We start from the raw sequence: 72,089 nt of genomic DNA, 5'->3' as shown, positions 1-72,089 counted from the left end.
CTGCCTGCTCTAGATAACTCGTCACAATACTGTCACTGTCCTTTCATAAGTAGATAGAGTCAGTCCCCATCTGCACCCTACATTTAAAGAAGCACACTTTCCTCAAGGCATAGCTGTCAACGTTTCCCTTTTTTAAAGGGAAATTCCCTTATTCCGAATAGGATTCCCCGCAGGAAAAGGGAAAAGTTGACAGCTATGCCTCAAGGAATCCTGGGAACTATCGTTTGTTAAGTGTCACGTTAAGAGTTAACCAACTATAGTTTGTTAAGTGTTGTTAGGAGAACCTTATTTCCCTTCGAAGAGCTACAATTACCATGGCTTTCTGTAAGAGGGATTGAATGTTAAACCACTCCGTAAATTGTAGCTCCATGGGGGGGAAACAGCACTTAGCATTCTTAACAAACTACAATTCCCAGGATGCTTTGGAAGAAACCGGGTGTTATGCAGCCCAGTCAGGCCGCAGGAGGAAGTTAATCAGCCTATTAGGCCAGTAGGATCCTAGAATGCAACAACTGATTGGCCTGCAGTAGCAGGAGGGAAGCAGAATCAGCCAATCAGACGGGACCCATTGTGTAAATAATGTATATAAAGCCAGAGGTTTTGGGGAAAATTCATTCACTGTTTCACGAGCTGCAATAAAGAGCATGAAATCACTACATGACTCTATTTCACAATGACTGTGTAAAGTGTCATGGTGCTGCTTTAAATATATCTCACAGGGGGGGCCGTAGTCTGAGAGCAGCAGGTCTGAGTACAGATGGTAGTTTTTAAGGGCTTTTGTCTACACCACAGTTGTATTAGCTCCTTTAATAATTATGTCCTCTTCGTTAAATGTTCAGAAAAAGTCAGAAGCCCAAGGCAGTATAAGTTCCTCAACTACGTTTATTCAACATTGTCAGTGACAATGGCTCACTCATAGGAAAACAAAACCCGAACTCACAGGACTACTCAATAAAAGCCCCAACATGAACTGACCATTGACAGTTGACAGTTGAAAATGTATGCGCTTACTTGCCATTAGAACATTCGTCTACCAACGCTTATACGATTGGTTAAAACACGACTCGTAACATAAAAAGTGTCAAACCCAATACTTAACACTAGGGAATCCTGGAAACTGTAGCTGTAGAAGTGTGGGTCTCTAGCTGATCTTTTTGTGGGGAGGTTAGACAATGAATTTGCTGGTATATGATTGAATCCTACCTGAAAATAGAAGCATCTTAATCTGAGTCAGTTTGTTCAGAATTATTTATTTATTTATTTATTTATTTATTTACTTACTTACTTATTTACTTCTTTATTTATTTAGTTATACATACATACATACATACATACCCCGCCCATCTGGCTGAGTTTCCCCAGCCACTCTGGGTGGCTTCCAATCAAGTGTTAAAAACAATACAGTATTAAATATTAAAAACTTCCCTAAACAGGGCTGCCTTCAGATGTCTTTTAAAGATGTCTTTTAAAGTGTTAAATCCTGACAGGTAATCTTTGAAAAGTGTTTCATTCTCCTCAGAGGAACTGGGATTCCAGATGCTGTGTGCATCCTGTATTTAATTGAATCATAAAGTTTTAAACTTGTGCCGAAACATCAGCTCCTCCTGGTGAGAATGGTCTGCAGTTCAGCAGGGCACTGAAGATCCCTGAGAAGAGATTAATGAAAATATACAGAGATTCTGATTACACAACACAATTATGCAAAGCCAGCATTAATTAATGAAGTGCTTGGAGAGGTTTCAAACTTTTGTTTGTTATTTCTGGAAGGAAACTTTGAACAGCCTTTTTTCTTCAGTATTGATCCCATTCATTAACTCATTATTACTAGGAATCCAGAAAATGTTGATCCCAGTTTGTTGCATTCAGGGCCTGTGCAAGATGTTTCACTACCTGAGATGAAAGACAATATATCCTGCCCTCATTTCACGGGCTTTTATACTACTGTTTGACTGGCTTCGTGTTGAATTTTTGTTTTAATGATATTAAGCTGTTTATAAATTATTTTTATTAATATGCATTGCCTGATCATAGACACCTTACTAGACCCAGCAGAAATATTTCAACTAAAACAGAACTTTTCAAACCCTAGGGAGCCTATGAAGTTTATTTTGGATGGGGGTTGGGGATTCTCAGTGACAAAATCTGGTTTTTTTAATTCAACACGGAACCAGTCAAACAGTAGTATAAAAGCACTTTAAACTAATAACTGGCTTTCCCCTCAACTGCCATGTCCTTTTGTGACATCAGAGGCATTCTGTTGCTAATGGCAACAGCTGGGGAGGCATCAGCAGAACCTCCCTAGGCCTACTGTTGTGGAGGCACCTCAACAGTAATTTGTTTATTATTAAAAATATTTACAGCTCCCCCTTCATATATACTCATGCAGTATGTGTGTGAGAGAGAGAGACCATAAATTCAGATATTTCTGCTGTCTTTGAAGAAAAAGAATGACCACTACAGGTAGATGCATTTAGAAAAACATGCATTTCCACTAATTTCAGCCTGGCAACTTGAGTTTCATCTATTTATGAATGTCCACCAGTTCCCTATCACATACCACATTTACACATACCATTTGCCTTACCTGCATTTGAAGCCTCCCCTTCATACACGCAAGCATATGCCAACCAACATCCGTGAGGAATGCCGATGGACATATTCACTCATCTTTCATCTTTCTCCCTTCATTTACATCAGTGCCCCAGTTTTAAACCACAAATATCCACCAGTTTCTGTCCACCAGCTTCCAGATGCGAATGTCAGCCAGCTTACATCCACAAACACCAGCCTGCTTCAGCCTCGGAGCATCCACTGGTTCCCAATGTGATCTCCACCAGCTTCCACATGCCAACACCTGCCAGCTTTTGCTAGGTCCATCGCTAGACATCAGCCAGCTTGCAACTGTGAATAGAAGCTGCCTTCAAGCTGTGATCCCGCTCAGGAAGTAGATTTGCTTTATAGTCACACCATAACATCTCACAGCCAGGTGACTGCCTTCATCTACCTGCCACTTCTACTCCAGGTGGAAGAAGACTGGGTAGTGCTGAATGCCAGAGCTGTTGCCCACTGTGTTCTGTTGGGGGACAGGAACAGGCCCACCTTTATATCCACTCATCTGCCATGTACTTTTGTGACATCACAGGTAGCCCGTAGCCAATGGCAACAGCTGGGGAGGCATCATCATCATCTCCTTGGGCCTCACAATTGTGGGAGCATCTCAGCAGTAATTGATATGTGTGCTTGTTTATTATTTAAAACATTTAAAGACCTACACGGACTGATACCAGGGAGGGCACACCATAAAAATGTTATAGGGGACCTTTTTCAGCAAAAGGGCCGCATTCCCCTTCAGAGAAATACCCCCCCCCCCCAGGATTGCATGCCAGTAGTGGTAGTGGGGTCACAGGTGGAGGGGACCAGCAAATGTGTCTCTTATCTTGTACAGTAGGCTCCATTTCAACCATGCGGAAGTCAGAGGTTTCTAGCCCCCCCCCCCCCCCGCTCATCTTTCAATCCCCTTAAACAAGAAGCCTTATGAAAGTTCAAGGAAACATTCCAAACAAGCAAAAGCACTTGAGGGTGTGGAGTACAGCTGGTGAGGGGTTTGACTTGGAGAGAGGGCTGCACATGAGACTCATGGGCTGGAAGTTACTTACCCCTGTCACAAAACCCAGGGCTTATATCCAACATTAGTTCTATTCAAAGTATTCTTCTTTCTTCTTTGGTGATCACTCGTAGCCGAGTAAGATTGTCTTCCATAAACACGGTTTTAACAGTGAGTCCGTAGGTGACTGTGGAGGCCATTTCTGGATCCACACGTCCTTCCACAGTGGGGACATAGGTTTCTGGGCAGGAGTTGATCACGGTGTGGATTTGCCAAGCGTGCCTTCCTCTTAGCACATTTCTCCCTTTTACCTTTTCCATTCAAAGTAGGCCTATTGAATCAATAGTACTTGTACTTGAATCCATATATTTTGATGGGTCTGCTCAGAGTATTTGGACATCAGTCCAATTATTACAAACACCAGCATACAAAGACAAGAAGAAAACTAAACAGAGGAGGAGGTTAAAATGCTAGTTTCACATTAAAAACAAACTAAAAAGCCTAAAAGGGACGCAGGTGGCGCTGTGGGTAAAACCTCAGCGCCTAGGACTTGCCGATCGCATGGTCGGTGGTTCGAATCCCTGTGGCGGGGTGCACTCCCGTCGTTCGGTCCCAGCGCCTGCCAACCTAGCAGTTCGAAAGCACCCTCGGGTGCAAGTAGATAAATAGGGACCGCTTACCAGCGGGAAGGTAAACGGCATTCCGTGTGCTGCGCTGGCTCACCAGATGCAGCTTGTAACGCTGGCCATGTGACCCGGAAGTGTCTGCGGACAGCGCTGGCTCCCGGCCTATAGAGTGAGATGAGCGCACAACCCTAGAGTCTGTCAAGACTGGCCCGTACGGGCAAGGGTACCTTTACCTTTACCTTTAAAAAGCCTGAAGGCACTTCTGAATAGGATTGTCAGGCCAGGAGTATCCCAGACTCTGAGGTTTTAGGCCACAAACCTCAGTGATGTCATGGGGCAGGTCCCTGTGATGTCACAGGGACAGGCTCTGATGATGCCATTAAGCATGACACATTAAGCATTAACCACAGCATAGCACCTGAAAATGAAGAGCAGACTTTTTCAACCTCTGCCTGTTGTGAATTGTTGTTGTGAGGGAAACATGAGATACTTCTGGATCTCAAATGATCCCAGGGAGGGGGACCTCCAGTGATTAACCAGAAGGTCTGTGTGGATTTGGAATTTCTGGATCCATGATCCAAATCTGTATCTCGATTAAAGGGTTCTTGAACTTTACTTAGGCACCCTGAGCTTTCAGGCAGACAAACCTGGGTATCAGCAAAAGCACCTGGCTTTATCAAAAGAGCCCTGGCATTGTGGGTGCAAAGCAGAGCAGGACTGGCATCAAATCACACAAGTGACTGGGCATGAAAACACATTCGATTCCTGCAAATGGAGCAAATTGGGAGCATTTACTTACAGAACGGAGAGCAGGGGAAAAAAACACAGCGGGCATTGCTTCAAAACTGCTTTGGCAGGGAAGACTGGGTCAAGGAGACAGATGACACCATGGATTTTCTTAATGTAGGGTAATTACTCACCAAGGAAGGCATAGGATGACAGCTACTTTACCCTTGAGATGCCAACCATCCAACCATCATAGCATGCTAACCGCTGGTCTTCTGGGGACAGTACCAGGCGTCTGCAAGTAAGCCGATAACTATGCTTGCTTTGAAGTAAATCCAGTTTAAATCAATTGTGTTTACTCAGGAGTAAACATGGTTAGGTCAGAGCTGAAAGTGCACACTGCAAATATGTATAACTGTTTCTTAAAGCAGATGTATTACATGTGGGTGGTTCCTAAGAACAATAAGTGAATATATTGAAGGTGGAATTTACTTTCAATTCATTAAATACCATTTCAAGTGATTGCCAGGATTTCTGCACCTTTAAAAAGTGGTTTTGTGTAACATGTGAAGTGGAGATGTTCAGATCTCGCATGTAGTGAGATGCACAAGCAACATGTGCCTCCAGAACTCATCTGTTTCACTACGAGAGCGCAAGGAAGAAGTCTGTGCCTCTCAGGGTTCCCCTTTTGCTTGTAAGAGATGAGAGAGAGAGCAGAGGTTTATTTGGTTTCATTCACAGAACTTTCCAAGTGGCTCAGCACAAGTCCCTCTCTCCCTCTCTCAAGTCCCCATCCTTTAAGCAAGATTAAGTGTGGTGACCTTTCTCCCAGAGCAGTTTGGAGAATGGATGGAAAGGAAGGGCAACAGTGTTGGTAGCTGACTAAAATTAATAAGTGGCCTTTGTACCCTCTGGAGGGCAGAAAGCAACACGAGGAAGCTGAACTTTCATGAGGTGGCAGTGGGGTGAAGGAGTATATATGTAGATAATACGCAACACAGACTGCTTGGGCATCTCGTGTGAGTCCAAGCATCTGCTTTCTCATGTTAGCTGTGCAAAGTTTGAAGAGCAGGCATGTTGGAGAGTTCCCACAGTTGGAGCAGACTTTGGCTCTCCACATCTCTGTATTTTGCCAGCATTCTAGTGCATATTTTATTCCCAATACACACTTTTTAATGCAGTTTTACCTAATATAAATATTTTTGCAAGTATTTCCCCCTAATATAATGCATTTTATCTGTTATCTCCACTAATACATTTATTTATGAGCACTTTCCCATAGAATATACCTTTTTTTAGCACACATTACTTGGTTGGAGAACTTCACTGCAAAATTCGGAGAAGTGCACATTTTGAAAGATGGCCGGGCTTCAAGTTTGCACATGGTCTTAAGAAGCATCAGGTAGGCATATTCGCCTTTAAATGAGAACTGAATCAAATTTGTCCCCCGCCCTTACTTTGTGTGTGTGAGAGAGAGTGCTTGAGACGTAAAGTACAGCCCCTCACAAACGTCTTGAGCTGACAAATCAATTCTTATAAAAGGGCCATGTCCTTGCGGCCAGCTGGAATGTAGAAGGAGGCATTTGGAACGGGGAGTGCAATTCTGGGAGCAGCTGTCCTAATAATCTGATCTATTTCTGAGGCTGAGAAGTGTAGCAAATCCCTCCTGCTGTCTACTTGAGATAAACATTTCTTTTAAATAACTGATGGTATCAGTTTCCTCACTGCCTGGCCCATATCCTCAGTCCCATTGAACCTGGGAGCTTGCTCCAGCTGGGATCTCATCCAGTTCCCTCCTGTTGACCGGCCAATTTATCTTTGTGGTCAAGTGCACAGGACCATGGATATATTGATGCCCGTTTTGTGGCAGGAACTCCACCCCCCCCAATCAAAAGCCCAAATCTAGAAAATTCAAATGTCATGTTTGAGTGATCTTGGCCCCAATATTTGGAATTTTGAAATGCAGTTTAAAAAATAAATACATTCTGGCAGGGAGCAGGATGGTGGCAGGTGGAGAACTATGGCTATGAGAGAGGTCATAGAACTACGTACCACCACTTACGGGACCGCCTCTCCTGGTATGCCCCACAGAGGAACTTACGGTCTTCAAATAAAAACATCTTGAAGGTCCCAGGCCTCAGAGAGGTTAGGCTGGCCTCAACTAGAGCCAAGGCTTTTTCAGCTGCGGCTCCAACCTGGTGGAACGCTCTGTCACAAGAGACTAGGGCCCTGCAAGACTTGACATCTTTCCGCAGGGCCTGCAAGACAGAGCTGTTCCACCAGGCCTTTGGTCAGGGTGCAGCCTGACTCCCTCCTTTGGCAATCTTTACAAAACTTTAGTTATGGTTGCCATCAATTTTCAATTTGATCTTAATTAATTTTTTATAATGTTTTAGAATGTTGCACTATTTTAGTGTTGTTAGCCGCCCTGAGCCCGGCTTCGGCTGGGGAGGGCGGGATATAAATAAATTATTATTATTATTATTATTATTATTATTATTATTATTATTATTATTAAATGTGGGTAGAAACCATAAGGCAGGAATTGGTAGCCATATAGGGCATCAAAGGTCCAACCCTTTCCCATTGAAATCCATGTAGAAATGGGAGGAGACAGACTTAGTCTCGCCCCCAGGTAGAACTGGGATGGAAATGATCATAATGGGCCCATCCATCCCTATTAATACATGAACAGAGATTAAGTTGCTTCTGGAAGCAAATCCCACTGAATAGGTAAAAGGTAAAGGTAAAGGACCCCTGGACGGTTAAGTCCAGTCAAAGACGACTATGGGGTTGTGGCGCTCATCTCGCTTTCAGGCTGAGGGACCCAGCGCTTGTCCACAGACAGTTTTGCGGGTCACGTGGCCAGCATGACTAAATTGCTATTGGTGCAATGGAACACCGTGAGGGAAACCAGAGCACACAGAAACACCATTTACCTTCCCTCCACAGTGGTACCTATTTATCTACTTGCACTGGTGTGCTTTTGAACTGCTAGGTTGGCAGGAGCTGGGACAGAGCAACGGAAGCTCACTCCATCGTGGGAATTCGAACTGCTGACTTTCCAATTGGCAAGTTCAAGAGGCTCAGTGATTTAGACCACAGCACCCTCCTTGTCCCTACTGAATATTCTCTCTGTGATAAAAGTATTTTTTTTTTTTTGTCCTGAATCTCCCATCATTTTGCTTCATTGGACAACTCCTGATTCTAGTAGTATGTGAGAGAAAGAGGCAGAGAGAGAGAAATCACTTCTTCATCCGCTTCCTGCTCACTGGTTTTGCGAAGAAGAGGAGCTGCTTCTAAGTACTCTCTGAACAGAAAACTTAGGATGCTCTCAAGTATGTGCTGATTGAGGAGCTCCAGGGGTTCTTTCAAAACATGAATTGCAAAATAAACAAACAACTTTTGACAAATTGCATTAATATGATGATGGGAGTTGGGCAGGAGCTCAGCACTGTAGGATTCCACCTCTTCATATTTGTTGGGTGTCCCTGACTCTGTAGCAATTTACCTTGCCCACTAATTGCCATTCTGCACTAATTAGTGGGGAGAGTCCTGAGATTCAGGGTGGGAGAGCAAAACAGATTGAACTGGAGAAGGAACTGGTTTATATCAATCCCATCTACGGCCCCTCAGCATCTCTCAACTTATTATGACTTTTACAGTGCAATCTTCTCAGAAGGAAGAAAATTAGGATAGGATTGTGGCCTTTATATATTTTATGCAAAAGGGGGGGGGGAGTAATAGAGACATACCTTTCTTTTTTATAATGTCTTGCTTCCGTTTCAGGAAGTCTTTAAAAATGAGATTCATGTTTCATTTATATTCTCTCTCTGTCTTTCTGAATAGTAGCCATTCTGTGACATTTCAGATTGCAAAGTCTTATTAAATCTGAGGCTGTTGCCCTAGGGTAGGAATGAAAAACACCTTATTGCAAGGGGTGGAGATGCACTGCTTTGTCACAAACTCAATCACCTCCTCTGTCATTAAGGGAATTTTGGAAGCCTGAGCTGATCTATAAGCTGAGTTTCAAGCATTTTTAATAGTTAACATTTCACATTTGCTGAAATGATTTGGTGAGATGTGAGAACTGGTTTTAGAAGGGTTTTGAGAATTACATTTTAAATGTGAGTTTTAAAACTGCCCGTTTTGTATTAAAATATAGACTATGTTGGCCAAATTTTAAATCTGTAAAGAAATATTTTATATGAAACATTTAACCTCAAGCGTTTTAGGAACTCTTGATTGGTGGTGTAGAAACAGGATAGAAACTGTCTTGGCTAAAAGAGGGTGGCAATTCTCAATTATCTAACTTTTCGCTCTGAAATTTCTTCAAGTTTCTAGGGTGGAATCTGCACACATGTTAAAAACACTTTTTTTTATAATCGTTTTGAAAAATGCATTGAATTTGCTATAGGTCACAGTTGCCATCTAGTGTTGCAATTGTATATTGCACATTACAACAAATTCAAAACGTTTCATTTGCAGCTGTATAGCTGAGTCCTAGATCTCATTGTTGGTGAGAAAAACTTGACAAGGTGTGGCCAGCATTTTGCTCGTGTATCTCTCCATTCTGTGGTATGGAAGTGCCCACTTTCCCTTGCTGAAACCAAAAGCACAACCCTGACGCCTCCAGGCTTCATGCATTGCATTCCCTACCAGCCCAATCCTTACCAAACAACTTGCAACAAATGTCACCTTGTATCTTTGCTTCCTTAGCAGAGAGATCTTGTTCAGCAACATTTCATAGCTACTGATCATACTGTCCTAATTGCATTGGTTTCTGAAACACCTTTACCCTCTTCAAAGGGTTCTTTAAAATATTCATTTTGTACTGCTGCAAACTCCAGAATTCCGTCAGCATGCTGACACCTTCCTCTTGATTCCCAGGGGTTCTGTTTGGGTTCCATTCTTTTGGCATTGACCGCTGGAATTCCCTATAATTTGAAAAAAGATACCTTGCAAGTTGCTTTTATAAAACTGGGTGCCTCTTTTCTTCCCATAACTTACACTTCTTGCAGGTTTGCCGGTTGCTCAGTCTGAGGATGTCTATTATAGAGCTCAGGATACAAACTACATAAAGTTGAATTAGCAAATTTAGTTGCCACCCCCCACCCCACAATGCTGGAAATAACCCAAGGCACCTGTTTCAGCTAAGCTAAAATCTTTCCATTAACTTCAGCGTAGGCTATGATGAGCCCTCATTTTGTATATTTCAGATACCCAATTGGCTTGCATGGAAAGCTTGATTACAGCAAAGATGGGTAAAGCTCTGGCATGAATTAAACATAACTAAGAACTGAAAATACATGTAATATTCCCACATCAGTGTGATTAACAAAACAGAGTATCTTTCATTTATGTTGTCAGTTGCTCCGATAAAAATGCCAAAGCTATCAGCAAGCCTTCTGTTTATAGCATTTTGCTGATCTCCATACCATATCTATGCAAACCATAAGTGGGAGCTATACTTGAGCCATGTATCAGCAATCCTGGATCTCCACCTTGCAATTCCAAATGATGCCTCATCTGCATGTATCTCATGGAGACAGCTGCCTTCAAAAGCACAGGATGGGTAGAACATATTACATCAAACAGAACATTACCTGCAGGTCCTGAAATATTATCTATATGTCACGGAATGCAAAAAAAAAAAAAAAAAGGGATGCTAGACACTTTAGGTAGGTAAAACTGCAGGTAACCCACACAAGTTAAAAAACACAAATCGGGAGTTTTGGGTGAAATAAAGTAAAAAGTAAAGCAAACAATTTAATTCTGAGAACTATCAGCTGGCTGACTTATCAATACAGTGGTACCTCGGGTTACAGACACTTCAGGTTACAGACTCCGCCAACCCAGAAATAGTACCTCGGGTTAAGAAGTTTGCTTCAGGATGAGAACAGAAATCGTGCTCCAGTGGCACGGCGGCCGCGGGAGGCCCCATTAGCTAAAGTGGTACCTCAGGTTAAGAACAGTTTCAGGTTAAGAACAGACCTCCAGAATGAATTAAGTTCTTAACCCGAGGTACCACTGTAGTTGCTACAGAGATGCCACAGATCCAACAACGTTAACAAACAGAGAACTTCTGAATGTACTCACTGCATGGGCTCAACCAACATCACTTGGCTTCAGCAAATATAGGCTCCGTAACTGCCACCTTGGAAACAGCAGAATCACATTTTTATTGGAGCAATTGATGATGCTAGAAGCTGAAACGTTTTGCAGCATGGGGGGGGGGTAGTCTGTTTTGTTCATCACAGCAAAGTATGTGCTGTTTTAATGATTAATTGAATAAGGCAGAAGAACAATTGCTTGGATGTTGAAATAGAGAGAAGAAACTCATTGCTGCTGGAGAGGGAGGGGGGATGTAAGAAAAAAGTTAATCTGATATAAAAACAGGAAGAAATTGGACATTATGGTTCTTAGAGAGAAATGATGGAGATCTAGGCAATTATTCAGTACTGATCTGCCCTGTGATAATAAATGTGCTGCAATATTCACAGTTTATCTTTTAAGGAAAATAAAAAAAGCTTATTCTTGACCCCGTGTCAGTCTAAGCAATCACCTTTCCCACAAGGTCCCACCTTTGTACTAAGTCTTTCTGTTCAGTCCCTCAGCACTTGCGCTACAGAGTTCCATGGGAGTCCCACCATGTCCCCTATTTTTTATTTTTTTTGCTGTCCCCTATACTTTTTAATATCCATAGAAAGCCACTGGCTGAGGTCCCCTGGGGATTTGGTGTGATGAATCATCAATATGCTGGTGAGGGTTTTATTTATCCTTGTCTTCAGAGTCAGATGAGGCTGCCGAATTTCTGAACTGGTGTCTGGATTTGATCATGGGCTGAACGATGGCCAATAAACTGAAGCTCAGTACTAACAAGACAAAGGTCAGAAGCAGATTTAGGGGAGGGTGACTGGTTCCCCCGTACTGGGTGCTGAGCCAAGAGGGTGCTGCAGGGGCTGCTGCAACAATGATGGACAACGGAAGGCGGGTGGTGGGGCTGAATTTAGGTGTCTCACAGAGCGCTGCTGAAATATTACAGCCCAAAGCCTGCTGGGTGCCGTGGGTAGATGGTTTTCTTGTTCAGAAAGAAGATGTTCAACCAGTTCTCGAAAGAGTGATGCTCCACCTGTAAATGAAGTTTGTTTAGCATGTGGCTCCTCCTGGGTTCAAGTGGCTATATAGCACAGAGTTTCTTCCACAACTACATATAACTTTGTTTGCCAGCTGTGGTCACTCCTGAATAGGCATAGTGTGGCCATAGTTAGCCATGGTAAACTCCCATTTTGATTGCTGCAGTGGGGCTTCCTTTGAAGGAGGTTTGGAAGTTTCAGTCAATGCAGAATGCAGCTGCCAGAATTTTGTATGGGAGCAGTTCATTTGGATCACCACCCACCTGGTTTAAAAAGTGCCTCACTGATTGCCTACTCATTTCACAGCCTAGTTCTAAGTGTTGGCACTTACCTTTAAAATCGCTGCTGGCTTGGGATCCAAATACCTAACGGAGCGCCCATCTGCGTTCTATCCTGCCCACATTCTGAGGGCTACTATTGATGCCCTTCTCAGAGTGCCTCTTCCATCTGAAGTGAGATTCATGCCAACTAGTGTGGCAGTGAGGTATAATAATAATAATAATAATAATAATAATAATAATAATAATAATTTATTATTTCTACCGCGCCCATCTGGCTGGGTTTCCCCAGCCACTCTGGGCGGCTTTCAACAGAACATTAAAAATAGAATAAAACTTCAAACATTAAAAACTTCCCTAAAGAGGGCTGTTTTCAGATGTCTTCTAAAAGTCAGATAGGTATTTATTTCCATGACATCTGGTGGGAGGGCGTTCCACAGGGCTGGTGCCACTACCGAGAAGGCCCTCTGCCTGGTTCCCTGTAACCTCACTTCTCACAGTGAGTGAACCACCAGCAGGCCCTCAGAGCTGGATCTCAGTGTCTGGGCAGAACGATGGGGGTGGAGATGCTCCTTCAGGTATACTGGGCCAAGGCCGTACTGGGCACCCTGGAATCTATTCTGATAGTTTCTTCTATATTGTGAATAGTTTAAAAAAGCAGTTGGAGGAAGAGTCACACCCCACCAGCAGTTACCTTCAATGCATTGAAGGGAACATTTGGGTGACACATCAGCTCCACCTGTAAATGAAGTTTGTTTAGCATGTGGCTCCTCCTGGGTTCAAGTGGCTATATAGCACAGAGTTTCTTCCACAACTACATATAACTTTGTTTGCCAGCTGTGGTCACTCCTGAATAGGCATAGTGTGGCCATAGTTAGCCATGGTAAACTCCCATTTTGATTGCTGCAGTGGGGCTTCCTTTGAAGGAGGTTTGGAAGTTTCAGTCAATGCAGAATGCAGCTGCCAGAATTTTGTATGGGAGCAGTTCATTTGGATCACCACCCACCTGGTTTAAAAAGTGCCTCACTGATTGCCTACTCATTTCACAGCCTAGTTCTAAGTGTTGGCACTTACCTTTAAAATCGCTGCTGGCTTGGGATCCAAATACCTAACGGAGCACCCATCTGCGTTCTATCCTGCCCACATTCTGAGGGCTACTATTGATGCCCTTCTCAGAGTGCCTCTTCCATCTGAAGTGAGATTCATGCCAACTAGTGTGGCAGTGAGGTATAATAATAATAATAATAATAATAATAATAATAATAATTTATTATTTCTACCGCGCCCATCTGGCTGGGTTTCCCCAGCCACTCTGGGCGGCTTTCAACAGAACATTAAAAATAGAATAAAACTTCAAACATTAAAAACTTCCCTAAAGAGGGCTGTTTTCAGATGTCTTCTAAAAGTCAGATAGGTATTTATTTCCATGACATCTGGTGGGAGGGCGTTCCACAGGGCTGGTGCCACTACCGAGAAGGCCCTCTGCCTGGTTCCCTGTAACCTCACTTCTCACAGTGAGTGAACCACCAGCAGGCCCTCAGAGCTGGATCTCAGTGTCTGGGCAGAACGATGGGGGTGGAGATGCTCCTTCAGGTATACTGGGCCAAGGCCGTACTGGGCACCCTGGAATCTATTCTGATAGTTTCTTCTATATTGTGAATAGTTTAAAAAAGCAGTTGGAGGAAGAGTCACACCCCACCAGCAGTTACCTTCAATGCATTGAAGGGAACATTTGGGTGACACATCAGCTGAGGTTACAACAGCCCATTAAGGCAGCAGTCTTAAGGTCTTCTTCTTTGGTGATCACTCATAACCGAGTAAGATTGTCTTCCATAAACACGGTTTTAACAATGAGTCCATAAGTGACTGTGGAGGCCAATTCTGGACCCACACATCCTTCCACAGTGGGGACATTTGTTCCCAGGTGAGAGTTGATCATGGTGTGGATTTGCCAAGCATGCCTTCCTCTTAGCAAGTTTCTCCCTTGTGCTCTGAGTTCGAGTCTTAAGGTAGTGCTCCTATGGAAACACACTGCGTGGGAATCAAAGGGATCACTGTCAAAGTTTAATACGATAGTGATGTTAGTCACATTTCCCAAGCATTTGTGATCATTTCTGAAGATCAGAAGGTGGAGGTAAATAAAGCCTCATCTTTAAGAAGCCAGAGCAAACTTTTAGCACCCCTCTGACTATTTGTTTCATAAGGAGATGCATCAGGATCTGTACTCCAACGGAGACACTAATGGGCTCATTACTTATCAGGAGTTTCAAGCATAGAAAGCTATTTCAAATGGCTCCTAATTTAATCCACTGTCTGTATCACCTGCATGCATATTGTACGGACTGTCACTGCTTCCACACACACTGACCATGAGGGACAGGAGGAGCAATTCAGTCCAGTTAAGATTGCAACATGAGCCTACTTAATTCTCACTTCTTGAAACAAGATGCGAACCAAAACAAGGCCATCCGTCAAAATTCGTGTTTCTCTTAATGTTGTGATACAGTTGTGCAAACAAATGTTTTGCAAAATAAATAAATAAAGTGTAGAAAAATGCACATATTAGGGGGCAATATGCATATCTGAAAGTGCACCCTGCTTGCAAAAACGTTTGTTAGGCAAAATTGCAAAGGCAAATGTGTGTATTAGGTGAAATTCACACTAAGCTGATGGTGATCTTTTTGCGAGGAGCTTGTAAGAAAATCATAATCACATCTGATGCAAAAATGGTGGACTGAAGTTAATATAGAAAAAAATGAGAAACTGAGAGAAACTGTAATTGACATATTTGCTCCACCCTACTGATAACTGCCTGCTTTCAGCAGCCTAATGAGTATCTCCAAGACTAAAAATTGCACAGCGCTTTTATAGGTGAACAGAAGCAGGGCCGCTACTGTCTTCTGCATTCTGTGTTTCTAGCATTTAGCAGCAAAGAACTTTGACAAACAGAAACGGCATCAATTCACCAAAGTTAGATCTGTGCAGCAGATTTTCTGCCTGTGCGGTGAACACCTGCTGTGCATTTGACCTTCAAAACAGCCTCCACAGCCCCCACCGTTCACACGCCTCACGTTCAGCTGCGCTGCAGGTGGGACTGCATGTTCAGTCAGCATAGCAGAGGAAGGCACGGACAATGGCAGTCTAAAGCTGGTCTGTGGTGCTACAGCTTCCCTGCTGCAAAAGAGGCTGCTCAGTGTGCCGTCGTTCGCTTGGCTTCAGCTAGAGCCAGGAGTGCCACAGTAGCAATATGACTTACTGTAGGCAATCAGCAGTGCCACATGACACTCACTAATTACAGTTTTGGAATGGAAAACATCTTTGGAAATGCGATTTTTTTCCCTCCACTTCTCCCTAAAATAACGATTATTGAAAAGTATGCCCTTTTCTAAACCTACTCACTGCCATAGTTTTCCCTGGTGTTGACACCATGTTACCTGGAGATTCCAGAGAAAAAACCTGGGACCTTCCAACTGTCAAGAAGATGCTCTTTTGGTGAGCCTTCGCAGCCATTTTCCAATTCTACCATGACTAGATAACCATGGATCAGTCATCATTTCGCAGCTTTGCCTGGCACACGCATGGACTTACCTAGGGTGATCCCATCTACCTGCAGTAGCGCCTCCACCCCCATCGTTCAGCCCAGACACTGAGATCCAGCTCTGAGGGCCTTCTGGCAGTTCCCTCATTATGAGGTTACAAGGAACCAAGCAGAGGGCCTTCTCAGTAGTTGCGCCCACCCTGTGGAAAGGCCTCACATCAGATGTCAAGGAAATAAAACAACTATCTGACTTTTAGAAGACATCTGAAGGCAATCCTGTGTAGGGAAGTCTTTAATGTTCAATGTTTTACTGTGTTCGATGTTTTAATTTGTTGGAAGCTCCCCAGAGTAGCTGGGGAAATCCAGTCATATGGGTGGCATATAAATAATAATTTATTATTACTATTATTAAGTGGGTCTTCTAAGTAATCCAACACTTCATTCCTAGTCCAACCATGGGGCCACACTGGCTTTTGACAAATGAGGCCTCAGTGGCCACAGATTTCCTTTTAAAAAGTTGGGAAATACTCATGTCTGAAAAGAGCCACTGTCACGCAGTATGGATATTACTGAGATGTATGGACCAATGCTCTGATTTGGTATAAGGGAGCTTCCTACATTTCATGAAGCTCAGTACAGCAGTTGACCTGGACCGCTATGTCACAACCTAACCTACCTCACAGTGAGGGTAAAAAATGGAGGTGAGGAGAGAACTGTGTGAACTAATTGGACTACTGGAGGAAAGGCAGGATACAAATGTCATGAACCATAGGTAAGCAATGGGGTGTCCTCCAGATATTTTGGACTACAACACCTCTCATCGCTGGCCATTGACTATGCTGGCTACAGCAGTATTCCATCTGGCAAGCACTACGTTGGCTACAAATGCAATAAACCAAAAAACAGTAACAACTGTGAAACGTGCTTCATTTTACAACTGGAATGCAGATCGGTCAATTTACATTTCACGGCGACAGATTCAATAAATGGTACAAACTGGAGTACTTTCCCCCAAAGCACATCAAGCCACCACAGTTGCAAATATTTACAATTTACAGGTGTGCACCAGGAAGACCTTTTATCCATCGCTGGTATAGCTGCCTGCGTAGAAAAAAATAACAACGGACAGTAACCCACCCATACAGCGACACAGCACGACACACCCAGCAGTGCAGGGCGAAAATATATGCTTATTCCGAAGGAAATATACTGCAGGGAAACTAAAACAGCTGACAAATCAGCTGCAACAATGAGGATAGCAGCCCGGTGAAATCTTAAGGAAATGTCTTTACTACTGCTGAGTGATAAAGTCTTGTGATAAAGGAGCTACCCTGGTGCTGTCATATGGGTCATTAACCTTGTAGCTTGAGATTTATTATAAATGACACATGCTGCAGTGGTCGTGCATCAAGGTCACGTGGCCCAAACTGATGGCACCCTGACAGACCTTTCTCCCTGATCACACCAAAGCCATGCAGGGAAGGACCACAATAAAGTAATAAGAGAGAGCGGGGGGGGGGGGGTAATGCAAAAGGCTTTACCAGGGGCACCCCCAATTGAAATGGCTTCTCTGGTATAGAAGGACAGGAAAGACGTCTCTGCCAAAAACAATGGAGAGCCACTGCCGGTCAGAACAGACGGCACTGAGCAAAATAGACTCAATTTGCTTAATGTAAGAAACATCCTTGGGATAAAGTGAGTTACAGTAACTTGGATATTCTACTAGGTCTTTCTGAAGTCTTCATGGTAACCATTGTGGGGCCTAAATGCTCAGTGGAAGCTGCTGCTGCAGGTAACAACCAAGCGTAACACACTGCAAGTATTAGCTTTATTTTGGCATTCGCTCCCATGTGATTACACTCGTGTGAAGGGGAGAGTGGGGCTATATATGTTGGCCACGTTCTCTCAATCACATCCCTATTGGCCTGGCCCTCCCCTGCAAGGGGAGGTTGGAAGAGGAGGACCTGCTTCCCCCTTCAGACCATTCCCTCCAACGTGTGGACAGCAGTGGGCCCAGGCCAGCAGGGAGGGTTGGGGTATGCAAACACTGCCCTCAGTCTCCCCTGACACAATTGTAATTGCAAGTTGGGCGCAATTATGAGACGCATACGCCACAGGAAATTCCATTGCACCACAACAATCTTTACGGAACGCCTAATGATCCAAAATGCTGACCAAGGTTGACCCGAAGTTAACATTAAAGCACAAAACGAACTGGTTGGCCTTGTATAAATATTACGTACAAATGGCAAGAGGGAAGCATCAGGCCTGTGGCATGCTGTTCACACATTCTTGGAACTACTTGAGTAGGTGGCTGCCATTACCAAAGCTGGTATTGTGTGATGCGTTTATTTGGAAGGTTTACTCCTCCTTGCTGATGATGGGTAGCCATTGAGATCTTCTTGTTCTGTGATGTTATGCTCAGAACTGTCATGGGAATAGTCTTTCATGGTGCTGTAGAAGACAGGAGCGTTGTACTGAGTGGCAATCTCTGTCCTCTTCCCCCCACATTTGCATAGCTTTTTGAAGGCAGCTCTAAACTTCTGGGACATCACATTGTAAATGATGGGGTTGATGGCGCTGTTCAGGTAGATGCAGAGCCTACAGAAGAGGACGAACCAGATGTTCAGGTAAGGAGGGTCCATGAAGGAGTTGACCACCACCAAGGTGCGGTACGGCATCCACAGGAGAGCAAAGAGGATCACCACCACAGCTAGCATCTTCGTCACCTTGGAGGTTGCAAGCAGAAAAACAAAGTGAGTGAGCTTACATCTTTGTCAATAAGATTTGCTTAATAATCTGTGGTGGAAGAAAGAGGATTCACTGCCAGGTCATCTAATAGAAAGTTCAGAATATGGCACAGATTACATTTTAGTTTAGGATGCCTAAACTAACCCTGAACACTCTTAAATGGATAGAAAGTTCTAGACTTCTCCAGCCAATCACCCTAACTGGCGTATTTTCCAAGTGGTGCTAGTTTTTAATGAAATCTTACCAGCTCTGTCTCTTTAGATAGTCCTATAATGAGTCCCAGTTAATTTTGGGTATTGCCTTCTACCTTGTCATTTGCTGTCGCTCTGTTCATTTTCTACTAGTGTTACAAAGTTTATTTCTTTTCTGAGATTTCTTCTTTGACAATTGGAATAAGCAACACATAACCTTTCTTCAGTCACTTTCTTCAGTGTTTGGAGGGCAGCGGCTGAAGAAGGAGCCAAAAGGGGTTTCTTGTGTGTGTGATTCTTGTGGCTGATTAGCTGCTTTCCCTGGTCAAAGGTCAGAGGGGGCAGGGTTTCTGTTGAGGCAGGTGATTAGCTGTGGGAGGAGCTTATCAGTGTTTGCAGGGCAGCGGCTGAAGAAGGAGCCAAAAGGGGTTTCTTGTGTGTGTGATTCTTGTGGCTGATTAGCTGCTTTCCCTGGTCAAAGGTCAGAGGGGGCAGGGTTTCTGTTGAGGCAGGTGATTAGCTGTGGGAGGAGCTTATCAGTGTTTGGAGGGCAGCGGCTGAAGAAGGAGCCAAAAGGGGTTTCTTGTGTGTGTGATTCTTGTGGCTGATTAGCTGCTTTCCCTGGTCAAAGGTCAGAGGGGGCAGGGTTTCTGTGGAGGCAGGTGATTAGCTGTGGGAGGAGCTTATCAGTGTTTGCAGGGCAGCGGCTGTTTGTATCGGCGCGCGCAGTTTGAACCATCTTTTAGATTTAGGGGAGCTAGTCTCAAGCCCAACGACACATTCTCAAGATGGAGGGGGAGGGAACAGCTGCAGTCGCCTGCGGTTCCTGCGCAATGTTTGCCATCTTGCCAAAGGTTGCAGGCAGCTTTACGTGCAGCAATTGCATGTTGATTGCCCTCCTAAAAGACAAAGTCCAGCAACTGGAGGAACGTGTAGCTACGCTCCAAAGAATTAGAGAGCTGGAGCTCTTCTTGGAAGCAACAGAGCACACCAAGGAGGAGACAGGGGACTCCCCTGAGAAAGAGGCTAGTTCACCAACACAGGAGCCCGATATGTGGAGAAACGTGACTCAAAGAAGTAGGAGGCCCAGGGTTCGCTCTGATTGTCTAGAAATACACAATCGCTTTGAGGTCCTCTCCCCTAGCATGGAAGACGAAGAGCAGACTCCATTTGAGGATCTCTCCCTCATTACAGTCAATCACGTATATGAAGATGAGCAGCAAAGTCAGTCCTCAGGGAATGTGCAGGCGACCTTGGAACGGACCGCTCACGGAAGAACCCTGACCAAACCTAAGAGAAGGCGTGTAGTGGTGATAGGGGATTCCCTACTGAGGGGAACAGAAGCAGTGATCTGTGGGCCTGACAAGATGTCTCGGGAAGTGTGCTGTCTCCCCGGGGCTAAGATCCAAGATGTAACTGAATGACTGCAAGGAATCATAAAACCCACTGACAAATACCCCTTCCTCTTGGTTCATGTGGGAACCAATGACACTGCAAGCAATAGCCTCCAGAAGATCAAAAGAGACTACGAGGCTCTGGGCAGGAAATTGAAGCAATTAAATGCACAAATCGTCATCTCATCTGTCCTCCCAGTTGAACGACGTGGCCCAGGGAGAGAGAGGAAAATAGTGGAAGTAAACAGCTGGCTTCGCAAATGGTGTAAACAGGAACGGTTTGGATTCTTAGATCACGGACTGCAGTTTCTTGAGGATGGACTTCTGGCAAGCGATGGGCTGCACCTCACAACGGTTGGGAGGAATGTTTTTGCCAAAAAACTAAGAAACCTCATCAGGAGGGCTTTAAACTGACTAATGTGGGGGAGGGAGACAGTGCTCCTGAAGGTAGGAGTCTATTAATTGATGAAGATGATCATCCAAATGTCATAGACCAAATTGAGCAAACAGCAAGCAGACCTAGTGGTGGGAGGAAAAAATCCTTAAATAAGAGACACGGGGGAATGACTAATGGACTTCAATGTCTGTACACTAATGCACAAAGCATGGGAAATAAACAAGATGAGCTTGAGCTCTTGGTACAGCAAACTAAATATGACATAATAGGCATCACTGAAACCTGGTGGGATAAGTCCCACGATTGGAATGTAAAAATGGAGGGATACAATCTATTTCAGAGAAACAGACCAGACAAGAAAGGAGGAGGAGTGGCGTTATATGTCAGGGATGTGTATACCTGTGAAGAGATCCAAGATTTAGAACCTCAAAGCCAAAGTGAGAGCATTTGGGTCAAAATTAAGGGAGAGAAGAATAATAGTGACCTCATTGTGGGAGTTTACTATAGATCCCCAAGCCAAACGGAGGACATAGATGATGCCTTCCTGGAACAGATGGCCAAGCATGCAAAAGGAAGGGAGATAGTAGTAATGGGGGACTTCAATTACCCAGATATTTGTTGGATGTCAAACTCAGCCAAGAGCATAAGGTCAAACAGATTCCTCAGTGGCCTTGCAGACAACTTCATTGTCCAGAAAGTGGGAGAAGCAACAAGAGGAACAGCCATTTTAGATCTGGTCCTAACCAATGTCGATGACCTGGTTAATGGGGTAGAAGTGGAAGGATCATTAGGCGCAAGTGATCATGCTCTTCTGAAGTTTACTATACAACGGAAAGGAGCAGCCAAGCATACTAGGACTCAATTTCTTGACTTTAAGAAAGCTGACTTCATAAAACTTAGGGAAGTGCTGGGTGAGATCCCATGGACAGGAATACTAAAAGGAAAGGGAGTTCATGATGGCTGGGAGTTTGTTAAGAGGGAGATAGTAAAAGCACAACTTCAGGCAATACCAATGAGACGGAAACATGGAAGGTGCCTAAAGAAGCCAGGGTGGCTATCTAAAGAACTTTTAACTGAGTTAAGATTAAAAAAGGATGTGTACAAAAAATGGAAAAGGGGGGAAACCACCAAAGAGGAATTCAAACAAATAGCCAGCACGTGTAGACACAAAGTCAGAAAAGCTAAAGCACAGAATGAACTCAGGCTTGCTAGAGAGGTTAAAAGCAACAAAAAAGGCTTCTATGGGTATGTTCGTAGCAAAAGGAAGAACAAAGAAACAGTGGGGTCACTCAGAGGAGAAGATGGTGAAATGCAAACAGGGGACACAGAAAGGGCTGAACTCCTCAATGCCTTCTTTGCCTCAGTCTTCTCCGATAAAGAAAACAATGCCCGACCTGAAGAATTTGGAGGAAATGATTCAGCAGAGGAAACACAGCCCAGAATAACTAAGGAGATAGTACAAGAATACTTGGCTACTTTAGATGTATTCAAGTCTCCAGGGCCAGATGAACTGCATCCGAGAGTATTAAAAGAACTGGCAGATGTGATCTCAGAACCACTGGCACTCATTTTTGAGAATTCCTGGAGAACAGGCGAAGTCCCGGCAGACTGGAGGAGGGCAAATGTTGTCCCTATTTTCAAAAAGGGGAAAAGAGAGGACCCAAATAATTACCGCCCAGTCAGTCTAACATCAATACCAGGGAAGATTCTGGAGCAGATCATTAAGCAAACAATCTGTGAGCACCTAGAAAGGAATGCTGTGATCACCAATAGTCAGCATGGATTTCTGAAAAATAAGTCATGTCAGACTAACCTGATCTCATTTTTTGACAGAATTACAAGCCTGGTAGATGAAGGGAACGCAGTGGATGTAGTCTACCTTGATTTCAGCAAGGCATTTGACAAGGTGCCCCATGATATTCTTGTAAAGAAGCTGGTAAAATGCGGTCTTGACTATGCTACCACTCAGTGGATTTGTAACTGGCTGACTGACCGGACCCAAAGGGTGCTCATCAATGGTTCCTCTTCATCCTGGAGAAGAGTGACTAGTGGGGTGCCACAGGGTTCTGTCTTGGGCCCGGTCTTATTCAACATCTTTATCAACGACTTGGATGATGGACTCAAGGGCATCCTGATCAAATTTGCAGATGACACCAAACTGGGAGGGGTGGCTAACACCCCAGAAGACAGGATCACACTTCAAAACGACCTTGACAGATTAGAGAACTGGGCCAAAACAAACAAGATGAATTTTAACAGGGAGAAATGTAAAGTATTGCACTTGGGCAAAAAAAATGAGAGGCACAAATACAAGATGGGTGACACCTGGCTTGAGAGCAGTACATGTGAAAAGGATCTAGGAGTCTTGGTTGACCACAAACTTAACATGAGCCAACAGTGTGACGCGGCAGCTAAAAAAGCCAATGCAATTCTGGGCTGCATCAATAGGAGTATAGCATCTAGATCAAGGGAAGTTATAGTGCCACTGTATTCTGCTCTGGTCAGACCTCACCTGGAGTACTGTGTCCAGTTCTGGGCACCACAGTTCAAGAAGGACACTGACAAACTAGAACGTGTACAGAGGAGGGCAACCAAAATGGTCAAAGGCCTGGAAACAATGCCTTATGAGGATCGGCTAAGGGAGCTGGGCATGTTTAGCCTGGAGAAGAGGAGGTTAAGGGGTGATATGATAGCCATGTTCAAATATATAAAAGGATGTCACATAGAGGAGGGAGAAAGGTTGTTTTCTGCTGCTCCAGAGAAGCGGACACGGAGCAATGGATCCAAACTACAAGAAAGAAGATTCCACCTAAACATTAGGAAGAACTTCCTGACAGTAAGAGCTGTTCGACAGTGGAATTTGCTGCCAAGGAGTGTGGTGGAGTCTCCTTCTTTGGAGGTCTTTAAGCAGAGGCTTGACAACCATATGTCAGGAGTGCTCTGATGGTGTTTCCTGCTTGGCAGGGGGTTGGACTCGATGACCCTTGTGGTCTCTTCCAACTCTATGATTCTATGATTCTATGATTCTATGATTCTATGATTCACTACAATAGAGGTTCCCAGAGCACTGAGCATTATCCTGATTTGTCTACGGGGAGATTAGGCAATGATGGATCTTAAAACCGAACTTCATCCTGATTTGTTTGCTAGGAGGCTGGATGCTGCTGCATCAAGGAACTGTCACCCCACCCTTTCCACTGCACTTCCCTTATCACAAAAAGTTCAATTTGGAGGGAAGTGGGCTTGCTTTGCAACAGCTCTAAATCAAATATATTTGTGCACCCTAAATTTGCTAGTATGTGATTTGATCCTACCTGAAAATAGCAACAATCTGGAAGCTCCCCATAAGATAACTTACCATCAACTGATCAAAGACAGGTAAAGTCCATCATATATTTTTTTCAAGTAATATTTATTAGATGTTTTATAGTTACAAAAAGAAAAAAGGTAAAGAAAAACAATACAAAAATTCAACAAACAATACATCAAAAATAAAAAAAGAAACAGTACAACAAAATAACAAGAGAAAAAAACAAAAACATTTAAAAGCACATCCAAATTTCATATATTTATCTTTCATTTGCTTGTTTCCTCGACTTCCTCACACCTCCCTTTTTTGTATTCTAATTCAGATTAACTGGTTCAGCAAATCCTTTCCCTCTTTCTCAGTTTTTTGATCTATAATTTATCTTAACACAGTCTTGCTTTCAATTTTCCACTTTTGCCCATTAACAATCAGTTTTTACATAATCCTTAATAACATTTCTGCTAAAACCATATAACTTCATTCCAGTATTCTTCTAGCATTCATTAATTTGACAGGTAAAGTACATCAGCCCAAACCTATGTAGAGTTAGGGGCATTTAAGCCCACTCATTTTAATGGGCTCAGATGTGGTTGACTATGGAGCATTGAGCTACATATGCACAATGCCAAGCACTTATCTTGAGACAAGAATCATTAGCATTCGGCACCAATAAATAGTAAATCAGGATTAAATGAGAAAACAACATGGGGTGGCATTTTGCCCAGGATGATGTTGTGTGAACACTGCTCAAAATTTGCATGCAGGAACAGCACCAAGGCAATGATGAACTGCCACATGGAAGCATCCACTATTTCCACAGATGATGGAAGGGAATTTGAACCACCATCCGTCTTGTAAAACAAAAGCAGAGAATTTTCCTGAGCACATTTTTCCCTTTAGAGAAGGTTGGGAACTGGGGATGAAGGCCAGCAGAAGTCAACATTCATTTTGGGCAAATGCAATTTTGAAAACTCTTATCGCCCTCCTCTCTGCCCAATAGAACTAGAAAGGGCTCTGGTGGTAGCACTGTAAACAAGGATGCTTGTTTTGCCTTAACTTTGAAGGTACCGTAATTTCTCTCCTCCAGTTTTTCTCTATAGTTTTTGAATGTTTTTCCATTCTGTGGAAGCCTTGTAGAATCAAATAGATCTACCGGTGTTTAGTATTAAGCATTCCCAGACACAAGCATGAATTCCAGATCTGGCCTGACAAAAGAACCTCTCCACCCTTCTTCTTTCTTTAATATACAGCGTGGCTAATGAATACACATATCAAGACTGTAACAGTACCCTGAGAACAATGAAGTGATGTGAGTTAAGATGTACACTACTGTTCATCTCAGCTGTGTATTCGACTCCCCCTTTCTTCTTAATGCATTCCCCTAGTATTGTAAGTTGATAATCATTGTAATCTTTACAAAGAGCTGTTCAGGGGATGGTTGATTATCCTCCCCCTCAGCATGTAATTCATTGAATTCAAAGGGGTACACTCCCCCTTTTAGAAAGAAAAAAATGCTATATGCGTGCTGAAAGGACATACACTCTTAAACATAAAAGGGGAGTTAATACGTTTGCCAGAAAACTGACTTTTGTGCTGTAACTTGAAACACAATTACTAGGGATTAAGCTCCATTGAACTCAGTGAGATTCACTTCCATGAAAACATGAAAAAGAAGACCAGGCTGCTTGTCTTATTTCAAGCTCATATTCCCTTTCTGTCATGCTTGCTCTGCGGTTTAAGGCTGGAGGCAAGGAGCTGCTTAGTGCTCTTCAGGAGACATATGGTAGCTCAAAGATGGTAAGCTTAATAAAGATGTCGCACTTGAGAGCCTGGAGCAAGAAAATGACTTTCTAACAGACCTCTATGGCCAGCTATTATGTAGGCAAGAGAATGAAGGGACAAGGACATTTTCTTCCCACCATGGAGGACTGCACTGTGAGTCGTAGTTACATTACAGCTAAGAACAAAGCAGACCTGCCATTTGGGAACTGCATGTCAAAACTTCAGTGATGGAGAATTAAGCATGAAAGGATAGAATATAACAGTAGATAGAGAAAGAACACCATTCGGATCCTAGCTCAGTCACAGATCCAACCTGTGGCTGGGTATCATGCCTTAGCTGTGGTGATGTGGCAGCCTCAGGTAAGGGGCAGAAAGGACTCAGGTTTGAATCAATGATTCCTCTGAAAACAAAAATGAGAGGTGCGAAGGAGGCTGCTCTTGCCTCACCTGTCAGAAAACAGGGGACAGAAGATTCCTCTCAAGGCATTAGATCCCAACTGACCTAAAATATAACACTTTCTAAGAACAACAACAAATCATGTGCAATATATACAGCCCTCGTTTGCATGTCGCAGTAAGACATAAACAATGTCTTTTCGTAAATGAGCAGATAGCCTCTGCCTTGCTCTTCCCCTAGCATGGTTGGAAGCAACAAGCCATGAAGTTTAGCTTGTTGTGATGTGCAAACACTGGATCATGGTTTGTTTCCCTCACATATGCCATGATCGATAAACCAACAAATGGCTTCATGTTGTTCCAGGGGAGAAACAAACCATGATCTTGCATTCACATGTGACAACAAGCTGGTTGTTCCCACTTGAGCTAGGAGATGAGCAAAGTGGGATGTGGGAACACAGGATATGCCAGGAGTTGAACTTCAGTGTACAACCCATGTGCTCTGCCACTGAGCCACAGTCCTTCTCCTGATCATGAATAAGCAGAGTGACATGCTAATGTCCACATGCAAATGTGGCTGTAATGCAATTCACCCAAATCCACAGCATTAAGTGATTGCATAACATTCAACGAATGCATTTTAAGTTAATGTAGCATGAGCTCACAGGCGAAGATATTGAATGCATGAAATGTCATCTCAGATGTTTGTGATTACCACTGTTGGAGGCTGGGAGATGTAAGATGACTTGCTGGTGAAGATGCTTTCTCAGTTACCAGAAAAGATGCAGGTGACAGTCTGGCTATTGCAACTAACAATGGCAATGATGGTGAAGCTTGGATGCCAAGGATGTTTTGATGGTGAAAGAGAAAAAAAAGAGAAATAATGAGTGCACACAAACATAATAGAAACAATTAACTGGAGTGAAAAATTGATCACAACTGAGATGAAACCTCATTATAGAACATTAGCAGTCAGCATTTTGAAAAGAGCGCAATGCTGTTGTGAACATGTAGTCGGGATGAAATCAGGCGAGATAGCATGTGCCATGAGCCAAGAAGTTCTTGGTTCAACTCTGATCTTTGCCAAGAGCTCATTCACTGGAAGATGGAAAGCTACCTTATACCAAATAAGATCTAGCTCAGTCTACCCTACACAGACGAGCTGTGGCTCTCCAGGAAGATTCAGGCAAGTCTTTCCCAGAGATGCTGGAGATGCTGAAAACTGAACTTGGGACTCCCTGAGTGCAAGGCAGATGCTCTGCTGCTCAGTCTTTGTTGCTGTTAAAAGTTGACTCAGCACACCAGCCATATACGGTAGCCCACCGGGGTCCCATTGCGTTCCACAAATGTAAACTCTTGCACTGATAGGGCACTTTAGTTAGGAGCTGCCCAGGATGCTGTATGAGATTGGTCATTGGTCGGATCCAGAAGGGCTCTTTTTATGTTCTTAATCCAAACTGAACTCTGATTTTATCATGTGTGTGCTGAGCGGATTTTGTACTATTTTGAAGTAGGGCTAAATCACAAAATTAACTGCCACCTTCAAATATCTAAAGAGCTGCCACATGGAAGATGGAACAAGCTTGTTTTCTCCTTCTCTGGAGGGTAGGACATGAACCGATGGCTTCATGTTACAAGAAAGGAGATTCTGACTGAACATCAGAAAGAACTTTCTGACAGTAAGGGCTGTCAGTAAGATAGTGGAACAGACTCCCTCAGGAGGTTGTGGACTCTCCTTCCTTGGAGGTTTTTAAACAGAGATTGAATGGCCATCTGTCATGTATGATTTTTAAAACACCCCCCCCCCTCTCTCTCTCTTATCCTGGCCACTTCCATGTTGAAATAAAACTAACCCCACAGGCCCCTGGCCTAGAATATGCTTCTGTTCGAGTCTGAGGCCCTTCACACATTTCCTGCTAAAAATCACTCCCCCCCCCCCCCCCGGCAATTTTGACAGAAAACTAGTTCAGGGTCTACAATGTAGCCTTTAGTTTGGCTCTTCAAAAACACAGGAAGACAGAGAATGAATCAAAAGTGCATGTGAGAATTTGGGGAATCTGTTTCTCAAGCTGCATTCATCAGTGAGAAAGATTCTGTTGTGGCCTTTTCATCGTTTGAAGAAAGTAAGCACAAACCCATCAGCCCTCCTTTGAAATAGCTTCGTGGAAAAATAAACACCACACCCCTGAACATCGAGCAAACTTCCTTGTAAATATCTGCAAAGCCTACAACAGTTTCCTCACTGAGCTGGAAACTATTTGCCATTTTGTCATATTAGCAAAACAGAATTTCATTGGGTTGCTTTCTGCTGACTCGGGAGGTTTTCATTTCTATGTAAATGCCAAGAGGTTGAATTTTGAGCAAAACGACATAGTGATACTGAATGAAATTTGCTGAAGGAGGCAGCAATCATATTGTGCCTTTAGGGCGGACCTTAAAGGCTGTTTGAATAGATTCCTCAACGTTCGATATCCTCATGGAATTCAAAATAGAATGAATTCAGCTCAACCAGCTCGAGTCAGGTAACAGCTTTTAAGAGAGCGGAAAGCGGCTGAAGAGGAGCATTGCTTCCCATGGACAACAAATAATTGTTTTTGCCCCATTACCATCTCTAGTCAAACAGTGTTTCCTTGCCCCCTTTCAAAAACACTTTTAAAACTTTTAACTTCAGTTTTTGAAAAGAATACAGAAACCTGTTTGCCAGAGGTGACAGAGAAATGAGAACAAACACTAAGAGTGCACACTTTTGAACCAACTGCCACATGTCTCCACCCTTCATTGGACAACAGCCAGAACTCAGCAGATAGGACAATATCCACCAGGTTCCATCTATAACCCACTAAACGGGGGTAGAAGACTGCTGGGGAACAGTCCAAAAGTGTTTACTGGCTTATCTACCTGAAGTAGCGCCCCCCCCCATTGTTCAGCCCAGACACTGAGATCCAGCTCCGAGGGCCTTCTAGCAGTTCCCTCATTATGAGGTTACAGGGAACCAGGCAGAGGGCCCTCTTGGTAGTGGCACCCACCCTGTGGAACACCCTCCCACCAGATGTCAAGAAAATAAACAACTAGAGTCATACTTCATGTTATTTTTGCTACATGTTACGTTCTTTCAGGTTACGTCCTGCAGCGACCCGGAAGTACTGGAAAGGGTTACTTCCGGGTTTCGCCGCGCGCGCATGAGCAGAAGCACAAAATGACCTCATTCACATGCACAGAAGTGGCAAATCGCAACCCACGCATGCGCAGAAGCGCCGCTGTGGGTTGCGTTCTTTTCATGTTGCAAATGGGCCTCCGGAACGGATTCCGTTCGCAACCAGAGGTACCACTGTACCTGACTTTTAGAAGACATCTGAAGGCAGCCCCTGTTTAGGGAAGTTTTTAATGTTTGATGTTTTATCGTGTTTTTAATATCCTGTTGGAAGTTGCCCAGAGTTTACTATATTCCTGCGATATAATTAGTACCTGTCTGAGAGAGCACCAAGGGTTGGAACAGATGTGATGGAAGCACTTGCCGTGAAGTGCACTCCATCCTGTATAAAAGCATTTACCGTATGAGCAAGACCATTCCTGTATAAAGGTAGTACAAGCAATTGAGTATACTCTGTGGGCCTGCTTCACCTGTTCGCTAGCTCTGCATTGTGAATGGGTCAGCTCACAAAGGGGGGATTTTTAATATACAATGAGGCACATCTGAAATCACTATGCATGCAAGCACTTGCCCTCTGGCTGCTGCCATAACTGCTTAAGGGGAAGGGCTGTGGCTCAGCGGTAGAGCATATGATTTCCATGCGGAAGGTCCCTTAGGGTCAGACTCTGGCATCTCCAGGTAGGGCTGGGACCCTGAAATCATGGAGACAACCCTGAGCTAGAGGGACCAATGGTTTGACTTGGTAAAAGGCATCTCCCTATGTTCTTAGGTTTTGACCATAATGTTGCAAAGAAAGGAAAGCATATAAAACCCAAAAGTCAAACTCTGGATAAGATGAGATGTAGACTGCATAAACATCTACACACACACACACACACACACACACTGTGAAATTCTGCTGGTATGCACATACCCTAAAATACAATCAGTGCATCTAATCTACATTAGCAAATGCTAATCTACATTAGCAAACACAGCATGAGATTCTTTTCTTCTGTGACCCCCCAGCCCATCAGTGAAATAAATGCCCCGTAAGATCACGACTGAATTCCTTCTAATAAAATGATGTGAGTTTTGGAGTACAGCCCGCCGGTGACAGGGGTGCTGTTTTTTCCATTTGACTTCAATGTCCTTTAGATTATTCAATTACATCCAGCAGTACTTCAATTAGAAAAAAAACAAAGTAGACCAACATTGCCAAAGTACATATATAAGCAGTTGCTCTAATCATGGCAAAAGATTAGCCTCTAAGGGCAATTTTGCTCATTGCTTGAGGGCAAACTCGGTTTTGCTATCAGATCAGACAGTTTCAGCTCCAACAACTATACCTGTATGGTATATACTAGTGAAAACGGCCTGTGAAACAGGTTATCAGCTGCATCACTTCAAATATGGATGTTGTGACTATGTCTATTTCTTGCTAGTTTAGCTGGAGAAGGTGACATTGCTGCAGATGGCTGCTCCCATACAACCCTAATGGTATAACTCAGGAAAATTTTGTTGAAAAAAATTAAAAGAGGAACGAAGATTGCAAATACACGAATACTTACCAGATAGAAGGCAAGATTGGGGGTGGGGTGGAGAGGGTGTCACAATCATGTTTAGTTGTCTAGTTGTATTTTGTTATACATCTATGAAAACCAATTTAAACTGCTTTTTCTTAAAGTCAATTTGCACGACGTCTCCATTTACAGACACAATGGTGACTTTCACACCATGACTGGGTCCACCTGTCACATTAAACCATAGTTTAAAAACAAACTATGGCTTTGCAAGGGATCAGGAATCAGGTTCCTCTTCATCAAGAGATGGAGCTGAAGATTCCAAACCAAAAGGGGAAGGATACACAAAGCCAGCACCAGAAGCAAGGCTAACAGAGGAGCCTATGGGCCTCAGGTTGTGACACTGCCCTCCCATACATGGACTCCATTGCAGAAGCTCCAGTGAGCCCAGAGGCTCCTTACTCCATTACAGCAGGAGAGTCCCTTTTAATTAAAGCAGCACCTTCCAGTGTGGGCGGGGCTAAACATTAGGATGCAGCTCCTCCTCCTATGATATTGGGCTCAGGTTGAGATTATTTTTCGGTGAAGCAACACTAGAACTCCATGTTCCTGGAGCCTTGCCCCATAACCTTCCCTTGCACCTAGCAGGGGCCTTGCCTTACCACACAACAGTGTAAAGTTTCATGTGAGTGCAAAATACACTGCTGAATGGATCTCACTATACGCTTCCCCCCTTCCAGTTTGAACCCAGGCATGTGGTGGTTTATTTGGATAGACAGGAATGACAAGCTCAGGTTCAAGTGCCATGACAAGTTAGACTGGCATAACAGTTGTGGGGCAGCCAGGAACAGAGTGGAGCAAAGACTTTTCAGCAGCATGCACCCGCATGATGCAAGTTCACATGAAACCATTGCCTGGTTTTAACAGCATCTGAATGTGGTGTGTGAACCAGGCATTCGTGCTCTCAGTGGTATATTATAAGGAAACGCCAGCAAATACAAGGCACGAAGAAGCTTTAATTTTTAGTTAAGGTTTGGTGCCATCTGTTCATGACTAGGTTAAGGAAGCAGTTGCTGAATTTGGGGTTAGGGCTCTGTTCATAGCTCTCTGTCTTGCTAGTACAGTAGAAAACCTTGGGTGGGTTAATCTGCAATTGGAGTTGTCTGAAATCTTGCCTAGGATCAAGGAACCGTTACATACAGGCATTAAAACTCAATGGGATTTACTTCCCTGTAAATTTACATAGAATTAGGCTGCAAGTCATCTAGCTGTTTTTGGCTTCTTACAAAAATTGAGTTTTAAAAAGCTACACAACAGATAGTGGCAATTGTTTTTTTCTACCGAAGCTTATGTACTGCAGCTTACTGTGGAGTAGATGTCACCTTTGAAGGCTTCAAGTTCTGTTTGATCTCTCCCTAAACTCTCTTGCCTACCAGGCAAGAAAAGATTCCGCAGCCACGTTTGGTATTTCAGGATTGTGGGTAAAACAGAACCTTCAAACAGTCTTACAAACTGGTTCTTCCGGCAAATTTCCAATAAATTTCAGTGAGGCAGTCAAACATGGGAATGGAAGAGGGGCAGGCTAATGAAATAAAACTGATGCATTGGATCTGAACCATTTCAAATTCATCGGAGTCTATTAAATTAATATTTTGCCTCAAGACTTCAGTGACTGAATGAGCAAAGAACTGTGCTTTTATTTACTTCTGCCTTCCCTCCGGGAACCTCTTATGGAATCCAAAACATATACTCAACTCAGTAATAAGGAAGAGAAATTACCAATTTCAAGAGGCCCTTTCTATTACTCTAGGTTTATCAGGATTATAAAACAATGATGCAGGTTTCCACTTAACACTAGTGCAGAGATGGGGAACCTGTGCCCTGCAGATGTTGTCTGGCTTCAATTCACGTCATCTCTTCTGGCTGGGATTGCAGGAAAAGAAGAAAGTTTGCTACATGGTCAATGAAAGATAAAGTAAATTTGCTCTGGGGAACAGCTGAGAAAAATTGTGGTTCCTTTTTGTTTTCGTGTGAATACTGGAAAACAATGAAAAACATTATTAACGTGCCTCCATTCTTCACTCAGAAGAGCAATAAAAACATTCTTCTGGAGAATAGATGGGAATAGGTGAAAATGGGATCAGCCTTTTGTGCTCTTGGGGACCATCTGATTCTTTAGGTCAGGGGTCAGCAAACTTTTTCAGCAGGGGGCCGGTCTACTGTCCCTCAGACCTTGTGGGGGGCCGGACTATATTTTGAAAAAAAATAATAATTAATGAATTCCTATGCCCCACAAAAACCCAGAGATGCATTTTAAATAAAAGCACACATTCTACTCATGTAAAAACACCAGGCAGGCCCCACAAATAACCCAGAGATGCATTTTAAATAAAAGTGCACATTCTACTCATGTAAAAACACGCTGATTCCTGGACCGTCCACGGGCTGGATTTAGAAGGCGATTGGGCTGGATCCGGCCCCGGGGCCTTAGTTTGCCTATCCCTGCTTTAGGTGGTCTGTGCTTGCAGTAAAATTGACAATAAACCAGGATCTGCACTGACAGTTGGGCTCCCTTGTGGGCCTCTCTATACCAGATGCTGGAAATCTCAAGTGGAGAAGAGGGCTGTTGCACTCAGCTACCCATCGACATCTGACTGGCCACTGTCAAAACAGGGTGTTGGATAAGATGGGCCTTTGGGTTCTTATGTTCTGCAATGAAGTTAGAACTACATAATGGTCAGGACTATGTACAGTCATGGAGCACAAGCAGACATGGCTGATGTGGTGTAGTGGTTAAGAGTGTTGGACCTGAGAGACCTGGGTTCAAATCACCACTCAGACATGACATTCACTGGGTGACCTTGTGCCCATCTCTCAGACTAACCTACAGGTGAAACTCGGAAAATTAGAATATCATGGAAAAGTTCATTTATTTCAGTAATTCAACTTAAAAGGTGAAATTAATATATGAGATAGACTCATGACATGCAAGGAATATTAAATGAAATCAGCAAAACAAGGACTGCAAATAGAGCAATATTGAACCTCTGAGAAGTAGAAGCATGCATATGTATTCAGTACCTGGTTTGGGCCCCTTTTGCATCAATTACTGCCTCAATGCACCTCAGCAGTGCCACAGGCTGATAGCATCCATGCCACGCCCCATTGAGGCAATAATTTGCTCTATTTGCATTCCTTGTTTTGCTGATTTCATTTAATATTCCAATTTTCTGAGATTGTTAATTTGGAGTTTTTATCAGCTGTACGCCATAATCATCACAATTATAACAAATAAAGGCTTGACATATCTCGCTTTGCATATCATGAGCCTATCTCATATATTAGTTTCACCTTTTAAGTTGAATTACTGAAATAATGAACTTTTCCACGATATTCTACTTTTCCGAGTTTCACCTGTACCTCTCGGCATTGTTGTAAAGATAAAATGGGGAGAAATAAGTACGATGCCCTGAGCTCCTAAGAAGGACCTCATACACATTTTAATGAACCATGCACATATGTGTGTGAGCATGAATTTACATGTAAAAATTTTAAAATGTGGCACATATTTTTTGCAACTTAAGAACAGCTCCTGGAATAGAAAAATGTCTTTGCCAAAGACCCTTCTGGCCATTGCCTTCACTATAAAAAATGTTGAGAAGGTTATGTAGCAAAGGCATTTTTCTGTTCCTTGAAAAGGTGTTTGGCTATATATTCTGGTATGGTTCAGAAAAGTTGTTTTCATATGCAAGGGGCTATAAACATTTTTAATGCTTGGTCTACTGCCACTATTCTTACAGTACTTGCAGATAATATCATTTTTAATCTGGGACTGAGAGCTCATAATGTAATCAGAGCAATACTTACGAATGAGAAAAGTGTGTCTATGTTCCATTGAAAGCTAAGGGTACACTATGGAATTAAAGATTTTTTTCAATAATAGCATAATGAACAATCTAAATGGAAATAGGATTTGGGTTCTGAAAACCCAGGGAAAGTATAAAATGGCTTTGGATTAGAAGATCTACATTTTTTGAAGTACAAAATTAAATTAAAATATTTTAAAATGCTGTGCAAGTGATACTGGAATTTAAAACGCATGGCACAATTATGTTGCAAGTTGTGGAGATGGGAACTTCTTTAAAAGGGCCCCCCACCTGCCCCATAGATGTCTTAGAATTGCCTTATTCAAAAATGCCTGGAAGACATTTGGAGAATCATTTCAATAACTGTGGATTGTAAAATACAGCTTCTTTTACCAGAAATAAATAAGGGTTTGGTTCCCAGTGAGGAAGCAGAGTCCATATTAAAACTTTTCATAGCTGCAAGGTCAATTATTGCTAAACATTTAAATCCCAAAAGGCAACTTTCCATCTGGGGAATGTCTGGAACACGTCTGTTCCACATTGTCCTGCCCTGGCTGCTCCAAGCTCAAGTAACTTCCTATCATTCAACTCCTACACATTATCCCTTTCTTTGCATTATGTTTTTGCTCAGCTCTTCCTTAAGTCTCATTTAATTTCTGTTGTTTTCCTCTTTCTCCCAGGCAGGGGTGTCGCAAGGGGTGGGGTGCAGTCCCCCAGGTGTTATGCTTTGGGGGGTGACAAAACCCCCCCGCATGGATTGGCATGGTGGCGCTTGCACCCCCGGCTGGCGGATTTTCGAGATTGGCGCAATCGTCGTTGCTGAGGCATAGTAAGGTCAAGTGGTAAAGGTAAAGGGACCCCTGACCATTAGGTCCAGTCATGGCCGACTCTGGAGCTCATCTCGCTTTATTGGCCGAGGGAGCCGGCGTACAGCTTCTGGGTCATGTGGCCAGCATGACTAACCAGAGCAGTGCACAGAAACACCGTTTACCTTCCTGCCGGAGTGGTACCTATTTATGTACTTGTACTTTGACGTGCTTTCGAACTGCTAGGCTGGCAGGGGCAGGGATCGAGCAATGGGAGTTCACCCCGTCGCGGGGATTCGAACTGCTGACCTTCTGATCGGCAAGTCCTAGGCTCTGTGGTTTAACCCACAGTGCCACCCGTGTCCTAGGTCAGGTGGTACCCAACAGTAAAACAGCTAAAATCGTGCCGTGCCGCCTTGTGCAAAAATCCACCCACCAGGGCTGTCAGCCCACTGATCACAGAAATATGACCACTGTCACCCCCTGGCGGCCAGCACTCATATCCCCAACGGGCAGATTTCCGCGACTGGCGCAATCGTCGTCATGAAAATCCACCTGCTGATCACGCAAATACGCCTGGTTTGGCATTCCTGGCATCACGGATCTAGCTTACACTGGGAGCTCACCTAGCATTATTTATGCCATCATAGAATCATAGAATCATAGAATCATAGAATCATAGAATCATAGAGTTGGAAGAGACCACAAGGGTCATCGAGTCCAACCCCCTGCCAAGCAGGAAACACCATCAGAGCACTCCTGACATATGGTTGTCAAGCCTCTGCTTAAAGACCTCCAAAGTAGGAGACTCCACCACACTCCTTGGCAGCAAATTCCACTGTCGAACAGCTCTTACTGTCAGGAAGTTCTTCCTAATGTTTAGGTGGAATCTTCTTTCTTGTAGTTTGTATCCATTGCTCCGTGTCCGCTTCTCTGGAGCAGCAGAAAACAACCTTTCTCCCTCCTCTATGTGACATCCTTTTATATATTTGAACATGGCTATCATATCACCCCTTAACCTCCTCTTCTCCAGGCTAAACATGCCCAGCTCCCTTAGCCGATCCTCATAAGGCATTGTTTCCAGGCCTTTGACCATTTTGGTTGCCCTCCTCTGTACACGTTCTAGTTTGTCAGTGTCCTTCTTGAACTGTGGTGCCCAGAACTGGACACAGTACTCCAGGTGAGGTCTGACCAGAGCAGAATACAGTGGCACTATAACTTCCCTTGATCTAGATGCTATACTCCTATTGATGCAGCCCAGAATTGCATTGGCTTTTTTAGCTGCCGCGTCACACTGTTGGCTCATGTTAAGTTTGTGGTCAACCAAGACTCCTAGATCCTTTTCACATGTACTGCTCTCAAGCCAGGTGTCACCCATCTTGTATTTGTGCCTCTCATTTTTTTTGCCCAAGTGCAATACTTTACATTTCTCCCTGTTAAAATTCATCTTGTTTGTTTTGGCCCAGTTCTCTAATCTGTCAAGGTCGTTTTGAAGTGTGATCCTGTCTTCTGGGGTGTTAGCCACCCCTCCCAGTTTGGTGTCATCTGCAAATTTGATCAGGATGCCCTTGAGTCCATCCTCCAAGTCGTTGATCATGGCGGAACACAGCATCAGCTTTGGAGCTGCGCAGTTCCCCTCTTCTGTAATTGCTTTGTTTTTGCAGGTATTTTGGTTGACGTATCGGTAAACAAGTTCTGTCTGGTATTTTGGGAGGGAGAGATGGCTTTCCACTACCTCATCATTCATGACCACAATTACTGGCTTGCCCTTCCACAGCAAAAGACTCTCACACAGGGAAACATCAAATAACAAGAATGAGAGGCCAGCTTTTGGAAAACGAAGGGTTTCCAATGACATTTCCACTCGATTTTCGGCAGACCTTTGGCTGGTCTTAAGAAAGAAAGGAGCAACAGAAAGCAGGCTGCCCTTAGCTGCCTTAATGAGGCCCGCAAAATCCTGTACTGGAGAAGGGCAGACAGGGTGCACATCTTAAATATTTAATCGCACTGGAGGAGGGAGGAGTTATCATCCTCAAAGGAAGTCAATAAATGCATTAAACCTTTTCTCGAGCCACAGAATGGAGGAGAAAGGAATGTTCTGCTCCTTGTGAGTGATTTTCCAGCAGTGGCGTAGCGTGGGTTGTCAGCACCCGGGGCAAGGCAAGTAATTTGCGCCCCCTAACCCGTGGATTTGCGCCCCCTAACCCTAACCCCCAGATGTTGCGCCCAGTGCGGGCGGCCCCCCCTGCACTCCCCACGCTACGCCACTGTTTCCCAATACCTGTCCAGCTTGGAAAGGCGACATTCCGTTCAATATAGGCGACCCCCAACTTACAAGCGGGTTACGTTCCAGGCACAGCACACAAAGCCAAAATTGCATACAGTCATACCTTGGGTTACAGACGCTTCGGGTTGTGTGATTTCGGGTTGCGCACCGCTCTGAACCCGGAAGTACCGGAACCGGTTACTTCCGGGTTTCGGCACTTGCACATGCACAGAAGCGCTAAATCATGCTTTGCGCATGTGCGGAAGCACCGAATCATGACCCGCGCATGCGCAGACGCGGTGCTGCAGGTTGCAAATGCTGCGGGTTGCGAACGTGCTTCCCGCACGGATCACGTTCGCAACCCGAGCGTACACTGTATAGTCAAGACACACTGGGTGCAATGGCAGGTGGGATTGCCAAAGTTTTGATTTTGATTTTTTCTAAAAGCATCTTGATGATTGCTAATAGAACAGGGACTATCAAAAGTACACGGTTAATAAGAAAAGATGAGTCATAATTATATCATCAGCTTTTACTGCTCAACCACTCTTAAAAAGCTTTGCATCAGAGTTCTTCATTATAGCTAATGATCACACAATTATCATTGTTATTATCTTAATATCACGCCGTATCTTAAGATCACAGTGTAAAAAGATGAAATACATAACATAATATCACCAGCATAATAAATAACACCCCCTTTTTCTATATGTTAAGTGATATGTACCTAGAATTCTCTGATCACTGTGTTTCTTGAAGATAGTATTTTATTAGCATAGTTAACTGTTCCTTCAGGGCAGTATCTTCTTCTTCTAATGTAATCTGATGTGGTTACTAGCGCTGTGGCTGTCAATTCAAATGGACACAAATTTCCCTTTTCCTCAGTCCTGGATACTTGAGAAGCTCTTAAAACTGCAGTGCTTAATTTCAGAATTTTTGGAAGGGTTATTGATCCCACTTCTGTTCTTCGTACAAGTTGTTCTTATTTCCACAAGAACCAAATGCAAATTTGACCATTACAGTTTTTTTCGGGGAAGAATAATACGAAGGCTCTGGGGATTCCTACAGCTCAGGAAAGGTCTGAACGAGAGTGTTTTAATGGCAGTTTCCTCTAGAAAACGAGTATGTCCTCAAATCTCATGACAACTCTTCTTTATGCAAGAATGTCAGTCATTAAAATAGGCACCAGGGTTTCCAGGTCTCCTACTTTACATGCAACAATATTTCAAGGACTGTAGAAGACAATCCTTTATTTAAAGGGGTGTCTAGTCCCAGTCTGATTCAAGGATCAAGGATCCTAAGAAGGGAGAGAGCAAAAGGGCCTTGAAGTTGCTACCAGCAGTTAGTACACAGACAGATCAGGCACAGGGCTACCAGTTCCCAGTGTGCTGTAGTGGTTAGAGAGCTGGACCAGGGTTCAAATCCCCATTCAGCCTTGAAGCTCGCTGGGCAACCATTGGCCCGTCACTGCCTCTCAGTCTATCTCACAGGGTTGTTGTGGGAATAGAATGGGAAGAAGTTACGTACATCACATTGAGCACCTTGGAGGAAAGGCAGGACATAAATGTAATTAATAAATAATAAGTAAATAACATGGCAAAATGTGCTGTATTTATATCTTAGTCACAATAATTATTTCTAAATTTGCGAAGACATAAATTAACAGATTAATCATGCCATGTAAATATGTGGATAAGTGGCTGATCTAGCAGAATGAGTGTATCACAGGCATACGGAATAGTGATCTGTTCTCTTTTCTTAATAATAGTAATAATAATTGCAAGTTGCTTTACATGGTTTTTAACGTTGTGTTTTAATTGCTGCAACTCCCACTGGGACCTTAGGTTGAAGGGCAGATAACAAATAATAATATTAATAATATTGAGAATTTATATTTTCATTGCCTTGGACTCAAAAGTAACATAAAGGAAAAAGTCAGTCTTATCATAAACACCAACAAAATTGAGGAGAGCTTACATTTGCATCTCTCCTTTTTGAGTTCATCAGTAAAGAAAGGCTTATTGAAACATGCTTTATTTATTCAGCAATGTTTTGCACCTTGTTATTTCAGTCTTACAGTTTGTGCTGTTATTTCCATCCCCCCCCAATGTTTTCTCTTGCAATTTAATTTGACCTGAAAATAGTAACATGATTTTCAAATGGCAAATAATATTACTATTCTCAAGTTTTAACAGTTATCTAAAACATAGTACGTGCTGTCTATGATTTTCAAAATTAAGCTAGAGGAAAACAAGTAAATCAGACACAGCTAATAAAAGAGTAATACCCAAGGCTGTATGTGTGGCAATTCAGGTTACTCATGCATCCCTGAGTGGTTTGATCAAAAGTCTTGGTTTTTTTTTAATGGAAATAAAGGCATAAAGCAATATTAAGTTCCCTAATTCTGAATCTGATCAATGCACCCGTCTCTGTTTTCCTGCATGAGCTACTTTTCAATAAATGTAATGTGATCTAACCAATTTGTCTTCAGAGCCAAACACCGTCTGATTTAGGTAAAACAACAACAACAACCCACAAGTGTCCAGGGATTTGCCTAATGAACAAAGTATTGGAAACGCAGACTGGATATGCATTGGGTTGTATTGTGCAATTCTAAGAAACAGAACCCTTCTGTCTCCTTGAATTATATTAACTACCAGTATATGAGGTGTAGCCAAAGTAGTCCCCTCCAGACGCTCGTGGACTACAAATCCCATCATCCCTGGCCCCTGGCTATGAAGGTAAAGGCTGTTGGGAGTTGGAGTCTAACAACAGCTAGACTATATTATATCATGTTGAGGACCTTACTCTGTTCTCAGTGGACTTTCAGTTATCCAAATATATTGTTTTTGGGCTCTAAACTAAAGAAACTGAAATATGTTCGGGTATCTCTGTGATGTAACTCCTTGAAAAATGTACTTTATGGAACAATACCATTTACCTTAATATCTGGGCTGCTAAACCTCATTCTTCAGCCTTCGACAGGTTTGCCTCTCCAGGGAAGCAGCAGTGATGGAAGGTTTCCTTCAAGTGGTCTTTGTTCAGTGCAGCCTACTTGAACAGATGGTTCTGCCTGTCTAGACCAGGGCACTGAAGCTTAACCTGAATTGAAAGGTGTTTTCCTGCTCATTGCTTCCAGGTTGAAAGTTCTCATTTCACTTTTTCAATAAGGAGAGATTGATTTTGCCCTTGAGTTTGTGTTTTCCTTATGAACTGGATTCCCTTGGTACTAGCAATCTAAGACATTCGCTTGCATCTCGCTTACCGCAAGCCAACAATCAGGCTTGGACCTCAGGCACAAACGACGTCTAACATCTTTTATTTTGCTAGCTAGCCAACTGAACAAAGTCTAGCTGGGGACTTTTTCTTGTCATTAAATTTGGCTCAAGCAAAATGTGCCACTAGAGTGCTTCGTAACAAACGCCTCACGCATCATGGCGATCAAACCACATGTCAACGAGGAAATTCCCCAAATTGTCATGTTGAGAGAGATGTCCAAGCTCTGTGGTATTAAGCAGCAATCTTCTTGACAGGCTGTTGATTTCGTCTGTGAGGCAGAAAACTCAAAACAATGACTACTGGCGATACGTTTGCCAATCCCACAAGGGCAGCGAAGGATTTTATAACGGCAACTGGCTAGGCTCCACTGACTGCCAGGAATACAGCTCACTTCTGCATCTTGCCTTCTATCTTGTTGGCTCCAAGAAAAAACAAAAAGCTCACAGAATATGAACCCCAGGAGGTAGGCTGTCTGACATCAAACTCCTCAACAGCCCCCAGGCAGCCATCTTAACACAGTGCCTGCTCAGATTCCAAAGCAAGAGGCCTTATTCAGACTGCATACCAGCCATTTGAGAAGATCTAGGATAGCTCTCCCTGACATGGAGCCCTCCAGATATTTTGGACTCCAACAGCCGTGCTGTTTGAGGAGGTGTAGCCCAAATTATCTGCAGACCACCAGTTTGGGGAATCGAGCACATTTCATCCATCAAGTGAGCACACTGAAGATTTATAACAAGGAAGAGGGAACTTGTGAACACCAGATGTTGCTGGACTGCAATGGCCATCAGCCACAGCCAGCATGGCCAGTGGCCTGGGATGATGGGAATTGTAGTCCAACAACATCTGGAGAGCCACAGCTCTCCCCAGCCCTGTTTGGTTGGTATCTGTCTGTCTTGGGAGACAATGCAAGAGTACACCTTCAGGAGGGGAAGTCAAACCATTGTAGAGTTACAGCGCCTGGCGTGGCTGTAGAGACCGATATGGGAGAGACATGTTGAAACAGGTGAAGACATCTGCTGGGCTGGTGCAGGTGTACCATAGCATTTCTTCATTCTGCACTCCTCCCAGCAGTCATTTCTCCTCTGGTCATACTGGACTGTGCCGTGCATGTTCTCATGGAAGGACATGACCATCTTCTGCACATCCTATCTTGTTGGGCAGTGTGAAGAGTCATTTTCAGCTGGCAAGTCCAAGGCCTTCAACAGGTCTATGAAGGCGATGAACAAGGGGCATCTCTGCTCTCAGCATCTCTCCTGCAACTGATGTAGTGAGAAAACCATGTTGACTGTTGACCTCTAATCTCTGATGCTGCATTGTAACTCAGAATATACCCTGCTGGTGAGTGGCCGTAATCTGTTGAGAACTACATGAACGAAGGCCTTCCCCACAGTACTCAGCAGGGGAATTCCAGTCAGGATTGTCACCTTTTTTCTTGTAGAGGGTCACAAAGCCGGAGTCACCCATGTCTTGTGGCACGGATCCTGTTTCTCAACACTGCAAGGCCATGGATGTGCATCATGAGGGAGGAGTTGAGGCTGGCTTTCAGCACTTCTGTTGGGGTCCTGTCCTATCCTGGGGCTTCAACACATGCCTGGGATTTGATGGCATTCTTCTGCTCATCAAGGGAGGCAGGGACATCCAGCTCTTCTAAGACAGGCAGAGTCTGAACACTGAGCACAGGGACCACGTTTTCCCGCAATTACAGTTCTTGATAGTGTTCTGCCCATCGCTTCATCTGCTTGCTGCGGTCTGTGATGATCTCTCCAGGCAAGGTTTTCAGGGGTGCAGTTTTCCTGACTGCTGGTCCAAAGGCTGTCTTCATGCCTTTGTGCATTTTGCATGTGTTGCCGCTGTCAGCAGTGAGCGGAATGCTCTCCCCGGCTCTAATGTATATCATAATACTATCACCAACAGTGCCATTTCATGCAGCCCAGCTGCAGTTAAAGCAAATATAAAATCCCTTCATTTTAAATCTGCAACAAATGTTCTATTTGCAGCTTCCATTCAAAAAAAGGTAATTTACAGACCCCTTAAAGAAGAACCCTGCGTGGGGCAATTTAAATCCATCAGGTACTGTAATTCCAACTCAACTGTAGTAGAATGAACATTGCCTTAATCATGGGTCTTACGGACTGTAGCCCAAAGGACAGAAAACTCAGATGTAGCTTGAGTTTATGGCATAAAAAAATTACTTCTTGCCATACAAAACACATTTTTGTTTTGCCAAGCTGCCCTTTACAACTGGTAATTTGGGGTGGGAGATAACGAGGAATATAGAACCAGGACAAAGATGCTAAGAGAAAGCGGAAGGCTTCCCCCTACTGGCTAAAAACTGCCATTATTACCATTCAGAGATTCATTTGGGCACCTGCAAGTGAAAAGTATAGACTAGTATTACTTGTATGCCACTTTCGTTTTTAGGGGCTTTCTTCACAAATGTATCCCAACTATATTTCAGCCTTTGCAAGACTCTCCTGCAAGCTTCTTTGATATGGGAACAACGCTAAAACACTGTTTAGGTAGTAGGCCTGAACTGGCCGTTACCAGCAAAACCACCTGCTCCATCCCAGCTTTTCATCTTTTAAAATCACTAAGAATCGGCAACCTGATTAGAAACTCACAATAATAAGGCTCACAGATCACGCTGCCTTCAAAAACTATTTCCAGAATCACAGGCGAATAAAATGTTAATGTCATGTCCACATCATACATATAAAGTAGACGGCTTCCCCTGAAGTTTGTTTGTTAAGGATTCTGGGATTCGCAGCTCTGTGAGGGGTAAACAAACATTTGCCAGGTTTATTTTGGGGAAGCCATGACTGTTGAAGCGCTATAAATGTGCTTTAAATGTATAGCATGGGTGTGCTGTAGAGGCAGTGAAGAAAATAGCCTCCCCCCCCCCCCTTGAAAACAGACAATGTGATAACAGCAGTATATTCCTGAGAAAGAGAGTTAACCAGCAGATAACTGGCTGATGATCTGGAAAGGCCCTCTGAAAACCAAGCTCTTCTGCTGTTCCTCTGGGTTATTTATTCATTTTTTCCCTGCCTTAGCAATGATCCCAAATTAGAGGAGTTAATTAAACATGATCTCAGTTTGGAGAGAGCCACTCTGGTAAGCAATGTGTAATCTAACACTCTCCTAATCAGGCGCATAATTAGCAATTACACGGCAACAATAATTGCCATTGCTCACACACACTTCCCCCCCCCCTTTTCTTTCTTCTTCTTTTTCTTTTAAGGAAAGCACCACTTCTCCTCTTTGATCACGAGCTGCAGAAAATCCATGTCCCTTTTGACTGAAGTGCCTGTGATGCGTTCAGCCTTAGCAGGGTTCTGATTGGGGCGGGTATAGTGACTGCTGTCTTGCACAGACTGCAACATTTTGTAGCAGGGCAACACGTTTTATCCATGCAGCTCAGGATGGTGTACGTAATCTCTCTCCCACACCCCTCATCACAATAATCCTGTAAGGTAGGGTAGGTTAACCAAAAATGACTGGCCCAAGGCCACCGAGCGAGTAATTTTAACCCAGCAGAGGCTTCCTAGCTTAGAAGAGCAGGTAATAGCAGCTGCGAACTAGGAATTCCAGAGTTTAAAAACCCACTTCTGCTCATTAGGAGGCCTAGAGAAGACTCAATTTCTTCCTCAAACTCCACAATCTGCAACATGGGATGATGATGATGATGATGATGATGATGATAATAACAATAACCTATTTAGAGGGTATTGCAACCACGATGACTAAGATAAAACTTTACAGAGATGTCGCAAGGATAACAGCATTTCACATAAATTATATCCCTATTATTGTTACTTCCTATCTGTTTAAGAATCCTGTCATTTTAACAGGAAGTGCTATATAAATACAATATTTTGCTATTTTATTACTATTAAGGAGAAAACCTTCAGAAAACCTTACCCTTACAAGGTTTGCACATGTTCAGATCTTTTAGCCAGGTGAGCACTGCCAGGCCTGCCATTTTATATATATTATGGATGCGTTTTTAGGCTTTCATTTTGTTCTATTTTTATATACTAGGTCATTTATGTTTTTGTCCTTTGTGAGTCGTTTTCGAAAACTTTTCATGGGGGGGGGAGGGTAACTAATAAACGCAATAAACAAACAAAGAAAGAATACAGTTTTAAAACTCTAGCTTTCTAAATGCAGTTTCAGAGTTGAACCCTGCCATTTCAATGGAGTCCAGGGCTCAGATCAAGTCCTTCATTATATTGAAATGACTGACAATGGAAGTGAGCAGAGGAGCGCACCTTCATAGGGTCTTCCTATAGTTGCTTACTTGGAAGGAAATCCCATTGTGCTCAATGGGGATTTTTTCCTAGTGAAGGGGAAGAGGTGTAGTTCAGTGGTAGAGAATTGGCTTTCTGTGCAAGAATTGCCAGGTGTAATCCTCAGCATCTTCAGGTAGTGCTGGAAGAGGCACCTGCCTAAAACCCTCAAGAGCCACTGCCAGGTAGACCAATATAAGCAGCTTCCACAACCTCGTTTAGTTTTTTGACCAGAAAATGACCTGTTTGGCCGGTGTTAACTGGAACAGTAATGGCATCTCAATGGCCTTTTCATCCAGCTTCCCTAAGACAGGCAATATAAATCATCCTGAGATAATGACACTGCTTTGGAGTAAATGAAGGCTATAACCAGGAAAAATCATCCACGGTCTAAAAGAAGCAAGACTAAACTGGTCAAATCTAGAGAACTGCTCGTTTTTATGTTTAAAAATAAACCTGGGGAATCAGTTTAACTCGGAATCCCTAGAGTCATGGGTTTGAGCCCTCGTCCACAAGAGGTCCAGAGAGTGGCAACACGAGAACGGGCCTTTTCTGCATTATATAAATTTAGGCACCAGACGAAAACATTTCCCTATAACCAAGCCTTGGGTTGATTAACTTCACATAGCCCATTTACATGTGTTTGTAGAAGGGGTAAGGAGGGAGGTTCATTGGTGTGTGTGTGTGTGTGTGTGTGTGTGTGTGTGTGTGTGCTGTGACCCATGACTTTTAAAGGTAAAGGGACCCCGACTGTTAGGTCCAGTTGCGAATGACTCTGGGGTTGCAGTGCTCATCTCGCTTTATTGGCCGAGGGAGCCAGCGTACAGCTTCCAGGTCAAGTGGCCAGCATGACTAAGCCGCTTCTGGCGAACCAGAGCAGCGCACGGAAACATCGTTTACCTTCCTGCCAGAGTGGTACCTATTTATCTACTTGCACTTTGACGTGCTTTCAAACTGCTAGGTGGGCAGGAGCAGGGACCGAGCGACGGGAGCTCACCCCGTTGCGGGGATTCGAACAGCCGACCTTCTGATCGGCAAGTCCTAGGCTTTTCCTTAGGACGTTGCTATTTTCATTGGAGAAATGTCGCAGGACATGGAGTTATATGTTTAATATTTTATTATGTTTTTATATATGTTGGGAGCTGTCCAGAGTGGCTGGGGCAACCCAGTCAGGTGGGTGAAGTATAAATATTCTTATTCTTATTATTCTTATTATTGAATAGGACGTCCCTGTTTCCATTGGAGAAGTGTTGGAATGCTAGCACTGCACCAGATACCAACCAATGATTCTGAGGTCCTGGGATACAGCTGCCTCCACCCCACCATCCCTGCCACACACCTCTTCCATTTGCAACCACCCCTGAAGAACATTAAGAAGAAAGACCTGTTTCCTGGAGCTGAGAGCACCCTTGTTCCCCCGGCAGGAGAGTTTCATGGAGCTGGAGGTGCTGATAGAGCCGCCATGTTTGCTTGGCCGGCCAGCGTGCTGAGGGGTGGCAGGCAGCGGGTTCATGAAGAGGATGCGGGCAATGAGGCCGTAGAGGACGGTGGCCAAGCCCAGAGGGATGATGTAGAAGACGGTGAAGTCCAAGAAGTAGATGGGCATGTAGAGGTTCCTGGAGACCCGGTAGCCACACTTGACTTGCGTGCCATCGGCAAACAGGACTTGCGACGTGTCCACCAGGAAGAACCACATGAGGCAGTAGAGGGAGGTGAACAGCCACACGCAGGCGATGATGCGCTTGGCCCGGGCCACTGTGCAGAGCAGCTGCGCCTTGATGGAGTGGCAAATGGCGATGTAGCGCTCCACCGTGAAGGCCGTGATGGAGCAGGCCGAGATGTTGATGCCCAGATACTGCAGGTAGGTGATGCACAGGCAGCCGGCGTAGCCGTACACCCAGGAGGCCACCACTTCCGAGATGTTGGGCAGCCCCGCGGCCAGCAGCACAATCAGGTCGGCCACGGCCAAGCTCACCAGGTAGCAGTTGGTGGGGGTCACCATGTGCTTGGTACGAAGGACCACCAGCACCACCATGACGTTGCCGGCGATGCCCACCCCGCAGATCAGCAGCACCAGCAAGATGGTCACCACTTGCACTTCCAGGGGCAACTGGGGCATCTTGTCCAGAAGAGTCTGGTTGGCGCTGGCATTGCCCACCGGAGCCCCAAAGAAGTCCCAAGACTGGTTCTCCATGGATGGGTCCCGGTTGGGTTGTTTTCCTTGACGCTGATGGTGATTAGGGCTCCCAAACCAAGAGGAACTTCAGCAAGTATCCTGAGCCGGAAATGGGGGTGGGAGAAAAAGGAAGGTTAGTTGGTTAGACCAGAGTCTAATAGTTAGGAGAGGGATATTTAACTGGGAGTTTGGGTTCAGGTTACAGCTCAGCTTGGAGCTCATTGGGCAGTCTTAGGCAAGCTTATTACATCTCAGTCTCTCTCCCACGCTTCTTATATGGAAAGAACAACAATGACCCACCATACAGGACTGTTGTAAAGATTACTGCCTCGACCAGTTTCTTGCAAATCATCTTAAGACTTGGACAGGTGGCAGAGAAATACTCAGATTAGGCCCACTGACTTCAGTTGAATAATGAGAGATCCTTTCCAGCTTGATTTCAGTGGATCTAGAATCACAGAATTGTAGAGTCGGAAGGGAACATGAGGATCATCTAGTTCAACCCCCTGCAATGCAGGAATCTTTTGCCCAACGTGGGGCTCTAACCCATAACCCTCAGATTAAGAGTCTCCTGCTCTACTGAGCTGGCAGACAATAGTAATACACTAAATCACATTGTAATCAACAGCCACGATTTCAGTGATTTCATTCTGCAATGGTTCTACTCTGGGTGTGATTTAGTCAGATACAACAACCATTATAATTAATATTAATATTAATATTAATATTAATTTATATTTGCAAGTTCTAAAGCCCAACAAGAAGACAGAACACTGATCTCTAGGGATTAATCTGACCCTGGGAAGTGTGCCTCTGAGCATGCACAGACTGCATTTACCTCAGCACAAAGTAATTACAGCTTACCACACCCACATCTAGAATAAGGGCACAGGGTTCCAATATCAGAATGTGTGATCCCCATGAACATTTCACACACACACACGAACACACAGTTTTTGACAGTGGCAACAGCATCTTCTTACTGCCACAGACTAACACAGCTTCTCTTGAAGATAGACAGCAAAGCTTCTGTTACTCCATTGTAAACTAAAATAAGAAACGATCCTGTCTCCACCAGCAGCACTGTCCAGCTCTAAAATCAGTGCTAGAAAGTGTGTTTATTATCACTTGCACTTTCTCTGTGAATGATTTCTGTTAACAACTGTAATTGTCACTGTCTGTACCTTCTGCCTTCTGATCTTACTTTCACAACACTTTCAGAGCACTCCACCCAGCTTTGTATTTATGCACCTGAAATTCAGGAAAACATTTAATGCACCTGATGGAAGTGGACTAGAGTTCTCGAAAGCTTATGGTGTAATAAATTTGTTGGTCTTTATGGTGGCACAAGACAATGTTGATTTTGCTGCAGTGCTAACTGCACTTACTAGGGAATCCTAACCCCCTCTTAGCCCCAATGTATAGAACAGGGTTTACTCTGAGTAGACATGGTTAGGGCTGCAGCTTCATACAGCAGCTGTCTCTGTGAAAATTGCTCCATCCTAGTTGAAGACAGTCTTTCTGAATCTTTCCCTGTCCTGCACCCTTGAAGAATTTCTTTAGCTCTATCTGTAGCCAACAGAATCTCCCGGACCCTTTAAAAAGCGCGTCCAGAGTGCTGTAGCGCCAGCAAATTTCTGGTGATGTTACGTTTCGTAAGGAAGACCCCGCATCCATCAGAGGCTGACACATGTTGGCAAGGATCTTCCCTACCTGTAGGGCATGAGAAAGAGCCATTGCGCAGTGACAGAGCCCAGGAAGTTCGAAGTTCAGTCCTCAGCATCTCCTCTGCAATGGTCAGGGAAGTCAGCGACAGAAAAGATCCTCTCCCTGAGACCCCTGGAGAGCGACTCTGCTAGTCAGAACAGATCGGTGATCTTCAACGGATGAGCCGGGACCCATTGCCAAACCTATAGTCTGATCTATGGTGGGTCATTATTAATTACTTAATTAAATTTATATACCGCCTGTTGTCCATAGATCTCAGGGCAGTTCACATAATAAAATTTCAATATTACAAAAACGCAAAATATGTAATTAAACAACAACAACAAACCAACAATTCCTCCTTATAACAGCAGCGCTACCCCCACTTTGCAAATATACGGTTTATGCGTATATAATCTGTGTATATACAGAAAAGCTGGGAGAGAGAATGAAAGGAATCGTTATGTCCAGTCCTTTTTCTCTCTCTCCTAAAAAAATGTTTAGGGGTACTCTCATTTTCCTACTCATATCGAAATACTGCCCCTCAATGAGGCCAAACTTAGATTCGCAAAATGTTTTGGGGTATGCATACCACTGCGTCCCCCCAGAAAAAAACCACTTAGTATGTCTAGGTTCAAGTTGGGTCTGAAAAGGCTGGGGGCAGCTGGAATAGACAACGGACCAATGGCTCAAATCAACAGAAGGCAAAAGCTCACGATATGCCCCATAGCTCTCACGTCACTCGACTTGTGTCAGCCTCGAGGGTGCCACAGAGCTCTTCTTGGGCTGCAGGAGATCGCGTCGGGGATCTGGCGGAGCGCGACCTGGTTTGGGACTGGCGCGCATATGGGCGCACGACGGAGGGGAGGACGCGCGTACCTGGGAGAGACCTCGCCGCGCGACGCGCCTCGCTCGCCGCAGCCCGGAACCAAACTTGAGAGTCCCAGATGCGCACAGAGGAATGCGAGCAAGTAAATCCAAGCGAGAAGAGGGAGAGAATTGGGGATCGGGGGGAGAGAGAAAGGAATGAGATGTGGGAGGGGATAGAGAAAAAGAAAAGGGACCAGACAGGAGACGGAATCCAGGAAAAGTGAAACTTTACCATTGGAAGGCAGCGGCTCCGGCGCGGGCATCCGAGGGCGCGGCTGCGTCTTGGAGCGACTTCCTACCTCTCCTTCTGCCTGTCCGCCCTCCTTTCCCTGGCTTCGGGTATTTACAGCGACCCGGAGCTGCCGCAGTCTGCTCAGCATCTGCCTGCCAGCCATGGGTGGGCACCCAGGCACCTTTGCCAGCAGCGGGGTCCTAGCGCCCCCTCGATGCGTTTGGGGGCGGCGGCGAAGGAGGATGATCCGGGGCGAGGGGAAGATCCTCCAGTGGAGATCCTGTTGGTCTTCCCTCGGTGGCTGAACCCACCTACCCACCCGCGCCTCCGCCTCCTCCTACCCCAGGGCGCAAGGCCAGCCCGTCTGGCCATTCAACGCCGCCGTAGCTAGCAGGGGGTCGTGCGCCTTTAACAACCGCAGTGCAGGCAGATGTGCAACAGGGAAGGCTTCCCTCTGTCCCTCCAAACGAGGAAGAAACTTCGCCTGTTGATTTTCGGCCTATTTTTCAGCTGATAAAGGCACAAGTGGGTGGGGGAAGAGAGGTAACCTCACACTTGTGGCAATGTGGCATTTTGGCTAGGCTAAGTAGGTCTGGACATGTTGCGTGTGCCCTGATGGGAGACTACCTGCTAAATAGGAACCAAACTGCCTTGTACCGAGTCAGGCCGTTCGTCCATCTAGCTCAGGGCGTCAGGTGGGGGGACATTCCCAGCCCAGGTTAGGGACTGAACCTGGGAACTGCAGCATGAAAAGCATACGCTGTACCCCAGCCCTTGCCTTTTCTCCTCCTTGAAAACATGGACATAGTCCCTTGAGTTCCTCAGAAGAAAGGTGGGAGCCAAACGTAAGAAAGGTGGGGATCTCCCAACAGCAGTTAGCTGATTTATCGCAGACCCTTAATCCATCTAGCTCAGGGCTGACTACTCAGACAGGCAGTGGGTTTGAAGCAGGAGTTTTTCCGGCCCCAAGCAGTTGAACCTGGAACCTCCATTCTGCAAGGCAGATGCTTTGCCACTGAGCCGAAGTCCTTTTCCTTTGTTAGGTGAACTGATGGTTAAATCCAGGGTGGTTTTTTATCAATGGGAGCTTATGGTTTTAACAGGGGTTGGCAACCTGTTCCCTTGAGGCTACACGCAGCCTGGGACCTGGTTATTTGGCGAGAATACTTGGCTAGTCTAGATGTATTCAAGTCTCCAGGGCCAGATGAACTGCATCCAAGAGTATTAAAAGAACTGGCAGATGTGATCTCAGAACCACTGGCAGTCATCTTTGAGAATTCCTGGAGAACAGGCGAAGTCCCGGCAGACTGGAGGAGGGCAAATGTTGTCCCTATTTTCAAAAAGGGGAAAAGAGAGGACTCAAATAATTACTGTCCAGTCAGTCTGACATCAATACCAGGGAAGATTCTGGAGCAGATCATTAAGCAAACAGTCTGTGAACACCTAGAAAGGAATGCTGTGATCACCAATAGTCAGCATGGATTTCTGAAAAATAAGTCATGTCAGACTAACCTGATCTCGTTTTTTGACAGAATTACAAGCCTGGTAGATGAGGGGAACAAAGTGGATGTAGCCTACCTTGATTTCAGCAAGGCATTTGACAAGGTGCCCCATTATATTCTTGTAAAGAAGCTGGTAAAATGCGGTCTTGACTACCACTCAGTGGATTTGTAACTGGCTGACTGACCGAACCCAAAGGGTGCTCATCAATGGTTCCTCTTCATCCTGGAAAAGAGTGACTAGTGGGTGCCACAGGGTTCTGTCTTGGGCCCGGTCTCATTCAACATCTTTGTCAACGACTTGGATGATGGACTCAAGGGCATCCTGATCAAATTTGCAGATGACACCAAACTGGGAGGGGTGGCTAACACCCCAGAGGACAGGATCACACTTCAAAACGACCTTGACAGGTTAGAGAACTGGGCCAAAACAAACAAGATGAATTTTAACAGGGAGAAATGTAAAGTATTGCACTTGGGCAAAAAAAATGAGAGGCACAAATACAAGATGGGTGACACCTGGCTTGAGAGCAGTACATGTGAAAAGGATCTAGGAGTCTTGGTTGACCACAAACTTGACATGAGCCAACAGTGTGACGCGGCAGCTAAAAAAGCCAATGCAATTCCGGGCTGCATCAATAGGAGTATAGCATCTAGATCAAGGGAAGTAATAGTGCCACTGTATTCTGCTCTGGTCAGACCTCACCTGGAGTACTGTGTCCAGTTCTGGGCACCACAGTTCAAGAAGGACACTGACAAACTGGAACGTGTCCAGAGGAGGGCAACCAAAATGACCCAAGGCCTGGAAACGATGCCTTATGAGGAACAGCTAAGGGAGCTGGGCATGTTTAGCCTGGAGAAGAGGAGGTTAAGGGGTGATATGATAGCCATGTTCAAATATATAAAAGGATGTCACATAGAGGAGGGAGAAAGGTTGTTTTCTGCTGCTCCAGAGAAGCGGACACGAAGCAATGGATCCAAACTACAAGAAAGAAGATTCCAGCTAAACATTAGGAAGAACTTCCTGACAGTAAGAGCTGTTTGACAGTGGAATTTGCTGCCAAGGAGTGTGGTGGAGTCTCCTTCTTTGGAGGTCTTTAAGCAGAGGCTTGACAACCATATGTCAGGAGTGCTCTGATGGTGTTTCCTGCTTGGCAGGGGGTTGGACTCGATGGCCCTTGTGGTCTCTTCCAACTCTATGATTCTATGATTCTAACTCCAACATATTGACGAGGCAGAACTTGTTTTGTAGAAGCCATGCTCATTGATCGTCCGCAAAGCTTGTTCTTCTTATATGCTTAGGAGCTCAAGCTTCGATACAGTAATGTTTTTCATCAAAGGAGTGCAGAATTTATTAGGCTCGTGGGTCTGAGTGGAACATGAGAAATGGCTTTTCCAGAAAGGTTTTCTTTATGATGACATCTCAAAATCCAAGCTCCTGGACACAGCTATGTTTGACAAAGTGCATGGGCAGCTGTCCTTCTTCTCGCCCAACATGTTTATTGAATGGAGGAAGGAAGGAGTGGGAGAACTTCTGCTGATCTTTCTGGCATCAGCAGACCTGCTGGTTGTCTTCCTCACCCGGCTGTAAGGTGCAAGATACATAGAAGCATGCATGGTCTTCAAGCTATCAGAAACACTGCAAAACTGGGACTCCTGGTGGCATGAAGGAGCCTCCCTGTGTTGAATAGATACATGTTAGCACTGAGCACATAGAGCTTGGGGTGGACCCAGTAGGTGCACCAGTGCTAATGGTTGTCCCACTGTAATGAAGGTGGGTGTTGCGGGGGGTGGGGAGGGCAATTGTCCAGAACTGAGATTTTGTTTTTGGGGTTTGGTTTGCTTTTTTGGTTTTTATTTATACTTTTCATGTTTATACCTATCATTAATTTTACAATCATTTTCACATTTCAAAGTTTGACTTTCTCCCCCGCCCCCCTTTCTGCAGAGGCAGACCAGGCAGAGGGCCTTCTTGGTAGTGGCGCCCACCCTGTGGAATGCCCTCCCATCAGATGTCAAGGAGATAAACAACTATCTGACTTTTAGAAGACATCTGAAGGCAGCCCTGTTTAGGGAAGTTTTTAATGAGTGATGTTTTAATGTACTTTTGTTGGAAGCCGCCCAGAGTGGCTGGGGAAACCCAGCCAGATGGGTGGGGTATAAATAAATTATTATTATTATTATTATTATTATTATTATTATTATTATTATTCCTTTAAAATATTTTTTAATATCTTCTGCATATCCAAATTCATTTAATTTGCTCATTTAATTACTTTAAATATATACTCTTACAAAACTGCAGATTATTACAATAATCCTGCTATGTTTTTATCTGTCTGCAATTTATCTGTAAATATTCAATAAACCATTTCCATTCTTTTATGAAAAGTTTGTTATCTTGATTTCTTATTCTCCCAGTAAGTTTCGCCATGTCTGCATATTCCATAAATTTTTGTACCCATTCTTTCTTTGCTGGGACTTCTGCTTCTTTCCATTTTGGGGCGAGTAGCATTTTTGCTGCTGTAGCAGCACACATAAATAAATTTCTATACCATTTAGGTAGTTCTGTCCCTATAATTCCCAAAAGAAAAGCTTCTGGGTTTGTTTGTTTTTTACAAATGTTATTTTGAACATCCTTTTCAATTCATTATATATCACTTCCCAGTAAGCTTTAACCTTACTATAAGACCATCACATATGATAAAAAGAACCTTCTTTCTCTTCACATTTCCAAACACTTGTTTTATTTAGATTTATACATTTGGCAAAAATGGCAGAACTGAGATTTTGATGACCTAAAGCAGGAGTGTGGAACCCTTTTTATCTTGATGGCCACATCAAGGGGGTAGATAGAAATGGAAGAGTTGATTCAAGCAGAACTGTTCCCCAGGCTGAGTTTTTGTCCATTCCGCACACCTCATTTTTGTAAAAAATAAAATAAAAATCTGCATAGTGATTCTTTATCCTTTAGGAAGCTGTCAGCTAGCAGTTTTGGTCCTATCCGAAAGGAATCAATTTTTCATTAAACAATAACTATGTTTGCCTCTCCCCCCCCCCCCCCAAGCACAGCTTTAGATAACAAACAGGATTTGTCTAAAATTAGTTTAAGCAAGGTTTTTGGTTTTTTGTCTAAACAAAAGGTATACATGACAATTTAATTTGGAGTGTAGTTTCCCTCCCACCACACACATAGAAAATTACACAGTTGCATTAAGAACCGCCCACTAAATCATCAAAGGTAACTGAAATTGCAAATGCCACAGACTCAGTCTTTGTGGCAACCTTCTCAAGTATAAAACATGAAGCACTCTTTGAAGAATCTTGTCCTTTCTTTGACTTAAACGATTTATGAAATATAATTAGGTTGGTTTTCATTACTCGAATTGGAAGTGTTTGCTTCTTTTAACTGTAACTCATACCCATAGAATCTGGTGATGAAAACCTTTTTTTTTTTTTTTTGTATCTGTGATGAGTTCATTCTTCCTAGTTTTCTTGGTTTTCGTTCCTGCTGCCCAAAGAGAAATCTGCTGTACTTAGTAGGTGAGGAGATCATCATGATAATCCTGGCATGTTCAAAACAATGGACAAGTGAAAACAAAACTAAGGCATCATCTGTATATGAAATGCCACCCATTTCAATAAGATGCAATCTGAAAGCATGTTGCTGATCCATGAAGCAATCTCCCATCATTTTATTCTTTCTTAAAAGGTGGTACACAAAGTCACAAAACTCTTTAGTGATAAAGAAATACCCCTGCCTATCTCACGTTGATAAAATTGCTAGACTTATTATGAAGTATTCATTCTAACAGGCACAAAAATACTGTAAGTACACTGGTTTTGAGGGGAGGTCAATATAATTTGAATATAGATTAAAACACGGGCCTTTAAGACTCTGCCACATTCCATATGGGTCTTTCATTTCCGTAACTTTGAGTACCTTTTGGTCCTGGAAACATGCCATTATTCTTCCCCTGACATAAGTTTATTGCCTTTCAGACAATAGTAGGATCCCAAAGCAAGGATGGCTATTATCTCTTGCTGTTTTCTGTTGTTGCACACCCTCCAGTACTATCCATTTACCCAAGTCAATAGCAGTTTTGGAGATGTGGTACTGCGCAAATGGACACATATTTGAAATAAGGCTGGGCACCATATAGTGCAGAGTCTGGGAACCTGATGCAAAATAAGGAATAAGTATCAAAATATGAACACGTATCTCATTTCTGCCAAGTATCCTGGAGGAAAAAGGGATGTCCCATTTTTTCGCGTGAGAATGCTGTAGCAATTTTGGGTGCTGCACTCTTGCGCTGCAACCTCGCCCCGAAAAAAGCACATGGGTCACGTGACTCGCCTGGGAGCACGTCCTGGAAGACATCCCGGTATTTGATCTGAAATAGTTGGATGCTATGATATCTACATCTTGTGGCAACCGGGAAGAGAGCCTTTTCTGTTGTGGCTCCACCAGAATACCCCACCCACCTGTCCCCCCCAAAAGAAATATCATAGAATCATTGAATTGTAGAGTTAGGCAGCTCCACAACGGTTGTCTAATCCAACTCCCTGCAATGCAGGGATCTTTCAGCCAATGTGGGGCTCGAACCCACGACCTTGAGATTAAGAGACTCATGCTCTACCAGCTGAACTAGAACAGCAGCACGTATGACAAATGCCATTGTATGATGTCTTTCGCCATCTTATTCCTTTGGCCAAGGCTGATTTGAATACCTAGCTCTTGTGGGTATGTCTTATAATTACAGTATTTTTTTGCTCTATAAGACTCACTTTTTCCCTCCTAAAAAGTAAGGGGAAATGTGTGTCCATCTTATGGAGCGAATGCAGGCTGCGCAGCTATCCCAGAAGCCAGAACAGCGAGAGGGATTGCTGCTTTCACTGCGCAGCGATCCCTCTTGCTGTTCTGGCTTCTGAGATTCAGAGTATTCTTTTTCTTGTTTTCCTCCTCCAAAAACTAGGTGCGTCTTGTGGTCTGGTGCGTCTTATAGAGCGAAAAATACGGTATGTACTGCAGTTTGTTGTATTGACAATTCTGAGTTGTCCTTTGGTATCTAGGCAGGCCAATTCAATGTACTGGCTTTGATGCAGATGAAAAACCATTTCATTTAGTCAAACTTACCCAGATGTGTACTTTTATTATATGCAGAGTTTTGTTTTGTTTTTTAATCCATTGATTTTGGGTTGCATATCCAGGACTGTGCTTGTACTTACACAACAAACCTCTATTTCTGCAACACAACTTCCTCCTTCTCTGCTTTCCCCAGCCACCCATCGCACACCATCAAAATCTGTTCCAGAGCATTGAGATGAGGATCTGGGAGTGCACAGGGAGAGGAAGTCCTGTTGTGCAAGCAGAAAACCACTCATGCAACATTAGATCCACCCTATTATCTAGATTTTTTAATTTTTTTATGTCCACTGCTTAAAAATCAGTTTTTATTGCTATTTTTAATTTCTCACCACTTTCTGTAAACCAATTGGAATTCTTTGTTTAAGCGGTATATATCTCTTACTGACATAGGAGCCAACTCGAGGGCTGTGGCTGCCTGGGCACCCACAATAATATAATTGTGGAGATCTGGCACATGTGTGGGTGTGACTTCAGCCAAAGCATGACTCAAATCTAGGGGAGAAGAAAGAATTGACTCACAGAATAAGAAAAGCCAGCAGCCCTGGCTCCGAGAGAGAAGCAGTTCAGCTCCTCCCTCTGCAGCCTGCTAGCAAGGCACCATTTCTAGGGGGCTGCCTCAGACATGGTGGCAGGGTCATTCTGCCTCCGAGTCCAAGCCCCTCCCCACAGAAAAGGGTGCCTCGCTGGCTGTGGAGAGGAGGAGGAAGAGGAGCTGTCGTTGGGCGCCACAACGCAGACGTGTGACTTCACATGCACACGTCTGCATTGCGGTGGTGAGCACCCACAATCCTGAGGGCGAGATGGCACCCCTCCTTACTGATTCCTTAACTTGAATGTGTTTTGTAAACTGTCCTGGATTGATAGCGGAGTGGCCGGAGTGGTTGCCGGGACCACATAACACCGGTCCTGAGAGCTCTGCATCGGCTCCCAGTACGTTTCCGAGCACAATTCAAACTGTTGGTGCTGACCTTTAAAGCCCTAAACGGCCTCGGTCCAGTATACCTGAAGGAGCGTCTCCACCCCCATCGTTCAGCCTGGACACTGAGATCCAGCTCTGAGGGCCTTCTGGCGGTTCCCTCATTGCGTGAAGTGAGGTTACAGGGAACCAGGCAGAGGGCCTTCTCGGTAGTGGCACCCACCCTGTGGAACACCCTCCCTTCAGATGTGAAGGAAATAAGCAGTTATCGTATCTTTAAAAGACATCTGAAGGCAGCCCTGTTTAGGGAAGTTTTTAATATTTAATGCTGTATTGTTTTTAACACTCGATTGGAAGCCACCCAGAGTGGCTGGGGAAACTCAGCCACATGGGCGGGGTATAAATAATAAAATGTTGTTGTTGTTGTTGTTGTTGTTGTTGTTGTTATCATAATTACATTTAAAAATAAGATAATTAAACAGGGAGAGCTGGAAACTGACACTGGGAACTTTCTAACACTCAGGAAACAGAAAAGCCAGAGCCAATTCTTTCTTCTTCCCTAGATTTGTGCGTCTCTGACCAAACTTGAGTCATGCTTTGGCTGAAGTCACACCTACACCATACATTTAAATCCCTTGGCTCCCCACAAAGAATCTTGGGATCTATAGTTTGTTAAGGGGGCCGGGAATTGTAGTTCCGCAAGGACTACAGTTCCCAGGACTGTGGGGGGAAAGCCATGTGCTTTAAATATGTGTTAGATGTGTGGTGTGGGTGTACCTGGTACGAGAGCAGCATGCAGCTGTTCCATTTAGTTCAATCATAATTCGAAGGCATATCTTACCGCTTGCTGTTCAGGCTCTCGGTCCTGGGTGTTTTAAGCAGTTCTATGTATCTGGGAGTAAAGAGGCCAGGCACATTCAAAGAAGCTTTCTCCCATTTTGCAGAGCAATTTCCTTGGGCGCATAAATGTGTTTACAAATAGGAATTGCTATCAGTGAATTGCTAACATTGAGTGGGAGTGAAAAGGGCAAAGGGGGAAAACAGATTTGTTTCACTGAGACATTTCAACATACTTTTTAAAAATGCTTTGTTAAATGGAAAGGCTATCTAGCAACTCAAATGCAACATGCATCCATAAATTCAGTATGTTTTGAAGCATGTGCCTTATTAGCGCCGCAAGATAGTTCAACAAACACATTAAGGGAAGAAGACTTGCTAATTTAGGAGCTACTGTGCTATTGTGTACTTATAATTCTACACATACAGATACTTAGGACTTACTTTTCTGTAAAGATTTTGAAGATTGGCTGACTGTATGCATGCTTTCTCTCAGAAAGGCCTTTACTGTACAGTAATTGTTTTGTTTTTTTAAATTAAGCTCCACCTGTGTGAATGATGCAGTTAACAACGTCCAAGATCACAGGGCCCTGCCCCAATGAGCTTACAACCCACAATCTGAAGCAGGGAAGATGGCAGTGGAAGGACAGGGAAAAGGGGACAGGTATGAATGGCAAGATCATGCATTTGGAATTGAAAACTGTACAGTGATGGCTCCTGCCTAATGTCAATAGGCAGGGAGTTCCAAAGCTTAAGCGACCCCACACTGAAAGAGCAATTCCTAGGAAATGCAGAACAAATATTATGTGGCTCTTGTAAAAGTGCCATTTCTGCAGATCAAAGGGGTCAGATAGGTCCTTGTGGGGCAAGCCGATCCTTCAAGGGGACTGCTCCCAAGCTGTTAAGGTCTTTATATACTGCTAGTAAAATCTTCAGCATCTTAAAAAGCAGAGACATCACCTTGCCAACAAAGGTCCGTATAGTTAAAGCTATGGTTTTCCCAGTAGTGATGTATGGAAGTGAGAGCTGGACCATAAAGAAGGCTGATCGCCGAAGAATTGATGCTTTTGAATTATGGTGCTGATGGAGACTCTTGAGAGTCCCATGGACTGCAAGAAGATCAAACCGATCCATTCTTAAGGAAAACAGCCCTGAGTGCTCACTGGAAGGACAGATCCTGAAGCTGAGGCTCCTATACTTTGGCCACCTCATGAGAAGAGAAGACTCCCTGGAAAAGACCCTGATGCTGGGAAAGATGGAGGGCACAAGGAGAAGGGGACGACAGAGGATGAGATGGTTGGACAGTGTTCTCGAAGCTACCAGCCTGAGTTTGACCAAACTGCGGGAGGCAGTGGAAGACAGGAGTGCCTGGCGTGCTCTGGTCCATGGGGTCACGAAGAGTCGGACACAACTAAACAATTAAAATGTTGAACTTGTCATCAGTGGCTTTCTCTAATAAGGGTCTCTGAGTCAAACTTCCTTTTTCTCCCCACCTTCCCATGCTGCTCATATGTCAAGGAGTCAAAAGATGCATGGGGTTTTCTGCACTTCGGATGCTGGGATCTTGTCTTAGGAGAAGATGCTAGTTTAGAACAATCCAGAGTGTCAAAAATACTGAAGGAGGTGGAGCCAGGGGTAGGCGGGTAGAAATGAATGTCAAGTCTTGTCACACCAGAGCCTGTAACAGCACCTGAAATGGTGAATAATTAACTTTGAGAAATATCTACCAAGTTAGTCATATATCCTCTTACTTGTTTTGAACTTATTCCTCCTTCTGACACATTGCAAAGAAAGTATACACAGAAACTGAGAAATTCCATGGTGAAGTGTGACTGGCTGAGGAAGGCAGGAAAACAAAGGGGAGGGGGGAAAGGAAGAAATTACTTAGGAAATACAGAGACAGCAGTTAAATTGCAGCGTTCAGGAAGAAAATAAAATTTTAGAATAACATGCATGGAAGACTGGGACATGAAGCAGCTGGTGGAGCCATATTTACCAAGCTGCCCATAAGGAATGTGAGAAGAGGAGGCACTGGAAAGTGTGGGCTAATGCTTGTCTTTCTTTCACTTATTTGAACTTCATATAATGTCCCTGCCATCTTAGACAAATGGCTTGGACCATTAAGAAGTGCTTAAGGTAAAGGTAAAGGGACCCCTGACCATTAGGTCCAGTCGTGGCCTACTCTGGGGTTGTGGCACTCATCTCGCTTTATTGGCTGAGGGAGCCAGCGTACAGCTTCTGGGTCATGTGGCCAGCATGACTAAGTCGCTTCTGGTGAACCAGAGCAGCACACGGAAACGTCGTTTACCTTCCCGCTGGAGCGGTACCTATTTATCTACTTGCACTTTGATGTGCTTTCTAACTGCTAAGTTGACAGGAGCAGGGACTGAGCAATGGGTGCTCACCCCGTCGCAGGGATTCGAACCGCTGACCTTCTGATCGGCAAGTCCTAGGCTCTGTGGTTTAACCCACATCGCCACCCACGTCCCTTAGGCCCTATTTAAACATTACACATAAGCAAACCTGGGCTGGCCTTCAAGTGCACCATCAATAGACATGCTTAGAAACATGATGGCGTGGGGGAGAGATTTTATTTAGTTTGCATTTGAAGCTGAATATATCAAATTTGCACTTTCCCAAACCTTATGAGAACAAGGTGGGTAGCCATGTTGTCTGATGGAATTGAAATATAAAAAATAAATAAAAAAATAGTCCAGTAGCACCTTAGAGACCAACTAAATTTGTTCTTGGTATAAGTTTTCATGTGCATGCACACTTCTTCAGATACCATGAGATACTTATGAGACCCGAAATGCAGCCATCCTTAGAAATTCACGCTTATCCAAATTTTGCAATGCACTTCTCCAACCAACCAACATGCACAACAAATGTGTATTTTAGGGGGAAATGTGCATAAAAATTATTTGTGAAAATACCATGCAATAATAAAGAAATAAAAATTCCAAGGGAAATGGCTTGGGGTAAAATGCATACCTTCGTCAAACTTGCATATAAAAATGTGTTTATTTGGAGAAATTTGCACTACAATGCTGAATAATGTGGAAGGCTGGATTTAAATTGGGGGAAAATAAGAAAGTGTCCCTTTCAGATCTACCAAGGCTGAATACATCTTGCAGTCAGGGAGCCTGGTGACTGTGAAATCCCCGACAACAGTTTTGCTAATTTCTTTGAACTGCTTGAACACTGACTGTTTAATTTTCTGCATCGGAGCAATGAAAGTACCCGAGCAAGCATGATTCTTTCATTCCCTCTTAATTACTGCAATACAGCAGGGCGAGCAATGTGAATAAAAATTAATTTTAGATTGTGTTTTTGCTGTCAAACTGTTTCTGCCTCATTACACATAATAGCCTCTCATTGGCCCAGCCTCCTGGAAACTAGTGTCACATCAACAAAGAGCAGATTGCACACATGACTATTTTGCCCGCCTGGTCTTAATGACCGCAAGCATGAATCCAGCTAGCAGAATATAAATGTTCTTGTATCGGGAGGTGCAGCATTCCACTGCCTGCAATAGATACAGCTGAGGCAGCCTACAAAAGCAGGAGGGAAGAAGGCAAGATACATCTCAGTCAATAAGGGTCACAACCTAACCACTGTAGCGTAGCAGTTAGAGTTTCAGACTAGCACCTGGGAGACAAAGGTTCAAATCCCCACTAGTGAAGGGAGAGAAATTCAGATCACTTTTCATTTAAAGGTAATTTGTTTCAAAAGTGGGAATTTCGCTGCCGTTTCGTAGCTGCAGTGAAAGGTCTGGTGAACTTTGGGCAGAAGGGACAGGGAACTGGGGGTTGCTTGGCATGGAAAACTCCATTTGCAACCACTCAGCGCCACAAACACAAGAGTCACGGGTATGGAGAAAGGCTGGATTTGACCCATATCTTGCACACTGCCATGTTTACCTGGGGGAAACAGGAAGCAAAACTCTTTCAGCCTCCTAAGAGTTTGCATCACCTATCTATTCCGGGTTTTTGCGTGTGTGAAAGTGCTTTATAATACGACATTTAATAGTAGGTTTTCATGGTTGTATTAAAAAAAATTTGTAACCTGCCCTGGGGCCTTAGGGTGAAGGGAAGGTAATAAAATAAAACAACCACCACCTCAACAACCACATGGATGCTTTAGTTATGATTCCGGCATTGCAGGGGGTTGGACTGGATAACCCTTAGAGGCCCTTCCAACTTCACAATATTATGATTCTAACCAAAAGTTTCTAATTAGAATTAGCTTTCTCTGGGGTTCTGCCCAAGCTGCTCTTTGAAGAAGAAGAGTTTGGATTTGATATCCCGCTTTATCACTACCCTAAGGAGTCTCAAAGCAGCTAACATTCTCCTTTCCCTTCCTCCCCCACAACAAACACTCTGTGAGGTGAGTGGGGCTGAGAGACTTCAAAGAAGTGTGACTGGCACAAGGTCACCCAGCAGCTGCATGTGGAGGACCGGAGATGCGAACCCGGTTCACCGGATTACAAGTCTACCGCTCTTAACCACTACACCAAACTGGCTGAGGACTCTTGGTCTTATAAGAATGCCAGCTGGGCTCCGTTCACCCTCCGCCAATATAACTAGAAACAAAACAAATAGGACAAAGTCACCATAAGTCTGCACCCAAAGGAAAGGAAACCCGTCAAGGCTGCCCCTGGAATATCTCACGGAAGCATGCAATGATCAAGTTGCCAGCCATTGTGCTACACAAGCTAGTTTGAGTGACTCGAACGATAGAGCACCTCAAGTAAAGAGCAGACGTGGGCACTGAGATGCATCATGCCACAGATTCTTGCAGGACAAAGAACACATTGCGCGAACTCCACATTCATTCAAGTAAGTGATGCCATGTGCAGCTGCAAGAGAGACAGGCGGAAAGGGGGAGGTTGATAGCCAGTTGAATTGGAATGAAATTGCACCCCGATCCCATGTCTTTTTCAATTCTGAGCAGGAATATTCTCAGGCTGGGAGGGGTCTACCCTACAGATTCATACCTCACAGCTCTTTTTTATTGTAATTTTATTTTGACAAAGTAATAATCACAAATAAATAAGAATAAAAATGTGTGTCCCACCACCAAGACCATCCCAGTGTAACTATCCGACCTCCTAAAATTTCAACACCTCTTGCAATGGTTTGGCCCCTTTCCATTTTAACAGTACAAATTCTACAAACACCCTCCATATCTCCTCCTTTCCTGCATATTCCCTATCTTAAAATGGCACATGTTAATTTATTATTAATAGCTATATCCCAAACATCTTGATACCATTCCTCCATTTTATATTCTGCTCACTTGTAATGGTTCTAGGGGTTGCTCGTGCGTAAGCTTGTCCCAACCTCTGGCTGGGTTACCTTAGTGAACCTTTCCTGTCCGGGCAGCCACTCGCCCGTGACTGTCTCAGTCGCTGGCAGAATCCGTCAGTGGGCGTTTCTTAAACTTTTTCCAGCAAAGAAGCTCTTTGACGCCAAGTCTTCGCCTACTCTCCCTGCGCGGAAGCCTTCTGCGCAAGGAGGGCGTAGGCAGCGGAGGACCCTTCCTCTCCCTGCTGGTCCCCGGCAAGGAATCATGGGACCGCCTCACCGATTCCCCCATCTGCCCCCCTTCTCCACTGGAGCTACGTTGATTCTCTTCCCCAGAAGACGGGCTGCCTCTCCCACTCCCGGGACGCTCTCCGGGAACCCTTTGGAGCTTGCTCTCTCCCTCGGACACTGATGGCAGTTCCCTGACATCACCCCTTCAACTTCCTAGCTATCATGATTTGTGCAGCTGTCAATAAATGTGTGAGCAAGTCCTTCATAGCCTGCAAACCTTCCACCCCATCGTAAATTGATAATAATGCTACCTCTGGGGTTTCGGTCAGCTTTAAAACAGTGGATTCTGTTATCTCACCTCACAATTGGTGCCTGAGGCAGCTGCCTCACTCTGCCTCATGGTAGGACTGACCCAGGACAAGAGAACAGCATGGTCCTTTTTGGCTTCCTTTGTTGTATTCTCCTACAATGGATTAATATTTGTGTATTTGTAAAGTCCTGAGAGGTGGTGGTGGGGAACCTAGCAATTGGTAAGGTAAAGGGACCCCTGACCATTAGGTCCAATCATGGCCGACTCTGGGGTTGCGGTTCTCTCGATTTATTGGCTAGGGGAGCCGGCGTATAGCTTCCGGGTCATGTGGCCAGCATGACTGGCAAACCAGAGCAGCGCACGGAAACACCGTTTACCTTCCCGCCAGAGCGGTACCTATTTATCTACTTGCACTTTGACGTGCTTTCGAACTACTAGGTTGGCAGGGGACGACAGAGGATGAGATGGTTGGATGGTGTTCTTGAAGCTACCAGCATGAGTTTGATCAAACTGCGGGAGGCAGTGGAGGACAGAAGTGCCTGGCGTGCTCTGGTCCATAGGGTCACGAAGAGTCGGACAGGACTAAACGACTAAACAACAACAACAACAACTTGCACTTTGACATGCTTGAGAACTGCTAGGTTTGCAGGAGCAGGGACTGAGCAACGGGAGCTCACCCCATCGTGGGGATTCGAACCGCCAACCTTCTGATCGGCAAGTCTTAGGCTCTGTGGTTTAATGCACAGCACAAAACTGCCTATAGCACATGTGGTTCAATTGCAGAAGGTAATCCCCATCTACACCCTTGCAATCACAATTCCTGGGCCCTTATAGGTCTCTGATTGGACTAAGTATCTTTGTTGTCTCTCCTACAATGCTACTGGAATTTTAACTTTTATGCATGTACGACTGATTGCATACCCCCCAACATTTCTCTGATGAAAATAGGGATGTCCTATTCCAAAGTGGGACATTCCAGGATAAAATCAGAAACTGGGATGGCTTCTGTAAATCCAGGACTGTCCCTGGAAAATAGGGACACTTGGAGGGTCTGTGATAGTGTTCTACGCTCCTAGGAAAGATGCAAAAATTCATATTCAGAGCAAATATGCAGTGCCCTTTTGTGTGGATAGATGGCATTTCGCGCTGTTTCTTTATCACTTTGCTTTTATCATCATGTTCTTTTGTGTTTTTCTTTCTGGCTGTTTTACTTGGATGATTATTTCAGATCAATACTTAGCTGCTCCCTCAAGGCTCTTCACGTTCCCAACAAACCTCCCCTCAAGCCCAGGCCCCTTGGCCTGCCTCCTTCCCACTTTGTGCTTTTTCTTAATTCTGAAACAGCAAGCAACTGCCCCCAATTTCTTCATTGGGTAATAAGCTGTAAACATTGCCACAAATTGAAGTCCCTCCCCACCTGCCAAAGTTGGCCCTCAGGAATGGTAGGGAGGTACTGTCCAGGCAGGATTGAACTCTGCACACATCATTTGAAATCCTGCTTTCTGCAGGGCTTGGGTGCAGTTCACCTGGGAACTGGCTGGTTTGCCCAAACCAAGCAAGAGTGAACATCACATGCTTCAGCTGATGGGCAAGGGGCTCAACCTCACAGGGTTGTTGTGAGGATAAAATGGAGAGAGGGAGAATCATGTTTGCCACTTTACACTCGTTGGAGAAAAAGTGAGATTTAAATGCAGCGAATATACCGTATTTTTTGCTCTATAAGACTCACTTTTTCCCTCCTAAAAAGTAAGGGGAAATGTGTGTGCATCTTATGGAGCAAATGCAGGCTGCACAGCTATCCCAGAAGCCAGAACAGCAAGAGGGATTGCTGCTTTCATTGTGCAGTGATCCCTCTTGCTGTTCTGGCTTCTGAGATTCAGAATATTTTTTTATTGTTTTCCTCCTCCAAAAACAAGGTGCGTCTTGTGGTCTGGTGCGTCTTATAGAGCGAAAAATACGGTATTTAATTCCCCCACATTCATAGCAGTGACAGCACAAAGACTGCTGAAGACTGCATGGCATTCAAAGGGCTGAGAGGAAGCCCTGCTCCGGAAAGAGGCCTCTGCTAGGGCTGTACCAGATTGTGTGATGTAGCTGGGAGGCCTAGAGAACAGTTGGCAGAGCCTGGCAGAGATGCAGAACAATCCTAGTGGAACAATTGTCCCTTTAGCAGTTGTTCTGAGGACAGCCCACTCAACCAAGAAGCCATGAGACAACACTGCCCACGTGAAAATATGAACCAGGTACAAAGAGAGTTCAGCCATTAAAAAATAAATAAAAACCCCAGCCAGCTATAATAAATAAAAATGTGTTTTTTTAAAAGAAAAACAAAAAAGCAACCAAACCTCCTCCCCAGAGAAATTGTGACTGCACTCATAGCTCAAGTACTGAAATATGCATTAGGAATGTGGAAGTGATTAGAATTCATCTAATTGAAAATCCTTCTTTCTTCAGATTTATCCAGGTGATCAATCGCAGCAGGTCCCAAGCACATTTTAGAAGCTACACTCACACAAATGCACCAGGGAAAGGTAGGTGAACTCATCACAACATGTCACCCTGAAATTATTGTGCTTTTGAAGACTTCTACAAAATGCATGTTGGGTCCTAGGCTAAGTATCTAGAATAAAAGACTACTTCCTTTTTCTCCACAAGCTGTCTCATCAGGAAAAAGTTTCAAGCTATTGATGAACTGTTATTTGTTTCATTAGCTTTACAGTGGTACCTCGGGTTACAGACACTTCAGGTGACAGACTCCGCTAACCCAGAAATAGTACCTCGGGTTAAGAACTTTGCTTCAGGATGAGAACAGAAATCGTGGGGCGGCGGCGCAGCAGCAGTGGGAGTCCTCATTAGCTAAAGTGGTACCTCAGGTTAAGAACGGTTTCAGGTTAAGAACGGACCTCCGGAATAAATTAAGTTCTTAACCCGAGGTACCACTGTACTATGTTTACTTGATCTAGGAAATATACTCATTATATTGCTACAAGCTGTAAAAATCTGTGTTTTGCACATACTGCATGCTCTAACTCTTCCCAACCCGATTCCTCCATATATTTATTATTACTAATACTTTTACTATTTCCATCCCTTCATCCTAAGGTCCCAGGATGGGTTACAACAATTTAAAATTCAGTTTAAAATGGTTTTGAAACTTGCAATTAAAAATAAATACTCTGAATATTGTGAACTACAACTTCCGTTGGCCCCATACAATACAGCTACTAGTCAGGGGTGATCAGAGTTGTAGTCCAAAACATCTGCTGGGCACCAGGTTGGGTAAGGCCACTCTAGGTTTTTCTCTCTTTCTCTCTCCCTACACATGATTTGCAAGCACAACAAGGTGTTGAGCATTTTATGGCAGAGAGCCTAGAGCTATGGATGTATGCTTCGCTTGAGGTGCTGAATCATGGATAAGGTGGGTGACTGCATATGTTTTATTGTCTGAATGGAGCATTATGTGGCAAATATAAAAAGAAACATCTTGCAGCAAGTTTATTGCTCGAATCGAGCATTCTTACCTGAATTGAGCATTGTGCTGAAGAATTCAAAGGGAACCATAGATTGTAATGAGTGCATTGAAAAGTGAGGAACGTATGTGGCGAGGAGAGGAGGACTTCTTAAGTGCTGCCCTTTCTTTGCTGACAAAAGTTAGGTAATTTAAAAAACAACACATGAAACCACAATATTAAAAAGAAAATGTGTATGCGTGGACACCTTAATATCACGTCCACAAAAATCCATTTTGTATCTAACGTCATATACAATGGAAGGTGGACTGTACACTTACCTAGAAATGAGTTCTACTGAAATCTATGGAAATTACTTCCAAGGAACTCTTCGGGATTGAGCTGCGTATTTACACAAGTCATTGCCTTTTGCCACAGTAAAATGTGCTGGGGGGTCGAAGCTAGGGTTGCAAAAGACTATGTCTGTTTTCCTAGTCTTCATGGGTCTTTGAGCATGATAACCCTTGGTGTGATAAGGCAACTTTGTCCTCCTTTTCTGGTGATGTGTAAGTACCGTATCTTGTTCCATCAGGTAAAGGATTTATTTGCCCACATCTGCTCCAGAGGGTTCGGGGAAAACCCAGGGTAGATTTTGCTGGGTGGCAGAAAAGGTGAGAGTTCCATTGCACAAGTGTAAATCCTTGTGCTGACCAAAAGTTAGTTGGATACTGCCCTTTATGTTTGGCCCTGAACAGTGGCGTGCGGTCAGTGGGCTAGGGGGACTAGGCTGGTCCTCTAAATGTTCCCAGTAAATTAGAATGTTAAAGTATTAAAGCCCGTTACCTCCTTCCCAAACCCTGGGAATCTTCTGCCTGGCTTAGGAAGGGAGGTGTGATGCTCCAACGGGATCCAAGAGCCCTTCTGCCATCTCCCCAATAATAATAATTTATTACTTATACTTCACCCATCTGGCTGGGTTTCCCCAGCCACTCCGAGCAACCCCCAGCAGAATATTAAAGACATGATAAAATGTAAAACATTAAAAACTTCTCTAAACAGGGCTGCCTTCAGATGTCTTGTAAAAGTCAGTTCGTTGTTTATTTCCTTGACACGTGGTGGGAGGGTGTTCCACAGGGCGGGCGCCACTACCAGGAAGGCCCTCTGTCTGGTTCCCTGTAACCTCACTTCTCGCAGTGAGGGAACCGCCAGAAGGCCCTCGGCACTGGATCTCAGTGCCCAGGCTGAACGATGGGGGTGGAGACGCTCCTTCAGGTATACTGGGCCGATGCCGTTTAGGGCTTTAAAGGTCAGCACCAAAATTACTTGAATTGTGCTCAAAAACGTACTGTATTTTTTGCTCTATAAGACTCACTTTTTCCCTCCTAAAAAGTAAGGGGAAATGTGTGCGCGTCTTATGGACCGAATGCAGGCTGCGCAGCTATCCCAAAAGCCAGAACAGCAAGAGGGATTGCTGCTTTCACTGCGCAGCGATCCCTCTTGCTGTTCTGGCTTCTGAGATTCAGAATACAGTGGTGCCTCGCAAGACGAAAAGAATCCGTTCCAGGAGTCTTTTCGTCTTGCGGTTTTTTCGTCTTGTGAAGCAAGCCCATTGACGGAGTAGCGCTATTAGCGCTATTGGCTAAAAAAGGGCTAAAAACGGCTTTTTAAGGGGGGGGGATTAGCGGTTTTGCTGCTAAAATGCTTTTAGCAGCTTAGCGATTCAGAATAAGGGGTTTTGGAGTAAAAAAAAAATAAAATTCGATTTTTTCAGTCCTTTTTTGTCTTGCGAAGCAAGCCCATAGGGAAATTCGTCCTGCGAAGCGCCTCTGCAGATGGAAAACCCTTTCGTCTTGCGGGTTTTCCGTCTTGCGAGGCATTCGTCTTGCGGGGCACCACTGTATTTTTTTTCTTGTTTTCTTCCTCCAAAAACTAGGTGCGTCTTGTGGTCTGGTGCATCTTATAGAGCGAAAAATATGGTACTTTGGGAAGGAGGCAGCAGGGCTCCAGCAACCTGTCAGAAACTTGGCACTTCCTTCCCAAAGCCCAGGAAGCTTCTGCCCAGCTTAAGAAGGCATGATGCTCAGGCACACAATGTCAGGATGTCACAATGTCACACACACAATGAAAGTTCCTCTCCATCTCCTCACCCTGTGCACACCCACCCCCCAGGTTTATCCCCAAGCCTCCAGAGTGGATTAGGACTTGCTGATCAGAAGGTTGGCGGTTCGAATCCCTGCGACGGGGTGAGCTCCCGTTGCTCCGTCCCTGCTCCTGCCAACCTAGCAGTTTGAAAGCACGTCAAAGTGCAAGTAGATAAATAGGTACCGCTCTAGCGGGAAGATAAATGGCGTTTCCGTGAGCTGCTCTGGTTCGCCAGAAGCGGCTTAGTCATGCTGGCCACATGACCCGGAAGCTGTACGCCGGCTCCCTCGGCCAGTAAAGTGAGATGAGCGCCTCAACCCCAGAGTCGGCCACGACTGGACCTAATGGTCAGGGGTCCCTTTACCTTTTAAGCAGAGAAGAAAGAGAAGTTTTGTCACGTGAGTGGAAGTCGTTCCACTCACACTCAGTCCTTTTGTCTCACTACCTTAGTCCTTAGCTTTCCCTTCAGTAGTTCTATTTCGGGCAAACTTCCTTTTTAGGGATTAGTTAAAAGTACAATCACGGAGTGTACTTTGATTACCTTTCTCCCTCCTCTTTTTCTCCGGTTGAAAAGTTCCCCCAAGTGAAAAACGTGTCACCCAGGCTAAAATGTGAAAAAGGAGGTGCTAAACGGTAGTCACCCTTTTTTGATCCTCTTGACAGATGCAGAGGACCTGACACTGTTGATGGCAGGAAAGCTAAGACCTGGAATCATTTCCTCCTCTTGCTTCAGTATTGATTTAACCATCATAGAGGGAAAGTTCATACTCTGAGCATAAATGTGCTTTGTTTATATGCTTTGTTATAGCTCTGGCAAAAGGGGCCCTTTAAAGTTTGGATAATAAACATGTTTTTCATGTGGCGTGGCTTAATTTCTAAATAAGTGGTATGGAATTAATCCTGTCTTAACATCATACTTGGACCCTCTTTTATAGAAGCTTTCCCTAGATATGCAGAAAATAATGGCTCCCCCCCCCCCCCCGCACACATGCAATGACACACTTTCCTTTAAAAGGTGCTATGCAAGTCCTACAGTGATGAAAACAGCATGGTTAAAAATTGCAGCCCCACCAAGTCAGAATATTACCAGCAGCTAAGAACAATATGTGTACAGTACATTGGTCAAATATCCTTAAGAAAGATGAGGTGGGATCCCGTGGCCAGGAATGTACACCACACATTTATTCCTCATCTCCAAACCAGCAATTAGGCTTGGGAAAAGATGGTTAATTCTCCCACTCTAGGTTAGGTAAGGTGGAATAATTCATTTCACATCACATTTAAAAGTTGTTGTTGTTTAGTCGTTTAGTTGTGTCCGACTCTTCATGACCCCATGGACCAGAGCACGCCAGGCACTCCTGTCTTCCACTGCCACCCGGAAGCATGGTCAAACTCATACTGGTAGCTTCGAGAACACTGTCAAACCATCTCATCCTCTGTCGTCCCCTTCTCCTTGTGCCCTCTATCTTTCCCAACATAAGGGTCTTTTCCAGGGAGTCTTCTCTTCTCATGAGGTGGCCAAAGTACTGGAGCCTCAGCTTCACGATCTGTCCTTCCAGTGAGCACTCAAGGTGGGGATAAAAACACATATATTACTTCAAATAAACAAACATGCATTATAGCAAAGAACATTGCTTTGGAAAAAAAATTAGTGTATTAGGCAAAACTGCATATAACACACCTGTGTTGGAAGAAATCACACTAAACTGCTGGGTTGTTGTTGTTGTTGTGCGTGTGTTTTGCAAACTGATGTGGAAATCTGGAGAATGGAAAGTGGGGGAAATGAGAAACAGAGAAACAAAAAATGACAGATTTGGCTAGCCCTATCAAAGCTACAAACTCCAGGAAGATCAGTCCCATGCCCTGCAATAATTAAGCTTGAAAAGGACCTTCTGCTGGGACAGCATCTATTAACCCTTCCCTCCCCAGCTGTGACCACCTGAAAGTGTTTCCTTCGGTGTGGCAACTAGGTTT

General features: G+C 44.2%; 1 protein-coding gene across 1 annotated transcript; it reads right to left on the bottom strand.

The window, feature by feature from the left end:
- Positions 1-17,431: 17,431 nt before the first annotated feature.
- LOC310680373 (thyrotropin-releasing hormone receptor-like) lies at positions 17,432-50,420 on the bottom strand. Its single transcript, XM_083447042.1, has 3 exons — positions 50,274-50,420; positions 46,673-47,563; positions 17,432-18,637 (listed from the first exon to the last, which is right to left on the bottom strand). The coding sequence occupies exons 2-3, from the start codon at positions 47,480-47,482 to the stop codon at positions 18,257-18,259; spliced, it is 1,191 nt and encodes a 396-aa protein (XP_083303168.1). The 5' UTR covers positions 47,483-47,563; positions 50,274-50,420; the 3' UTR covers positions 17,432-18,256.
- Between the last annotated feature and the right edge of the window lie 21,669 nt (positions 50,421-72,089).

The sequence above is a fragment of the Podarcis tiliguerta genome (assembly GCF_965153285.1).
Source record: "Podarcis tiliguerta genome assembly, chromosome: 6".
Classification (NCBI taxonomy): Eukaryota; Metazoa; Chordata; class Lepidosauria; order Squamata; family Lacertidae; genus Podarcis; species Podarcis tiliguerta.
This window is presented reverse-complemented; position numbering and strand designations above follow the sequence as displayed.

What these genes read in the sequence shown, in the direction of transcription:
- LOC310680373 (XM_083447042.1), bottom strand. Translation starts at nt 47,482, where the DNA reads ATGGAGAACCAGTCTTGGGACTTCTTTGGGGCTCCGGTGGGCAATGCC. An exon ending in CTCTCAGCTCCAGGAAACAG is followed by an intron (nt 18,638 to 46,672) that starts GTCTTTCTTCTT and finishes GCAACCTCCAAG; the next exon opens with GTGACGAAGATGCTAGCTGT.